Source organism: Lissotriton helveticus, chromosome 6 (genome assembly GCF_964261635.1).
Source record: "Lissotriton helveticus chromosome 6, aLisHel1.1, whole genome shotgun sequence".
NCBI classification, from domain to species: domain Eukaryota; kingdom Metazoa; phylum Chordata; class Amphibia; order Caudata; family Salamandridae; genus Lissotriton; species Lissotriton helveticus.
The window spans coordinates 682739363-682811451 of NC_136067.1; the positions used below are offsets into that span (position 1 = coordinate 682739363).

At 43.5% G+C, this 72089-nt stretch overlaps 3 non-coding genes and 1 pseudogene across 3 annotated transcripts; all 4 read left to right on the forward strand.

The window, feature by feature from the left end:
* Nucleotides 1–5769: 5769 nt before the first annotated feature.
* On the forward strand, nucleotides 5770–5943 carry LOC144764333 (U2 spliceosomal RNA; annotated as a pseudogene).
* A 6800-nt stretch (nucleotides 5944–12743) lies between these two features.
* On the forward strand, nucleotides 12744–12935 carry LOC144764344 (U2 spliceosomal RNA). Its single transcript, XR_013596505.1, has one exon. It is a non-coding gene; the product is annotated as a U2 spliceosomal RNA (small nuclear RNA).
* A 25364-nt stretch (nucleotides 12936–38299) lies between these two features.
* On the forward strand, nucleotides 38300–38490 carry LOC144764406 (U2 spliceosomal RNA). Its single transcript, XR_013596534.1, has one exon. It is a non-coding gene; the product is annotated as a U2 spliceosomal RNA (small nuclear RNA).
* A 6867-nt stretch (nucleotides 38491–45357) lies between these two features.
* LOC144764345 (U2 spliceosomal RNA) lies at nucleotides 45358–45553 on the forward strand. The gene has a single exon (XR_013596506.1). It is a non-coding gene; the product is annotated as a U2 spliceosomal RNA (small nuclear RNA).
* The last annotated feature ends 26536 nt before the right edge of the window (nucleotides 45554–72089 follow it).

A 72089-nucleotide genomic window follows, 5' to 3' on the forward strand; every position in this document is an offset into this window, starting at 1 on the left:
GCGCACCGGTGGGTGCTCGGCCAGAGGGCACGCAGGTGGTCCAAAACAGCCAGACACCGCTGATCCAAAGACCACAGACAGGCTCCCCCTAGGGACAAAAAACGGCATAACAGCAAAGCGAGCCCCCAGGCGCCCTTCGAGGCTCGGCCAGGGGGCACGCAGAATCAAGATAAGGAGACAAATACGCGAGCCCCCAGGCGCACTGCAAGTGCTTGGCCAGGGGGCACGCCAGTGGCGGAAAGCAGCCCTTTTTGCGGAAACAACTGCGAGCCCCCAGGCGCACCGGCTGGTGCACGGCCTAGGGGCACGCACCTTCTCTGCCAGCATAAGAACTCCACCAATTCCACACAGGGGAGGAGAAGGCCAAAATCAGTGAGCCCCCAGGCGCGCACGGCGCTCGGCCAGGGGGCACACACCCACAGCACCATGGCAACAGCAGCACCCAGATCTTATGCTGCAGCAACAGGAAATGGACATGGCAGCACCTCAGAAGACAGCAGCAGAGGTAATATACCCACAACAAACATCAGATTCACAGTGAGGATAGAAATTCTAGAAGATGCTAAGGACAAGCGCAGCATTAAACACCTTATGGAGGTAGTAATGAGACACGTTTTTAAAAGGGAGCCAGCGCAAACCAAATGCATACAAGACTTTAGAAAAAAGGGAATATTTGACATAACACTGTCCTCAGAAACAGACTATCAGAGCTTCCTATATAATTACACCACCAATAGGAACCACCCTGAACTAGTAGGCTACAAAGTCACCCCTATCGCAATCCCCAGAGAAATACCTATGACAGTACATATGTACAACCCATTCGCACCTACCTATGAAATCGAGCATTTTCTGGCCAGATACTGTGAAAAGGTTAGAGGAGGGACGGAATTAAAAAATGAGTGGGGGGCATGGAACGGGAAGAGGAGGTTCATGGTAGTCCTGTCCCCAGACAAAGACGGCATAGGAGGGACAAAACACCCCCCCTTAAATTTCTCCATTGGCCCAAACCGAGGCTTCCTATATTACCCAGGCCAGCCAATCTTTTGTAGGCAGTGTTTGCAATTTGGACACTCAAAAGAGATGTGCACAGGAGATGTGTGCAGGAATTGCGGAGTCAAAGGACACAAGGCACAAAACTGCACAATTGCCAAAACGTGCAACCTGTGTGGGACAAAGGACCATCTATATAAAGAATGCCACTTAAAAGACAGCAACTCACAGTGGTACAGCAAGAAAAGCAAAAATCCCACTATCAACGTAGGGGAGAACAGAGAGGAAGGAAAGGGAGAACAGAAGGGAACCACCCCCAACACAGAAACACCGGACTTACTCCCCAGACCAGAAGGGAATCCAAAACCCAGCAAACCACAAGAAGAGCCAGAACCCAACAATAGTCAAACAACCCCTAGCGAAGACACTCAGCATACAGTCACAGAAACCCCTGAAAGTCAGAGACCATTTGAAGACAAACTAAATCAAGAGCAGGATACCAACATTGCAGATATTAACCCCAGTGATGCTAGCACACACATCACCGGTATAGAAACAGGAAAAAAGGACACAGAAGACACAGAAGGAGGATGGGAGATAGCGCAACCAAAAAGACAAAAGAAATCAAAACTATGGAAAGATACACAAGAAGCAGAACTAGAAATGGACCTAGGAACAAGTGTAGGGGAAGGAAACCAAGAGCAGGACACGGAATCAGAGGAGGAATCCAACGACAGCATAGCAGCAAGGAAAGAATACAAAAAGATTCAACAAAAAGCAGAGAAGATCCACAGTAGGACAATTAGAAAAAAGCAAAATCAGAGCCTCAAATTCTCGCAAAATGCCATCCATACCAGGCAAAAAAAGATCAACAAGCAAATTTGCTGAACTATCAATAGAGGGGTTTGACCGCCTTTTTCCAGACCTAAATGTGGAACACACCAAAACCATTTTTTCCAAGCTTCCCACCATCTCGGGGAAACAGGACATAAACATGACAGGGCACACAGCAGCCCAAAAGGGAAATCTTACAGGCACACAACCTGATCAAGAGAAAGAAGATATCAATCCTTTCGACCTTTTCCTAGGGAGTCAGGAAGAAATTCCCACCACTGACCAACAAAGCGTAGAGTCAGACACAACGGAGGCCATAGATGTAGACTTATTATAAAACAAAAATGAGGTTACAAATCTACTTTCTCATGGCTATCACAATAGCCTGCTTAAATGTTAGAGGAATAATACAAACAACCAAGAGAATGGCCATATATGAATACTGTAAAGTCCTAAAAGCAGACATTATATGTCTACAAGAATGTCACCTTCCCTTTAATTATGACTACTCATTCTTACAGGAAGAGTGGGGCCTAGGACCATCCATATGGTCAGGGGGGGGAAACAAAAATGCGGGGTTATGCTTCCTTTTTAAAAACCACCATTTCTCTATTGTCAAACAAGAGAACGTTGAACATGGGAGGGCAATAATACTTCATGTCAACTACCAGGGACAACAGCTCCGTATCTGCAATGTATATGCGCAAACTACAAAGAATGATAGATACGAACTCTTTGACAACCTACAACATTTCCTAGTAGGATGTACACCTACTATAATGTTAGGGGATTTCAACTGTATCTTACATACAACTGATAGAGTAGGAGTCTGTCAAACCTATACTTTGGATAAGTCCTCCAAGAAACTCATAGAAGTCATACAAAATCTCAACCTGCAAGATTCGTTTACAATTTGCAACCCAAACACCACAGGATATACTTGGATCTCGGACGATGGGAACACGGTCTCTAGAATAGACCTAATCCTAGCCTCTGAAAACATCACATGTCATTCTTCAGAACTACAGGATAGCTGCCTATCAGACCACCAAACGCTGTTAACAGAATTCTCTATACCAAACATAGGGAAAAAAAGCAGTGCCTACTGGAAACTGAACACCACTCTCCTACAAAACAAAGAGACTCAGGAGTCCTTCATAGAACAATATGAACTATGGAAAACAGAGAAAGAACAATTCTCATCACTACAAAAATGGTGGGAATATACCAAGAAACAAACAAAGTACTTTTTTTCCAAAAAAGGTAAAGAAATAGCGCAAGCAAAAAGAAATGAATATAATGAGCTACAAGATACCCTCACAAACCTCATAGAACTTCAAGAGGCAGGGATACAAGTCACAGAAGACATCCAAAAGACTAAAGCAGATATTAGAAATTGGTTCCTAAAAAAAGGAAAAGAAACAATGTTCAACTCGCGCGTCCTCAAATATGAAGAGGATGAGAAGTGCAACTCCTTCTTCTTCCAGAAAGCCAAAACAAACCACACACCCATAGAAGAACTCCTAGACGATAAAGGCAAAGAAAACAAAGAACAAAAAGACATAGAACAAGTGGTACAAAAATTCTTTTCTAACCTATTCTCGGAAAAAAACTGTGATGCATCTGCATGCGACGACCTACTAGAAATCTATGACAAAGGTCTAACCTCTGAAGAAAAAGATTTCCTACAGTCCCCCTTCACAGGAGAAGAGTTTCTAAATATCATCAACAAAGCACCACACAACTCTGCCCCAGGACAAGATGGATTACCATGGGAGTTCTACACCACTTTCTGGAAAACCATAGCAAGAGACGTTATTGAAATGTTCAAACAATGTGTGAGAGATAAATCCTTTCTACAAAGTTTCACACAGGGATCAGTCAGACTGATCCACAAAAAAGGGGACATGAACAACATAAAAAATTGGAGACCGATAACACTACTAAATGTAGACAGCAAAATTTACAGCAAATGCATAACCAACAGAATAAAAAGAGTGCTAAAAACTGTGATAGAACCAGATCAAACCTGCGCAGTACCAGGCAGGAAGATTTGGGACAGCCTTATAACCATCAGAGATGCCATCAATAGAGCCCTAGAAGAAGGCAACCCACTAGGAGTCCTATCACTAGACTTACAAAAGGCCTTTGATAGTGTCTCACACGCTTACTTGTTTAAAGTCCTGCAGAAAATGGGCTTCCCCACCACATTTATTGAAATGATAGAAATGCTATATAAAAATGCAACAAGTAAAATTATTGTGAATGGGATGCTCACAGAAGAAGTATACATAAAATCAGGAGTACGCCAAGGTTGCCCCCTTTCCCCAGCCCTTTTTGTATGTGCCTTGGAACCACTGCTGTGCAGGATAAGGAAGGACAAAATCATCAGGGGGATATTTGTACCAGGATCTGAAGGAAAAAAAGCAAAATGTATCGCATACATGGACGATGTGACTGTACTGTGCCCTGACCCCCCATCGGTCAGAAGAGTGCTCTTACATACAAAATTATTTGCGCAAGCATCAGGGCTAGTTCTGAACACTGAAAAAAGCACATGCCTCACAATAGGAAACTGGAACAACCTAGCAAAACTTGAAGTAAAAATAACAAAACAACCTACAAAGATCCTGGGGATCACCTTCTCACAAGACCCAGAAGGAAAAGACAATTGGCCCCCCATCCAACGCAAGATCAACCAGAAATTGGGGTTATGGAAAACAAGAACCCTATCCATGACTGGGAAAATTATGGTCATAAAAGCTGTCATTTTGCCACTAATACTTTTCTTTGCAGTAGTATACCCACCAGACAAAGACACGCTGAGACAACTACAAAAAAGCCTTTTTACATTCTTTTGGAACTCAAAAATGGAGAAAGTTAAGAGAACGATGGTCTTCAAACACCCAAGAAACGGGGGGAAAAATATGCCAAATCTGTACCTGTATATTTTCACGAACTACTTCTGCCTCTGCCTCAAAGCAATACAAGAAGGCAGAAATATTGCAGCCAATTATGTACGGTATGGAGTTGGAGACATCTTTTACAAATTCAAAATCCTACAGAGAGACAATACTAGACCTGTTGCTTTTTTCCCCCACAAACTCTATGCCTGCCTGGAACCCTTCATAAAGATGTTGAAACTCCTAGAAGTGGACAATGACTGCTTCAAAGAAAGAATTCTGTTAAAAAAAGAACTACAACAGTTGGAGGAAATGGAGATGATCAATAACCTTCCTGAAAAACTCTCCAAACTGGTTTGGGAAAAAGCAAACCACACAGACATTACGAACTCACAAAAGGACCTTACATGGTTGACTGTGTCCAACGCCCTACCAGTAAAGACCTTCCAACACAGAAGAGGACTCGCTAAATCGACAAAATGCCCGAGACCAGACTGCCCAGGAGAAGAAACAACAATGCATTTTTTATGGAACTGTCATTTTGCAAAGAAATTTTGGAATAAATTACATTTGTTTATCAAAGAAATTACCACGCTAGGAAACATAAACTATGAAACAGTATTGTATGGTATAGAGGGCTCACTGTCAAAAAATAAAGACAGAGCCCTTTGGAAAATACTAAGTAGCGCAAAAGAAAGTTTATGGATTGCTAGAAACCTGCTATTATTTAAACATAAAGAGCTGGAGGTCAAAGATGTAATTCACATATGCCTTGACAAAATTATGCTCTTTTACTATGTGGACTTAAAAAAACAGGGGAAAGATATAGCAGAGGAAAAATGGAAACAGAAAAAATGGTCAGAATGGGTCACTTAAAAACAGCTTCACTTCAGCATAAAAGTGAGAGACTTATGAGCAAAATCCTGATGGAAAACCGGTAGGCAGGTGCCTGCGTGCACCCCCTACACAGGTTACAATGTACACCACCCTATGGGATTGGTTAAAATGTATATGTGCCTTACAAACTTCTAAATAAAGTATATTTAAAAAAAAAAAAAAATCTGTTCTTATCAGTTTAATATCTGATACGTCCTCTATCTGGGGACCATATATTAAATTGATTTTTGGAACAGGGAGATGGAATAGGAGCTTGCTCTGTCCACTCCACGCATCAACCTGGTATTGCAGTACCTCCAGGAATGGTGCACTTCCCCACCCGGGGAAAACAATGCTGTTGAAAAATAGACGAGAAAACGAGAGTAGCGCTTCACTACCAAACCCTGTAAAGTGGCGCTATTGTGTTTGCGTGTGAATGAAAGCAAACTGGTCACCGTGTCTTGCCTTATTTATGTATTTATTTGTCTTATTTGCCGCCCCCGGGCCGTGCGTTATTTATTTATTAATTTTTCGCGTTTACAAGAAAAAGATACAAATAAAAAAATTCTTTTTTTCTCCCCTTCTCCATCCAGACGCTGCACTTTGAAAAGAGACAAACTTCGGAAAAAGACTGTTTTTCCAGCAGCAGAGTTTCCTTGGTTTTGGATCCATTTCACTGGGGAACGAATGGAAGAAGGTTCCCAGCAAGTCAGAGGGATGGAGGGAGGGAGGGAGGGAGGGAGGGATGGAGGGAGGGAGGGAGGGAGGGAGGGAGGCAGGCTGGCTGGCAGAGAAGTGGACACTGCCCTTGGCTTCTCTGAGCAAGAAGAAAAATACAGAGTCCTTTTCCTTCTCTGCCCGCCCGTCCCCGAACGGCCACGAACGGCCAAGCCTTATCTATAGGCCTTAGGCTGCAGGGGAGTAGTGTCCCCGGCAAGCGAGGGCGAGGGGCCAGGGGCCGGCCATTTCCGGTCAGGGAGCTGTCCAGGGCATCCTGGGCTGATTCCCAGCATCCCCTGGCTGCCAGGCTTTCTGGCCAGCCGGCTGGAAGCAGTGCGCAGGAAGAGGCGGGGCATGCAAATATTAGAAAGAGGACAACGTGGGTATGCTAAGTGAGGCCTAATGAATCGACAGCCCAGGAGGACTCTGGGAGCCGGGAGAAGGCCTGAGGCCGGGGCCTCCTTTCCACCGGCACATGATGAGCTCTTGCTGGGAGTCTGAAAAATAAGCGGGCAGGGTACAGGTGAGCCCAAGCCCACGGGGAGGGTGGGTACTTGGTAGAACCGAGCATTTTCAGGCCGATTTTATTGGAGAGACCCCGGGCGCACCACCTTGGTGCTCGGCCCGGGGAGACTCCAAAGAAAGGGAATATCCGCATTCCAAGGATTCCTGAAGCTGTAACGCAAACCGCGAGCCCCCAGGCGCACCGGCTGGTGCTCGGCCAGGGGGCACACAAGCAGACCCATCCACAGCTGGTCCGAGGACGACTCACAGGCTCCCCCTAGGGGCAGGAAGCGGCAAAACAGTAAAGCGAGCCCCCATGTGCCCTTAGAGGCTCGGCCAAGGGGCACGCCGAGACAGGAAAAGGAGATAAAATACACGAGCCCCCAGGCGCACTGCAAAGTGTTCGGCCAGGGGGCACGCCAGTGGTGGAAAGCACCCTTTGTTGAACAAAACTGCGAGCCCCCAGGCGCACCGGACGGTGCTCGGCCAGGGGGCACGCCAAACAGCAAGGAAAGCCGGATTTCACCGGGGAAAACCCACGACCCCAAGAACAAGCAGTGCCAGACACAGGACGAGCCCCCAGGTGCACCGGCTGGTGCACAACCGGGGCACTCGCCCTAATCCACAACAAAGATGGCAGTACCACAAACCTACGCGGCAGCAGATGGAAATGGACAGACAAACAAGACCACAGACACAGACAGCGGTAAAGGTAATATCCCAACACCGAACATTAGGTTCACTGTAAGGATAGAAATACAGAAGGATGCTAAGGAGAAGCACAGTATAAAACACCTCATGGAGATAGTCATGAGGCAAGTATTCAAGAGAGAACCAGCACAGACAAAATGTATACAGGATTTCAGAAAGAAAGGGATCTTCGACATAACGCTCCAATCTGAGACGGATTACCAAACCTTCCTGTACAATTATAACACAAATAGAAACCACCCTGAGCTAAGCGGGTACAAGGTGACACCAATAGCAGTCCCCAGAGAAATACCATTAACAGTACATATGTACAACCCCTTTGCCCCAGCAAATGAAATCGAGCTATTCCTAAAAAGATACTGTGAAAAAGTAAGAGGAGGTACCGAACTTAGGAACGAATGGGGGGCCTGCAACAGGAAGAGAAGGTATATGGTTACACTACGCCCAGACAAGGATGGGATAGGAGGCACACAACACCCCCCCCCCCCTAAATTTCTCCATTGGCCCCAATCGGGGCTTCCTTTTCTACCCAGGGCAACTGATTTTCTGTAGGCAGTGTCTACAATTTGGTCACACAAAAGAATCATGTACAGGGGATGTATGCAGAAACTGCGGGGTAAGAGGGCACAAAGTGCAAAATTGCACAATAGCCAAAACCTGTAATCTATGCGGAACCAACGAGCATCTTTACAAGGAATGCCACCATAAAAATCTTAGACATGGTAGCAGCAGAGAAAAGATGAGGGCGTACAAAAAGAGCCCACTCCCAAACCTAGAGAAGGGGAAAAAGAGAACAGAGCGAAGACACACCACCAGATTCACAAAACCCTTTTTAGCCAAAACCAGGGGACACGTAAAACCTTAGAGACACAGGGACAGAACCTGGGCAAACTATAGCCAAACAAACACACAAGACTCGCAGCAAACCATATCAGAAACACCAGAGAGCCAAAGACCAGAAGAAAACACTAACTCAGGGACAGAATAGCGCAATAGCAGAGACAACCCCAAGCACCGCCAGCACACACATCACGGGCCTGGAAACCCATGAGAACACACCAGATTTAGAGGAGGAGGATCACAAAGAATTAGAAGGGCTATGGGAGACAGTGCTCACCAGCAAACAAAGGAAATCACGCAGGCTACAAACACCCAAAAATATGGAGCTAGAAACAAACATAGTATCAGACCCAGAACAGGACCAGGACCCAGAGGGGACGGAGGAGGATGAGAACACATATGTCAAGATAGCAGCACGCAAAGAATTCAAAGAAATACACAGGAAAATAACTAAACTCCAGCATAAAACATTAAAGCGGAAACAAAACCAAAACCTAAAATTCACCTCAGATGCCATAAACACACGCCAGAAAAGAAGGTTAACAAGCCAGAAAGGAGAGAAGACTTTAGAGGGGGTACACCGCCTTTTTCCAAAAATAGTGAAAACTATATTTTCTAACTTTCCCACCCTCGCAGAGACGGAAGCCATAGACTTGACAGGTCTCACAACAGCGGAGACAGCCCAAATAGGGTTCCATGAGTTTGACCCCATCTTATGTAGCGGAGGAGAACTACCTTTAACAAACAAAAACGCACATAGAAGTAGATACCAGTGAAGACATAGATGTGGACGCTATATAAATCAAGGAAGTATACACACCTCTTTTTTATCATGGCCATCGCCATAGCAACCCTAAATGTAAGAGGCCTCAAGCAACAAAGGAAAAGGGCCGCAATTATAGAATACTGTAAAGTAATCCAAGCAGACATAATATGTCTTCAGGAATGCCACCTCCCCTTTAATATTGACTACTCTTTCCTACAAGAGGAATGGGAGTTAGGACCCTCAATCTGGTCAGGAGGGGGGAACAAAAATGCAGGTATCGTCTTCCTGTTCAAAAGCCACAATTTCTCCATTATAAACCAGGAACACATAGAGCATGAGAGGGCAGCGATCCTAACCATCAGCTACAAGGGAACATCTTTCCGCATCTGCAACGTATACGGACATGCCACAAAAAATGACAGGTTTGACTTACTAGAAAGCTTACAATTCTGTTTGAATGGGGCTTCCCCCATCATCATGCTAGGAGACTTTAATTGCATCTTAATCAGCACAGACAGGGTAGGAGCAAACACGGAGTACAAATTAGACAAATCGTCAAAAAAGCTCAAAGAAATACTGGAAAACTTTATACTAAAAGACGCATACAAAAGTAACAAACCAAAACAACCAGGCTTCACGTGGACATCCAACGACAACTCCACATCCTCCAGGATAGACTATATCTTTATCTCAGAGACCATCTCATGCCTGTCAACTGCCTTAGAAAACAGCTGCCTCACAGACCACAAAACGCTCATCGCAAATGTAGCCATAAACGACACAGGCAGGAAAAGGGGGGGTACTGGAAACTAAACACAACACTCCTCCAGGACACCAACATACAAAGGGAATTTATAACACTCTACCAGAAGCTGCAATCACAGAAACACCATTTCAAATCCCTACAGGCATGGTGGGTGGACACCAAAACGAAGGCTAAGCAATTCTTCTCCACAAAAGGCAGGGAAAAAGCCAGGGAGATAAGGGAAGAATTCAAATAACTACAAGAGCTACTCACATGCCAAATAGAACTACAAGACGCAGGAGTCCAGGTGTCTCAGGACATAAGGAAAACAAAAAGCGAGATTTAAAACTGGCTACTAAGGAAAGGGAAGGTAACTATATTTAACTCGCGAGTCCAAAAATACGAACAAGATGAGAGATGCAATTCTTTCTTTTTTTTAAAAGCCAAAAGCAACCACAAAACAATAGATAGCCTACACGACTCCACTAACTCCCTCAAAAAAGAACAGGAGGAAATCTGTGACATAGTACACAAATTCTACACAGAGCTCTTCTCTGAGGCAAGAACTGACAAGATAGCCTGCGATAATCTGCTCGCTAGCTACGAACTAGGGCTATCAGAAGAATAAAGGACATATTTAGAAAACACCCTACAAGGACAAGAATATTTAGAAGTAATAGAAAAATCCCCAAAGAACTCTGCACCAGGACAAGACGGCCTACCATGGGAGTTCTACAAAACATTTTGGAAAGAGCTGGCAGACGATTACTGCAACATGATCAAAGAAAGTCTAGAAAAAACCCAATTCCTACCCGCTTTCAACCAGGGGGCAGTAACTTTGATATACAAAAAAGGAGACCCAAACAATATCAAAAATTGGAGGCCTATCACCTTGCTGAATGTAGATAACAAGATCCTAAGCAAATGTGTCATGAATTGAGTTAAAAAGGAACTAAAAACACTGATCAAACATGCCCGGTCCCAGGGAGGAAATTATGGGATAGCCTGATAATGAGATGCCATAATGAGAACACAAGAGGAAAATAACTCACTGGGGGTTCTCTCACTGGACCTCCAAAAAGCTTTCGACAGCGTGTCTCACGAATACCTCTTCAAGGTGTTACAAACCATGGGCTTCCCCCCATCACTTCTTAAAACAATCTCCATGTTATATTCAAACGCCACCAGCAGGATACTGGTAAACGGCCACTTCACTCCAAATGTACAGATCAAGTCAGGAGTACGACAGGGATGACCCCTGTCACCAGCACTGTTCATATGTGCCCTAGAACCCCTACTAGCCACCCTCAGGAAGGACAAAATCATCAAGGGGATTTTTGTCCCAGGTGCTAGCGGGGAAGTAGCAAAGTGCATAGCTTATATGGACGATGTGACAGTACTATGCCCAGACCCGCTTCTGCCAGGAGGGTCCTCTTACACTCCAAACTCTTTGCACAGGCTTCGGGGCTGTCCCTGAACATAGAATAAAGCACGTGCCTTATCATAGGCAAATGGGACAACATGGCCAAGCTGGATGTAAAGACGACCAGGAAACCTACAAAAATTCTGGGAATCCTTTTCTCAGAAGACACGGAAGGTCAAGCCAATTGGCCGCCAGTACAACAAAAAATAGCACAAAAAGTGAGCTTGTGGAAAACTAGATCATTATCCATGACCGGGAAGGTCATGGTTATCAAAGCTGTTATTCTTCCACTGATTTTGTACTCCGCCATGATCTACCCTCCTGATAAATTTATGCTGAGACAACTGCAAAAAAGTATTTTCAACTTTCTCTGAAACTCCAAAATGGAGAAAGTTAAAAGGACCATCATGTTCAAACACACACAAAATGGGGGAAAGAATGTTCCGAACTTATACCTGTACTTATTCACAACATACTTTTGCCTCTGTCTTAACGCAATAAGACAAAAAAGAAACACAGCCGCCCATTTTATCAGATATGGGGCAGGAGACATTTTCCACAGATTCCAGCTTATCCCCAGGAACAATTTACTACCTGTTGCTTTTTTTCCTCAGAAGGTATATGCAGTGCTCCTACCATTCCTGCAGATGTTGAAAATGCTGGAGGTAGACCCAGACTGCATGGAAAACAGAACGCTACTGAAAAAGGAAATGGTAGGTCTAGAGAAATTGGAGATGGCAAACAACCTGCCAGAAAGCCTCTCCAAAAAAGTATGGGGAAAAAACTAACCACCAAGACATTACCAACTCTCAAAAGGACATCTCATGGCTGGCCATCAACAACGCCCTCCCAGTCAAAGCCTTCCAGCACAGAAGAGGACTCGCCAAAACAGCCAAATGCCCAAGACAAGACTGCGCTGGAGAAGAAACCATCACCCACTTCCTATGGAACTGTACCTTTGCCAACACCTTTTGGGGGAAAATGGGCAGACTCATTGAAGGGGTCACAAGCCAAAAGCATATCACATATGAACTCATGTTATATGGCCTAGGGACCTCCTTGTCAAAAAATAAAGACAGGACCCTATGGAGAATCCTATGTGCAGCTAAAGAAAGCCTATGGACAACACGAAACCTAATAATGTTTAAGCATAAAAGTCTAGATGTAAAAGATACAATCCATATATGTCTTGATAAACTGATGACCTTTTTTTACTCTGACATTAAACTATTGGGAAAAACCAATGCTGAGGGGAAATGGAAACAGGAGAAATGGGCAGAGTGGGTAAACTAAAAATTACACTTCAGCATAAAAGTGTACTGATAAGAAATATCTTGATGGAAAACCGGTAGGTTGGTGCCTGCGCACACCCCCTACTCAGGTTCAAATGTACACCACCCTATGGGATTGGTGAACATGTATCTCTGAATTTTTTTTATAAAGTATATTTTTACAACAAAAAAAAAATCTGTTCTTATCAGTTTCATATCTGATACCTCCTCTATCTGGGGACCATATATTAAATTGATTTTTGGAACAGGGAGATGGAATAGGAGCTTGCTCTGTCCACTCCACGCATCAACCTGGTATTGCAGTACCTCCAGGAATGGTGCACTTCCCCACCCGGGGAAAACAATGCTGTTGAAAAATAGACGAGAAAACGAGAGTAGCGCTTCACTACCAAACCCTGTAAAGTGGCGCTATTGTGTTTGCGTGTGAATCACCGTGTCTTGCCTTATTCTTGTGTTTATTTGACTTATTTGCTGATTCCCAGCATCCCCTGGCTGCCAGGCTTACCGTCCAGCCGTCTGGAAGCGGTGCGCAGGAAGGGGCGGGGCATGCAAATACTAGAAAGAGGACAACGTGGGTATGCTAAGTGACGCCTAATGAGGCGAAAGCCGAGGAGGACTCTGGGACCCGGGGCCTCCTTTCCACCGGCACATGCTGAGCTCTTGCTGGGAGTCAGAAAAAGAGGCGAAAGGGCAGCCAGCGACGGTGCAAGGGAAGACCCCGGTCCGGGTCAGCCAGGTGGATTTCTTCGGGAGGCGTTCATTCTGGCACCATTCTGGTTATCGCTTCTCGACCTTTTGGCTAAGATCAACAGGTAAGTTCGCCTAGTCTGGGGGTCTAGCTAGGGGGTTTGACTCTGATCCCCAACACTTGAAGGTGCTGGGGCTGCGCTCCTTGGCTTATCCGAGGCCAGGCTGCGTGCCGACAGGTGAAGGGAGGAGGGGTCCAGGGAGAACTAGGGGGCGGTCATCCAAGGGGATGGGGCTCGTATCTGGCTTGTCCGGAGCGAGGCTGCGCTACCTGGAAAAGCTCAACCTTAGGGACACCTGACGCATCTGGACTGGTCACTGCACATAGCTGTAGGGACGGACGAGGGCCTTTCCCATTCTACCGCTACCAGGAGCCCGCCGTCTGGCCGGGCTCCGCCCCCCCCGAGGGAGAGAGCGCACCTGCACCTGAGCCTGGGACACGCATGTCCCCCTGCCCACAGACCGCATCGAACGCACCACCTTTGCGACGAGCCTGCTGCCCTTTGACCCGCGGGACCTGGTGACCACCCGAGGAGGAGCTCTGCATCAGCCCCAGACTTGACCTTCCGAGCAGATGCCCACGGACGCCACCAGAGGTCCAGACACCCAGGAGGAGCAGTGAGAGTAGAGGACCTCACCCACGCTGCCGCTTCCATATTTTCCTTTCTTTCCTGGCACACAGAGGTACCACCAGCGAGGCGCCGAGCCACCCACTTCCCCCCAGCACAGAGAAGGAGACACCAAGCCCACGCGAGAAGCGGGGGCTTAAAGAGAGGCTCCGAACCTCCGTGTTTTTTTCACCAAGCCGAGACAGCATCCACAAGCCCCTGCTCGCGCTCTCACACCCGAGACTCTCATGGGCTGAGGAGCGACGTGGAAAGCACACCTGCTCTGTGTCTCGCTTCGAGGAAACTTCTTGCTGGCACACCACCCGGCAGCCAGCACCTGAATTGCAGCCTGGAGAGAAAGGATCTCGCTTTTAACAGGGACACGAAGGGAAGAGACAGCTTTTAACATCAAGGTGAGTCTGCGACCCCCCTCCACTGCACAGCGTAGACATCCCTCTTTTCCTCACACCTCCCCCCCAACCACCTGGGTATCCCTCACGACTGGAACACTCGGGGAGTCAAGGGCAGCATGGATTTCCTGGCAGGCAAGGCGCACTAACGTGGCACAATCACCCCAGTGTTTCTTTCCTTTTTTAAGCACACTAGCACAACAGGGCCAGGGTTTTGGTTTAGGTTTCCACCTCTACAGCTGGCCACTCTCTCCCCCCCACTCCTAAAAACGATGGCTTTGTGCAGTGACTAAGCAAACAGGAACATATACAGAGAACCTTTACATTCCCAGGGAGATGGCGCCAACTTGGAGCGCAATGGGCGCAAGCTCTCAGTATAATAAGAATGTGCCAAAGCAAGGGCACAACACAATTAAAATCGAAGTAAATGAGGGAAGAAATGTGAAAGGTGTACAATATATTGTTGTTGAAATTCTTGAAAAATTGTTCAAACTAGGAATAGACTAATTAAGGTGTATACAGGAATATCCCAGTAGGGGAGTGTATGAATTTAATTTTACAAATGAGGCAACAGGGAGCAATATAATGTATGGTACAATTTTTAGGAAGGATGAAGAAGCCATGAAGAGAATACCCATGACAAATGCAACTGTGATAAAAGAAATCCCTATAACTATCCATATGTATAACCCTAATGTCCCTGACCAAGATGTGGAGCTTTTCCTACGTAAATACTGTGATACAATCCGTGGGGGTGGCACCTGAAAAATACTTTGGGAGTGTGGAATGGGAAAAGGAGGTACCTGTGCACACTTAAGAAGGATGAAACAAGCATGGGGAACCTCAGACACCCTGGTATAGATATATCAGTATATATATATTTTTATGTTCGGACTACGGAGATGTTTAGAACATTATATTTCAGATCGGTGGATATATATGTATCAAGTTTATTGAAGGTTGACTTAATAATCTCACCATAGCAAAAGCAAATCATCAGTTGCACTTATTATCAGGAACCTGTCCTATGTAGAAGTCTTCTAAATTAGTGGCATTCACATATAGAACAGGAAGTACGCTTTGAAAATATAACGTGATTCCTCTTTTTTTCTTTCTTCTTTTTTCTTGGAAGAACGTTTTGTGGAGGTTGGATTCATAGGCTATATTAAATGGAACATCTGTTGAATATACGGGACCACCAGGCTTATCCCGGTACATTTTTTCATTAGGTTGTTAGTAACTGAGGGACCGTTCTTTATAGTTAGTTACAATGTTCATCATACACTAATTATCTTTCTTGAATTTTTTAGATATATAAAAAAAGTCCACGTAGTGGTATGTTTGCTAGACTCTGTTTATTTGCACACGAGTCAGGATACGTAGTAAAGTCTCTTTCTCTCATCTGTTCGTAATACCTATGAACAAAGATTGATTACATCACGTGCATTCACATTGTGAGGTTTACACCACAAGTTTTCTCAGACTCGGTGTCAAACACGTGCTAGTACATATCCCTCAACATACATTCATTGGACTACATTTCCCACAGGTCATGTGTAGGCGTAGGAAGTCTTTAAATGTGTGTATGGTACCCTTGCGCGTTCAGTTGATTATTCGTATTCAACACACATCGGAGCTCGGCAAACCTCCCGGACATGAAGGTAAACATAATTTTTTAGTACCGCGCTATTTATTTTCCGCCTGAAGAGTTCTCTTCAGTAGCGCTTTTCCGCTTGTTAACACTCTATAGTATTACCGTAGAGTATTTTCTGAGATTTGGTTGTTTGTTGTCATCTAGGAGACAGCGGCTTGATATTATCCCGCAACCGCGAGTAGCACGAGTTCTACACCTCGGATATATCCCCACGCCTTTGGCCACAAACATTGGAGGTACATTCATTCATTTCACTGTTAGCCTTTCATTCGACCAGAATTACATGCAACCGCGTCGAGCTGTACAATTTTTACGTAATTTACGCAATTCATTGGTTCATTCAGATTCGGCATCCCACAGTAACCAAGTTTTGGGTGCACGTCTTTACTCATCCCAGCGATACCAAACATCCCGTTGCCACACTAGGGAGACAGTTGCAGGTATGTGTTGTTTGCAATTGTCGATCTACAGTTTGATATCCAGTATCAAGCAGTCATGCATTTTTTGATTGCCACATTGTATCACTCCTACAGTTTCCCAAGAGTGACCAGCACGGTCTTTAGATCCATTTACTGTAATATACAGGGTTGAGCATCAGAAGTTTATCTTCACCTCTTGGGTTTACAGCGACTTAGGTAATTTCACTTCACCATTTTCCTACATGTATTCTTTCCCGTAAACTGGAACATCAAGCTCATAGAACCGTTTTGCTTCCTTTTCAGTTATGTAGATATCACGTTTCTTGGAGAACGTAAAGACTTCTAAACCTGAGTATAGGATTTCATTTCACAAGCCATACACAGTAGCCAAGGTATGTGTACATTACATCAGGGATAATAGTGAAAACTACAGGGATATGGTTTGAAGTTAATGGTGTTTACGCGTAAAAAACTGCTGGTTAGCACTGTCTCTTACTTATGTTTATCTAGGGTTTTCACTTGTCACTCACGAACTATTAGGAACATATGATGTAGAAGCATTCTGTTACACCTAATTGAGGTATAAATTTGTGAGGATTTATGCTATGTATGTCTTTCTTGTGCATGATTAGATTGAAATAATATGGTCTTACCATCATATGTATCATTTTTCTCCCCCTTAAGTGTCTTATAACATCAGTTTTTTACAATTTGTTATGTGATTTGAATGATAATATGCTATATACATTACACTGTAATTCTATGCACTGATTAGATGTTTATATATATTTTATAGGATTTTGCCCCTGAAGAAGGGTACCTTCAGGTCCCGAAATGCATTGGGCACCATGTCTTCAGAAAATTGAGTCTACGGAACTATAGTTACTATGGATTATGGTTTTCTAACCAACAAAGATATGAGCAAATAGCGTATCTGATTTGCAACTTATTTAATTTTGAGAATACAAACCAATGTTGTGTCTCATATCTATGATGTTTTTTCTGTAAAAATTGTAAGAAATTGTTATATAATTTGTTGAATAACAAACACATGAATTAAAATATTAAAACAGAGTGTGAAATTCCATATATTTTCACGTTAATTATTATTGATTGATTGGAATATAATTGTTGGAAAAGGGCTTCTTTTCCCATAGGAACAGTGCACACTACAAGTAGGTTCACCCTACTTAGTTTCTTTGAACCTCAGACACCCACCAGCAACTTTCTCCATAGGAGCAAACAAAGGGTTCCTAAATTATCCCAACCAGCCTACCTTCTGCAGATCCTGCCAAACGTTTGGACACACAAAAGAAAAATGCAACAAAGAGGTATGCAAGAACTGCAATGAAACAGGGCACAAAACCTTTGAATGCCCAAAACCAAAGAGATGCAATATGTGTGGGAGTGACAAGCACCTTTTCAACTCGTGCCCCATGAGAAAAAACTCCTATGCCCAAGTAACAATAGACAAAAGCGAGAGTGTATCAACAAGCAAGGACAATTACCCCTTCAACCTAATAGGTCAAACACAAGGGGACAAACAAGATTAAGAAATAGAGATAGAATCTGACCATCTGGAAGCACTGGAAAAACTAAGAGAGGAAATTATGAAAGATACTGAGCAATACCAGCAAGCAGAGCCCACGAACAATGCAAACAATAAAACAGAACAACAACAAGAAAAGATCCCACAAAGACAAGAGAACAAATCTGAAGACAAAGCCCAAGAATCACAGGGAAACAACTTACCCTCTGACTCACAAATTGTGCTAGCAGTCCAACAGATAGAGTCAGCTATAGAACAAATAGCACAAGGAAATGAAAAGATAACAGAACTTGACAAGCAAAACGGCATGGATAACGAAGGATTGCAACTCACCAAAAGCAAAAAAAGAAAGGCCACACAACACATGAAAGGAAAACTCCAAAGCACGCCCAAAAAAAACCAACCCCCCAAAACAAAAGACATAGTGGTAAAGGGGAAGTTCAGCGTGCTACAAAACCTCTCTAATGATGATGAGGAGGTCCAGGAGGAAACTGAGATCCCAGAAACCCAGGAATCTCAACTACCAGCCAAATCACAAGAGGCAAACAACACCTCCTTCTCTCCTTTCTTGGGGGTAACAGATGAATATGGTCCACTAACCCCCATAATGAATGGTGGGATGGCAGAAAATATGGAATCACCATGGTCACCAATATAAAATATGCTACCATGATGGGTTCACAAATATTACTCATGGCGATCACAATCGCCACACTAAACGTTAGAGGATTTGGTCAAAATACTAAGAAACTGACAGTAATGGACTACTGCAAAAATGTTGATGCTGATATTATATGTTTGCAAGAATGTTCTCTAGACCTAAAAACAGACTATGCAGAAGAGAAAAATTGGTGGACTCTAGGTCCATCTGCATGGTCAGGGGGAGGGACCAGGAATACGGGCATAGCAATACTTTGCAAAAACAGTAATGCGCAAATAATCAAAGAAACTTATAAGTGCAGGAAGAGTAATGTTAACCACAATTACCATGTATGGCGATACCTTCCAAATCTGTAATGTCTATGCATCTCCAGACAAAAAGGAAAGGGGAGATTTGTTCAAGATACTGACATTTTTTCTTACAGGATCACACCCTACCTTCCTAGAAGGGGATTTCAACTGCATTTTAACAGAAAAAGATAGAATAGGGAAAGCAACCAACTACATCTTGGACAAATCAGCAAAAACACTGCACACCCTCCTCAAAGACCTAAACCTGAAAGACCCATACAGAGACAAACACAAACCTGGCAAACACTTCACATGGCACTCAGACAAAGGCACCACAAAATCACACATTGATTTCATCTTCTGCAACAAAAACATTCATACCACACAATACCACATCACCCCCACACCCTTCTCAGACCACTCCTTGGTAACCGCCTGCTACCAGACACAAGTAAACAAGAAAAGAGGGAAGGGGTTTTGGAAATTGAAAGTAGCCCTACTCCAAGAGGAGGACGCCCTGAAGGAATTTGAAGCACTATACAAAGACCTAAAGGCAAACAAACCACATCACACTTCCATGGCGGACTGGTGGATACAAACAAAACAACACATAGCCACCCACTTTAAAAACGCAGGGAAGAAAAGAAGCGCACAAAAGGCAGAAAAATTTAACATCCTACAAGATAGAATAGCCCTCCTTCACAAACTAGATGGGCTAGGGATGAAAGTCCAACAGGAGATGACAAAAGCAAAACAAGAAATGAACACCTGGTTAGAAGAAAAAGGGAAGGAGACCATTTTCAATTCCAGAGTCAAACACTATGAAGAGGAAGAAAAATGCACCTCCTTTTTTCTTTAGGAAAAGAACTCAATCCCACAAAGAAATCCAAGTACTGATAGATGAGGAAGGGCAAAGTCAGGAAGGGACTGAAAAATGTACAAAAGTGGCAAGAATGTTTTATAAAAAACTGTACCAAAAAGGGAATGAAAACCAGGATTTCATATCCCAACATGTAGACCTCATTGAAAACTGTTTATCATCTAACGAATGTGATTTTTTAAAGAAAAAACTCACTGGAGAAGAGTTCTTACAAGCGCTACAAAAATGTAACAAACTATCCAGTCCAGGGGTGGATGGGCTCTCATGGGATTTCTACAAAACCTGCTGGCCCATCATAGCCACGGATGTAAAAGGAATGTTTATTGAATGCATAAAACTAAACTCCATCCCAGACGGGTTTTGTCATGGGGTAATATCTCTGATACACAAAAAAGGACCAGAAAAAGACATTGGCAACTGGAGACCAATCTCCCTGTTGAATGTGGACTATAAACTTTTCACAAAGGTCCTAGCCAACAAGATGAAAAAAGTATTGCAAACAGTAATACATGAGGACCAAACATGCGCAGTTCCAGGAAGACAAACATGGGACAACCTCATAACACTGAGGGATACAATCTGGTCAGCCAAAGACAGGAAAGAGACAGTAGCCATCCTGGCAATAGACTTCAATAAAGTCTTTGACAAAGTGGCGCACACTTTCCTGGTACAAGTTTTAAAGAAGATGGGATTCCCCCACATCTTCACACAAACTATTGAAATGTTATTTTCAAATGCAACCAGCTGTGTCAACATAAATGGAGCACTGCCTAACCCCTTTTGCATCCAGACAGGAGTACGCCAAAGCTGCCCCCTATCCCCAGCCCTTTTCATATGTGCTTTGGAACCCTTACTGATACAAATTAGGAAAGACAAGATCATCAGAGGGACACTGATACCAGGAGCCAAAGGGCTAGAGGCAAAGTGCATCGCCTACATGGATGACCTCACAGTCATATGTAAAACCCCACAAGCAGTGAGGAGAACCATTCTACACGTTCAAATCTTCAGCCGAGCATCCGGTCTAACACTAAACGAAGAGAAGACAAAAGTCCTCACCATGGGCCAATGGGACAACCTAACCAAACTACCAGTCAAGACCACCACAGAACCCACGAAAATGTTGGGCATCCACTTCTCCCAAGACACAAAAGGAGAAAGAAACTGGCAGGAAGCTTCGAAAAAAGTGACAAACAAAGTAGACCTCTGGCGCACAAGGAAACTAACCCTGGAAGGGAAAATCTTGGTCACAAAAGCGGTCATCCTACCAATTCTTCTATACATAGCTGTGGTTTTTCCTCCAACAAAGGCCATGCTACAGAAACTGAACAGGTTACTATTCACATTTCTATGGAACTATACAGCATAAAAACTGAAAAGAGAACTTATCTGCAAACCCCATGACAAAGGTGGGAAGAAAATGCCAAATGTCAGTGACTTCTTGCTCACAAAATATCTCATGCTATGCTACAAAAGCCTGCACAACAAGTACACAAAAAGTGCGGCGTACATCAAATTTCATTCAGGCTTCCTGTTCCAAAGCTTCAAACTCTACTCTGTGACAAATAAAGCTTTTGACCTCATCACCCCCCCCCCCCCCCCCCCAATGTACACATGTCTGGAACCTTTCATTGTGAAAAACAAAGCACTAGTACAAGACATTGGGGAAAAAACTACGGCAAGACAACTGACCACCAACTTGGAAAAGCAGGCAACAATGAACACTATCTCCAACTGGAAGCACCTGACTAATGAGCAAAAAGAACTAGCCTGGATGGTAGTTCATGAATGCCTCCCCACCAGACAATTCCAACACCGCAGAGGGATGGCGAGAACACCAAAATGCCCCAAAGAAGGTTGCCTACACGAGGAAACCACAACTCATCTAATTTGGAACTGCCCATATGCTCAAAAACTTTGGAAAAAACTGGGCAAACTACTGAAGCACATCACATCCATGACAAACATCCAACATGAGAACATTCTCTACGGCCTGGATCTGCCCCACGCAGACAAAGAGATCGCATGGAAAAAAATCAATGCAGGGAAAGAAACTCTGTGGATCTCCAGGAACCTCCTTCTCATTTCACACAAACAGCTGACCACAAATGAATACCTAAAACTGTGTTTCAATAAAGCAATGATATATGTAATGTATGACATTAAAAGGCTAGGCCAAGAGGAAGCCAGCCAAATATGGAAACATAAAAACTGGGGCAAATGGCTAATAAAAGCATCATAAAAGACATCCCAATACCGGGTATGTCTTAATATAGTAAAGTATATAGATGGAAACCACCAAAGTGTATGCCTGCGAGCACCACACTTTGGTTTGGTAAAAAGTACACCACCCTCAAGGGATTGGTTAAAATGTATCATGCTCCAAAACTTTATGAATAAAGATACACTTTATACGTACTAATGGCTATCATTTTAGCCACCTTAAATGTTAGAGGCTTAAAGCAAACTAACAAAAGAGCTGCAGTGCTAGAATATTGCAAATTACTAAATGCTGACATTATTTGCCTGCAAGAATGCCACCTCCCCTTTAACTAGAACTACTCTTTCTTACAGGAAGAATGGGACCTGGGACCATCTATATGGTCAAGGGGCGGAAACAAAAATGCAGGGTTATGTTTCCTTTTTAAAAACCACCATTTCTCTATTATAAAACAAGAAAACATTGAACATGGGAGGGCAGTAATGCTGTATGTCAATTACCAGGGACAACATTTTCGTATCTGCAATGTATATGCGCAAACTACCAAAAATGAGAGATATGAACAGTTCGATAATCTACAGCACTTCCTAGTAGGAGGTACACCGACTATAATATTAGGAGACTTTTACTGTATACTACACACAACAGATAGAGTAGGAGTCTGTCAAACATATACATTAGATAAGTCCTCCAAAAAACTTCTCGAAGTAATCAATAACCTTAGCCTGCAAGATTCCTTTACAATTTGTAACCCTAACACTACAGGCTATACTTGGATCTCTGATGATGGAAGCACGGTCTCTAGAATAGACCTTATTTTAACCTCTGAAAACATTAAATGTATTTCCTCTGAACTACAGGATAGCTGCCTATCAGACCACCAAAGCCTGCTAAAAAAAGTTTCAATCCCTAATATGGCAAAAAAAGGGAGTGCTTATTGGAAACTGAACACTACTCTCCTACAAACAAGGTATCCAGGACTCCTTTATAGAACAGTATGAAAGGTGGAAAGCAGAAAAAAGAAACTTTCCATCACTACAAGAATGGAGGGAATATGCCAAAAGACAAACAAAAACCTTCTTTTCAAAGATAGGTAAAGAAATAGCTAAGAGAAAAAGACAAGAATATAACGAACTGCAAGACACCCTCACAAATCTCATAGAATTACAGGACGCAGGGATACAGGTCTCAGAGAACATAAAAAAGACTAGGGCAGATATCAGGAATTGGTTCACAAAAAAAGGAAAAGAAACCATGTTTAATTCACGCGTCCTTCAGTACGAGGAGGACGAAAAGTTTAACTCCTTTTTTCTCAAAAAAGTGAAGACAAATCACACAGCCATAGAAGAGCTTGTTGATGCACAAGGCACAACAAGAAAAGACCAAAAAAGACATAGAAAAGATTGTACACAAATTCTTCTCCAACCTCTTTTCACAGAAAAACTCAAATGTAACTGCATGTGATGAATTACTAGAATATTATGATCAAGGTTTATCCCCCGGAGAAAAAGAATTCCTACAAAGGCCCTTTACATGAGAGGAATTCCTAAATATCATACAAAAAGCGCCTAGAAACTCCGCCTCAGACCAGGATGGCCTACCCTGGGAGTTCTACAACACCTTCTGGAAGGTAATAGCAAAAGACATGATTGAAATGTTCTCTCAATGTGTGGAAAGGAAATCCTTTCTACACACATTTACACAGGGATCGGTCGAACTAATCCACAAAAAAGGGGACGTGAACAACATAAAAAATTGGAGACCAATAACATTACTAAATGTGGACAGCAAATTCTATAGCAAATGTATAACAAATAGAATAAAAAGGGTGTTAAAATCTGTGATTGAACCTGATCAGACATGTGCAGTACCAGGTAGGAAGATCTGGTACAACCTTATTACCACCCGGGACGCTATCAATAGAGCTTTAGAAGAAGGTAACCCTCTAGGAGTCCTATCCCTAGACTTACAAAAAGCCTTTGATAGTGTCTCACATACTTATTTGTTCAAAGTCTTACGCAAAATGGGCTTCCCCACATCTTTCATAGAAATGATCCAAATATTGTATGCAAATGCAACTAGCAAGATAATTGTGAAAGGGACACTTACAGCAGAAGTACACATCAAATCAGGAGTACGCCAAAGCTGCCCCCTCTCACCAGCCCTCTTTGTGTGTGCCTTGGAACCACTACTCTGCAGGTTAAGGAAAGACAAAGTAGTCAAGGGCATCTTTGTACCAGGAGCAGATGGAAAACACGCCAAATGTATTGCGTACATGGATGATGTAACTGTACTATGCCCTGACCTCCCCGCGGTCAGACGAGTGCTCCTGCATACACATTACTTTGCGCAAGCATCAGGTTTGGCTCTAAACACAGAAAAAAGCACATGTCTCACTATAGGAAGCTGAAACAACCTAGCAAAACTAGAGAGTAACAAAACAACCCACAAAGATCCTTGGAATAACCTTCTCACAAGAACCAGAAGGGAAAGACAATTGGCCCCCCGTCCAACGCAAGATCAACCAGAAACTGGGGTTATGGAAGACAAGACCATTATCTATGACAGGGAAAATTATGGTCATAAAAGCCGTCATTTTGCCACTAATCCTTTTCTTGCCAGTAGTATAGCAACATGTACGATGGGACCCCCTCAAAAGAACAACTTCTGGCCAAGGAACAGAGGGGAACAAAAACATATATATGCCAGTAGTATATCCACCAGACAAAACAACGCTCAGACAACTACAAAAATGCCTGTTTACCTTCTTTTGGAATTCCAAAATGGAGAAGGTTAAAAAAAACTATGGTATTCAAACACCCAAGAAACGAGGGAAAAAATATGCCAATCTTGTATCTGAAAACCGACAAAGGGTTCGGGCTCTGAAGCAGTAAGGTCAAGCCTCACTAGAATTCTTAACAAAACAAAAATACCAGTACTGCAATGTAAATTCTCAAATGGTCCTGCCAATGTAGTGAATTTAAACACTATATAGACCAGACTACTTATTCTGTCTGAAATTAATCTTTATATGTCATCTTTTTTATAACATCAAAACACTTTTTACATTTTTTGTATACATATGAACACAAAAGACACAGATTACAGTAGTGATTCAATACATAACAAATACAAATTAACTCACTGTACAGCTCTCACCTTTCCCACTCATACCATTCAGAAATCACACTCGTACTCCTATTTACACAATATACATAGAATCATCATTGAGGTGAAAATGAATCAGAATTCGAAACAAAATTCGAAGAAAAGCGACCTTGGTGTGGGTTTTAATTGACTTTTTGTTTATAATTTCTTCAAAAAAACCTAAGGTCGCGTAAAAGGGTCTACGCGTTTCAAACACCCATACTCGGGGGTGTTTTCATCAGGACCGCATATCTGCAAAAACGAGAGGAATTGTGTTTAAAAATCACTAATTCAAGCACCACCTTGTAAGCGCATAGGAAGCCTCAACTTGAGTCTTACCTTAGCCCAATAGTGGCATTGGATGAAAAAGATGGGGTTTGTGGAATCTGAAATAATCAACAGTGGATATTCAGTATGTAATAAGGGACCCAAAAACTAGCACCATGTATCTTGGTCGATCACTTGATTCTGCTTAACAATCATACTCACATATGCACCTTGCATGTATTGTTGTCTAATCGGGTTTTATTTTTCGTTTTAGTTGATTCTGTGGAGGAATTTTAGGAGAGCGCGCATTAGTTTTAAACCTGCACGTTCCTGAAGCAGAATGCGCATTGTAGGTTCTCACTGTTTGGGACTTACTTGTGCGGCGGACTCTTGCTCAATGGCGTCCAGCCGTCTGTATGATGTTCGTACACTGTGGGGAAACAAGCGCGAGGTTTTAGTTCAATGACTACGCCTGTCTGCATAGCCTCCGTGTTTACACGCTTTCGGTTGAAGGATTCTTACCGGGAAATTGTGCACTTTTCTCCGCCGATTGAATCCGTGGTTGTCCTCTGTCAGTCAGGAATCGTTAATCACGTGACTTGCGTAGTTTCCTGTGTGGTGTGTATTATAAGTGCACGTGATGCCCCGCTGGTTTCTGGGAGATGTAGTGTTGTCTTCCAAGCTGAGGTGTACATAAGATGTATTTGAAGGCGCTCATATGTGGAAGTTGGTCCTGTGTGGGCCCGACATTAATTATATTACTTTTCTGTGATGGCAGCATTTAATTGTGTTGCAATTAATGGCGCTAGAGAGATGATTGTGGTGTGATCATTCAAAGGATAGGTGTATAGTGTAGGGCAACACTCATTAGAAGGACTTGTTCATGGGGATTTACAACTTATAAATTTCTGAGAGTTCGTTCAAACCGTCAATTGCTGTATTGAATTTTATAATAAGCATAGCTTCTCTCCTTGACAGTTTCTCCTCTATGTCTCCACCTCTGGGATCCATCTCAATTTTTGATAGTACAGTCCATTTTATATCAGACTCACAATGATTGTGTGATTTCCAATGATTGACTAGAGGTGCTGTCTCCACATTTTTTTTGATTCTGGACTTATGTTGTGTAATTCTGCACCTGATCTCTTGGCTAGTCTTACCGATGTAAAGCATGTCACAAGGACAGCGTATTCCGTAAATAACATAACGTTTTGGTTTATTACTTTCTTGAAGACCAACCTTTCCATTGGCTTTCTTTCTTTTTTGGTTAATAGATCTTCTCTCGGTGTCCACCATGCTCTCTTCATGGATCTTCATGCAAACCATCTCACTAAAAATCTTATGGACAGAGGATACCCGAAAAAATTGCTGAGAAGGTCCATGAAGAGAGCATGGTGGACACCGAGAGAAGATCTATTAACCAAAAAAGAAAGAAAGCCAATGGAAAGGTTGGTCTGTGTATCAACCTTCTGCCCCAACTCAAACAACTTCAAGAAAGTAATAAACCAAAACTGGCATTTAATTCAAAACCTTGATGAATCACTGAAAGAAAAACCTTTGTTTGCTTTCAAAAAAGATCAGAATATTGCCAACCATTTGGTGCGTGCTACTTTACCAACAAAAAACAACCGTGCTTACGAGCCATGTTGAGTCTACCTCCAGTGCAAGGTCACCACAAATGCGGCACCTGCATCTGTTGCTCAACAACAGAAGAAGGATCGCTGTTCAAACATAGACAGACCAATTGGAAACATGACACATTTACAAATTGTAAATCGCGTTATGTTATTTACGGAATACGCTGTCCTTGTGACATGCTTTACATCGGTAAGACTAGCCAAGAGATCAGGTGCAGAATTACACAACATAAGTCCAGAATCAAAAAAAATGTGGAGACAGCACCTCTAGTCAATCATTGGAAATCACACAATCATTGTGAGTCTGATATAAAATGGACTGTACTATCAAAAATTGAGATGGATCCCAGAGGTGGAGACATAGAGGAGAAACTGTCAAGGAGAGAAGCTATGCTTATTATAAAATTCAATACAGCAATTGACGGTTTGAACGAACTCTCAGAAATTTATACGTTGTAAATCCCCATGAACAAGTCCTTCTAATGAGTGTTGCCCTACACTATACACCTATCCTTTGAATGATCACACCACAATCATCTCTCTAGCGCCATTAATTGCAACACAATTAAATGCTGCCATCACAGAAAAGTAATATAATTAATGTCGGGCCCACACAGGACCAACTTCCACATATGAGCGCCTTCAAATACATCTTATGTACACCTCAGCTTGGAAGACAACACTACATCTCCCAGAAACCAGCGGGGCATCACGTGCACTTATAATACACACCACACAGGAAACTACGCAAGTCACGTGATTAACGATTCCTGACTGACAGAGGACAACCACGGATTCAATCGGCGGAGAAAAGTGCACAATTTCCCGGTAAGAATCCTTCAACCGAAAGCGTGTAAACACGGAGGCTATGCAGACAGGCGTAGTCATTGAACTAAAACCTCGCGCTTGTTTCCCCACAGTGTACGAACATCATACAGACGGCTGGACGCCATTGAGCAAGAGTCCGCCGCACAAGTAAGTCCCAAACAGTGAGAACCTACAATGCGCATTCTGCTTCAGGAACGTGCAGGTTTAAAACTAATGCGCGCTCTCCTAAAATTCCTCCACAGAATCAACTAAAACGAAAAATAAAACCCGATTAGACAACAATACATGCAAGGTGCATATGTGAGTATGATTGTTAAGCAGAATCAAGTGATCGACCAAGATACATGGTGCTAGTTTTTGGGTCCCTTATTACATACTGAATATCCACTGTTGATTATTTCAGATTCCACAAACCCCATCTTTTTCATCCAATGCCACTATTGGGCTAAGGTAAGACTCAAGTTGAGGCTTCCTATGCGCTTACAAGGTGGTGCTTGAATTAGTGATTTTAAAACACAATTCCTCTCGTTTTTGCAGATATGCGGTCCTGATGAAAACACCCCCGAGTATGGGTGTTTGAAACGCGTAGACCCTTTTACGCGACCTTAGGTTTTTTTGAAGAAATTATAAACAAAAAGTCAATTAAAACCCACACCAAGGTCGCTTTTCTTCGAATTTTGTTTCGAATTCTGATTCATTTTCACCTCAATGATGATTCTATGTATATTGTGTAAATAGGAGTACGAGTGTGATTTCTGAATGGTATGAGTGGGAAAGGTGAGAGCTGTACAGTGAGTTAATTTGTATTTGTTATGTATTGAATCACTACTGTAATCTGTGTCTTTTGTGTTCATATGTATACAAAAAATTTAAAAAGTGTTTTGATGTTATAAAAAAGATGACATATAAAGATTAATTTCAGACAGAATAAGTAGTCTGGTCTATATAGTGTTTAAATTCACTACATTGGCAGGACCATTTGAGAATTTACATTGCAGTACTGGTATTTTTGTTTTGTTAAGAAAATCTTGTATCTGTACATTTTTACTAACTATTTCTGCCTCTGCCTCAAAGCAATACGAGAAGGCAGAAATATAGCAGGCAACTATGTACGTTATGGTGCTGGTGAAATTTTCTACAAATTTAAAATCCTACAAAGAGACAATGCTATACCTGTTGCTTTTTTTCCCAACAAACTATAAGCCTGACTTGAACCCTTCATAAAGATGCTGCAGCTTTTAGAGTTGGACAAAGACTGCTTCGAAGTAAGAACTCTGCTGAAGAAAGGACTAGAACAGTTGGAGAAAATGGAGATGGTCAACAATCTACCAGAAAAACTATCCAAACTGGTTTGGGAAAAAACAAACAATGCAGACATTACAAACTCACAAAAAGACATTTCATGGTTGGCGGTTTCCAATGCCCTACCGGTGAAGGCCTTCCAACACAGACAGGGAATAGCAAAATCTGCAAAATGCCCGAGACCAGATTGCCCAGGAGAAGAAACACCAATGCATTTTCTATGGAACTGTCATTTTGCCAAAAAGTTTTGAGATAAATTAAGCATGTTTATTAAACAAATAACCACGCTAGAAACCTTGAATTATGAACTTGTACTGTATGGCATAGGGGGTTCACTGTCAAAAAATAAAGACCGAGCCCTATGGAAAATACTCAGTTGTGCAAAAGAAAGTCTATGGATAGCTAGAAACCTACTATTATTCAAACATAAAGAACTGGATGTAAAAGACCTCACCCACATGTGCCTAGACAAGATTCTGCTTTTCTACTATGTTGATATAAAACGCCAAGGAAAAGAAATAGCGGGAAAAAAATGGAAACAGGAAAGATGGGCAGAATGGGTTACTTAAACAGCTTCACTTCAATATAAAAGTGAGAGCCTTATGAGTCAAATCTTTAGGTGGGAGACGACACTCGACATCCTAACGGCTGGGCCTGCGTTTCTCTGGCTTGTCCGGAGCCAGGCTGGGTCCAGAGGGGAGTAGGGTCATTGCTTGGATTTGCCTATACCTGTGGGGCTGGGCCTTCGTTCCCTGGCTTGTCCAGGGCAAGGGTGCGTCACCAGGTGGGGTAGTCAAGCAAAGGAGGACATCGTATTTACAAGGACATCGTATTTACAAGGACATCATATTACAAGGACATCGTGGTGAGGACCTCTTTTTCCATCTCCGGGGCTGGCCTGTGGTACCTGAGCTGACCAGGTCCAGGCCCCACCCCCCCCCCCGGGAGGGTCAAGGATAAAAGGAGTGGGTGACCTTTTGATACCTTCTTTGGCGACCAGCACCTGCACATAAACTTTGTTTCGCAGGGTCACCGGTGCGTGGAGCAGCCTATGTCGGAGGGGGGCTGCCTGCCCACATTCTATCAGGGGGTGTACTCCCTCGTGTGTTTTGGACATTTTTCCCACGCCCACTCCTCCTAGTGGCCGCGCTCTCGGCGCCTGGCCCCCTCTTCTTTTGTGTGTTTCAAAAACCTTTATTAGTATAAAAGAACAGTACAAGTTAGCCAGTCCTTGAACAGGTGGCACAACAATGAACCATGTGTAGACTACACGCAGTGCAATATCAGCACAATGGTGTACATATCAAGTGTTGTCATCAGAGGTCAGAGAAATTCTTTATAGGTTTTAGAGTAGAACAATAAGAGTTAACTTATAATAACAGAGAGAGAGGGACGAGATTCAGAAAATATTACATGAATCTTATTTGTAATCCCATACCCAATCAGCATATGTAGTTTCTTTCCCACATTCAACTATATCTTTACATAAATAGTCTTGAACCAAAGAGCGACCAAGAGCATAAACAGGTGGCGAGAGATCTACTCCTTTAAATAGGAGGAGGTTACGAGCCTTCCAAAGCGCATCTTTCATGCAATTAACAACAATCCAAAGTTTATGGCAAGAAAAGCTTGATCTCATTAAGCCAAAAAGAACAATCTCCTTTGAGAGAACAACATCATTATTAAGGCGGGAAAGCCATTCCTTAGTCAAAATCCAAATGGCCTGTGCCATCATACAGTTCCAGAATAAATGTTCTATAGACTCATCTAGAAGACATCCTTTCCTAACGCAAATAGGGGACCTAGACATTCTCCTCTGATGTAAAAATAACCGTAAAGGTAAACAACCTTGTACCACCGACCATGCACGATCATGATGGATATTAGACAAATATTTAGCAGAAACATTGGCCCATATTTCTTTAGATGTTTTAGGTGAAAACCCTACAACAGGAATCAAAGAGTGATCACCAATTGCTTTCTGGATTAATTTTGGCAACACCAAGTCAATAGGAATCTGGCCCAAGTTGTGTTTCTTGATATAGTTCTTAGCAAAATAATAGACATAGCGGCAGGATTCTGGGTGTGGAGTATTGTTGGAGACCTCCTTACCCCAAACCCTACATACTGTAAAACTGAGCCAAAACCTACAAAAGTAAGTCCATTTCCTTTCCTCTATATTTGGACAGGAACTCCCTTTGATCATATTATTAATAAAAACAGAATAAAGGCGGAGCCCAATGTCGGGTGCATTCCTACCACCCTTTAAACAAGGTTTATAAATTTTAGCACGTGCCACTTTACCATCCCAGATAAACTGGAAAATCCATTTTTGAAGCAAAGTCAGACAGAAACGGCTAGAGAGCAATTCGGCTTTAAATACCAGTATTTTCCCAGACAGGGAAAGCGATCTCAAAAGCCAAAAGGGGTGTACTCCCTCGTGTGTTTTTGACATTATTCCTGCGCCCCCCTACTCCTAGTGGCCGCGCTCTCGGTGCCTGGCTCCCTCTTCACAGAGAGAGGAGGAGCGGGTTTGGAAAGTCCCACTTCTGACTTGATAAACTGAGGTTTTCAGTGGTCCAGTAATAACAGCTCCTGGGACACTTAGGGTGAGTTTTTTTCGGAGGTGAGGCCTGCACCTGGGGGAGGCTTCTATACTCAGCTTTGCTTAATTTCTGCCAGTACAAAGGAGTGCCTGTAGTACAGAGGCCAGGGGCTGCTGTTTTTCATCTTCCCAGCATGCATTTCGGCCTCATTTACATGCGTTTTTTGAGAATCGAGTAAAATACGAGCAGAGGTTGCTGCATGCTCGTCTGTACTTTCATAGGGACTTTTTCTTTGAATTTCCGCTTCTGGGGGGCTGATCTTGCTTCAAAGCTTGCTCCATTAACCCCTTAGGAGCTTTCTAACTTATCTGTGAGTTTGGTGCTATATTGCATTGCGAGCAGTGGCGGCTGCCAGCTCGTACCTCAGTTTCTTTGTGGTTTCGTTTGTGTTTTTTCTTTCCATCAGGTTTCTACACTTGCTCCTTTCCCTCACCACAGCGCTTGGCGCTTTTCCTTTTTCTCATTGTTGGGGGCTCCTCCCCCGGGCTGTGCAGGCATCAGCATGGCTTATTCCCGCATGGGAAATGCACGGGGTTTTGATTTCATACCTAACACTGTACGTGTAGAGGTTAGTGAGGCTTACAAAAAAGAAAAAAATGTGCTTTTTTTGGTTGACGCTATTATCAAGAAAGAATATAAAATTGTTGAACGTGCTATATAATGTATACAGGATTTCTCAAACCGGGGCATTTTTGATGTGATCTTTTCAAGTGAAACTATCTGTAAAAGTTTTTTGCAATGTGTGGCGCATCGTCAGGAAACCAAGCCCTTTCGGGGTCTCACTGTCACATCTATGCCTGTCCCTAAGGAGGTGACCCTGGTGGTACATATGTACAATCCTTATGCAGACCACAGGCTCATTGAGGTGTATTTAAATCGTTACTGTGATACTATTAGGGGTGGCCAAAAAGTTCACAATATCTGTGGGATATGGAATGGGAAACGTAAATATGTTGTCACCTTCAAAGAGGATCCTGCGGGTATTGGGGGTTTGGCGCATCCGCCGCAGATCTTCACATTAGGGGCAAATAAGGGGTTTCTGGTCTATTCCGGACAGCCCCAGTTTTGCAGGCACTGTCAGCAATTTGGCCACACAAAAGAGCAATGTTCTGGTATGGCGTGTAGGAATTGTGGAGGCCTTGATCACAGGGACCAGAACTGTGTGGTACCCAAAAAATGTAACCTCTGTGGTGGTGCAGATCACTTGTTCAAAACCTGTCCTAAAAGTAAATTTTCTTATGCGTCTGCTGCTAGCGCACAGGGTCCTCCACCTCCTGCCCCGGCCCCGCCTGATGCAGCGTCCGTTTCTGTTCCAGTACCAGAGATTACTGACTCCGCCATCTTAGGGGTAATAGACGGTATAGAAATTAGGAGATGTGGTCCCACTCAGGAGGTTGAGGGGGAAGATGAAGAGGAGGAGACTGATGCCGCCTATGGTATTGATCCTTCCGCAATAGACCTGGACATACAGTCTGTGCAGGACGAGGATGCGGAGAAAGAACATGCTGAAACCTTGCGCCTTAAGCAAAACGCCTTGGATAGGAAGGCAATACATGCAGTTTTGTCCCAGTCAGAGCCTGTGGTGGTTGTTGATCAAAGTAATATTGCTCAGGCGCCTTCCACGTCTATGGCTTCCCTTTCGGAGTTGCGTGAAACTGTTCCTTCAGTTATTCCTCCCACAGTACCCCCGCCTCCTAAACTACAGAGTATGGTGAAATTGGTGAAGAATACAGCTGCATCCCCTGGGTTGAAAGTGACCCCACCGGTTGTGGCCAAGGACCAGATGTCACCCATGGAACATAGTGGATGGAGCACAAATAAACGGAAATCCCGTGCTTCTCAGCAAGTGGTGGACTCCACTCCTTACATGCGCTCCAAACAAAAGCGTGTTTCCTCTCTGGATAGTTTTTCAGGGGGGGACGGTATGACCCCTTACTCTGCCTCTCTGACTCAGAGGAGGCTTTTCAGGAGGTTGCCCAGGTGCTGGACATCACTGATAGTCCGGCACTGGACCTAGAGGGTACACCGGATTTGGAGGCTTTGTTCTCTGCATCCACTCTCCAGGGTACTGAGGACCAGCCTTTGTGTGAAGGGGATGTTTCAGAGGTTGCATCTTGAAACTGTTTGACATTATGGCAATTGTCTTACTTTTATGTATCATGGCTCTTTCCCTTGCCTCCTGCGATGTGCGGGGTATGGGGACCGACTTGAGTAGACATACAGTTTTGGATTACTTCTGTCATACCACTTATGATGTCATTTGTTTGCAGGAATGCTATATCCCTTATAAAATGAAATATTTTTCCTTTCAGCACTACTGGCCTCATGGGCCCTCAGCCTGGTCTGGGGGAGCAAACAAAAATGATGGGGTTGTAGTTATTTTTAAGAACAAGCACTGGCAGATCACAGAGGAAAATGTCCTCTGGCCTGGGCGTGCTCTGTTGTTATCAGTCTTAATGGATGATATTCCTTTTAGGATCTGTGTTATCTATGCTCCAACAACTAAACCTGAGAGAGAACACTGGTTTCATGTTTTAAAACCTTTTCTTGCAGGGGCCACTCTGACGCTCCTTGTGGGCGAGTTTAACTGCATTTTACATATAAAAGATAGGCAGGGTGAACAAACAGGTCACTTACACTTTGGATGTCACCTTAAAGTTGTTGCTGTACCTTCTTCACGATTTGGATCTTTATGATACCTACCGAAAAGCACCATCCTACTGGGGGAGGCGGCACATGGAAGGCGGCACATGGGAGGAGGCACATGGGAGGCGGCACATGGGAGGCGGCACATGGGAGGCGGCACATGGGAATGCCCGCTCCCGCCTCGATTTTTTCTTTGCCTCTAAAACCCTACACGCAAACAATTGTGGTCTTACCAGGGTTCTTTTTTTTGATCATAAGGTTTTGGAAATTGGTCTCACCATTCCGGGTCAGCCTCAACGAGGTCCTGGTTTTTGGAAATTGAATAATGACCTCTTATTGGAAAATGTTATTTGTGAAGCATATGCTCAACGATACCGTACATGGTCACACCAAAAACATAGGTTTCCAAATCTGTATAACTGGTGGTGTTGGGTTAAGCACAAAAGTAAACTTTTCTTTCAGGAACAGGGACGGCTCAAACGAAGGGTTGAATGGGCTGCCTTCCAAAAATTCCATCGACGCCTTATTCTACTTCATCAACTGGGTGAGGCGGGCAAAGAGGTTAAGAACGAGGTTTGGTTAATCACGCTGGCTATGAATCATTGGTTACAACGGAGGAACAAAGCAACGATCTTCCATTCTAGGGTTAAGTACTACCAAGAGAACGAAAAATGTACCTCCTTTTTCTTTAAAAAGGCTAAAGCTGCCCACAAACTTCTGACGCAATTGCTTGATGACCAAGGGACTGTCCTGCAAGGTGTGGACCAATGCCAACAAATCGCCTTTAATTTTTATTCCTGTTTGTATGCTTTGCCACAACACCTGTCTTCTGTTTCTGATCTTGAAGAATATTGTTCAGTGCTCGAGGGTGGTCTTGATGCAGCCCAGGTTGACCACTTGGAACTACCATTTGATGGGGAGAATTTTCTAGTTGCACTTCAGTCAGCCCCCAGGGGGTCTAGCCCAGGCCTCGACGGACTCACTTGGGAGTTTTATAAAAAAATTTGGGAGCTGTTATGTATCGATTATATGGCTATGATTAATGCTGGGTTTTCCAATAACCTTTTCTCTGCAGATTTCTCTGTTGGGGTGATCTCCCGAATTTTCAAGAAAGGGGATGAACATCACTGAGTAATTGGAGGCCTATTACCCTCATGAATGTTGATTACAAGTTAATGGCAAAAGTGTTGGCACACCGCTTAAGATTAGTCATGCATGCTTGTGTACGTCTGGATCAAGCTTGTGCTATCCGAGGGCGTACTATAGTGGATAGCCTAGTAACCTTGCGAGATACCCTTTGGTATAATCAGGAACGTACTCTCCCTTTGAGTATTCTTAGCCTTGATTTCCACAAAGCCTTTGATAAAGTGTCGCATGATTTTCTTTTTTTTGTGTTAACAATGGTGAAAGTTCCTCCTACATTTATACATAAGATCCGGTCTCTTTACAAGGGCGCTTCCAGCAAAGTTAATATTATTGGTCATTTTACTGCTACCTTTCCTGTTCTTTCGGGGGTATGTCAGGGGTGTCCAATGTCACCTATCCTTTTTGTTTGTGCACTGGAGCCTTTTTTATGAAAACTGCGGCAGGACAAAGTCATTAAAGGTCTTTTGGTTCCAGGAGGTTCAGGGATTCAGCACACAATTGTAGCGTACATGGACGACGTGACTGTCTTATGTGCTGCCTCCGTGCGAAGAACTTTGTTGCAGGCCTCTCTCTTTCAATCCCATTCTGGTTTGGGTCTCAATATGGGAAAGAGCGTTTGCTACACTACAGGTCCTTGGGATCGGCTGGCTAATATACCAGTACTGGTTACTTCCGAACCTATTAAAATCTTGGGAGTCTATTTTGGGGGTCAGGGGTATGAGGAGAAGAATTGGTCTGACCTTCATGCAAAAATTTTGAAAAAGCTTTCCCTTTGGTGCATACGCAAATTAACACCTGAAGGCAAAATCTTGGTTATCAAAGCTGTTTTATTTCCATTAATATTGTATCTAGCTATGGTTTTTCCTCCCAAATACCGTACTTTCCAGAAGATACTGAAAATGCTTTTTACTTTTTTATGGAACTCTCGCATGGAAAAACTAAGTAGGGATAAAGTATGTCGACATTGGCATAATGGAGGTAAAACTTTACCTGATCTTAAAAGCTTTTTATTGTCTAAATTATTATGTTATGTTGTGTCCCGCACTGAGGATGATTTACGATCTGTCCCTGCCTTATTTACCAAATACTTTCTGGGTGCTCAATTACGACGGTTTGGACTTTTTGCTCCTTCCAATTGTTTTCCTTTGGCCCATGAGGCACCACCATTTTATAAAGACCTTTGGGCCTTTTTTTTAGACTTTGGACCCTGAAACCTTTGATCGGGATATTTGTATTCACCCCACCAGGTTGAAAAATGAACTCCGGAAAACTGAGCAGCTGATCCTGTTGGGCATCTTGTCTGAGGCTCAGTCCTTGCGAGTCTGGAAAATAGTGGGTCACAGGGACATTACCCACAGTCAACGGGACTTAGCTTGGATGGCCGCACATGGCTGCCTTCCTGTGAAAAGTTTTCAACATCGGAGAGGTTTGGCCCCCACAGCATGCTGTCCACGGCCCAGATGCGGACATGACAAGACCTTCTTCCATCGGCTGTGGGGTTGCCTTTATGCAAAAAATGTTGTGTCTTGTTGTAGCCCTTTCTTTCCAACATTGCTGGCATTAATACCTTGACATTCAATGCCCTTCTTTATGGACAGGACATCTCTCCACAGCGCCCTCCCACTGCCTGGAGACTTTTGAACTGTGCAAATGCGGCTTTATGGGACGCAAGGAACCCGTTTCTTTTCCTTCATAAGGAAATTGATAGTACCACATGCCGCAACCTTTTCTTGGACAAACCTATGACTTATGTTTCTGTTGATCGTGCCACCTTGGGCCTTGATGACGCCAATTCCTTATGGCAAATTAAAAACTGGAAGGGCTATGTTACTTAGACAAAGTTATGGCTTCAAATAACTTGTTTTTTGCATTTTTTCTTTGTATGCCTTGCCACCGGGCTATAAACGGATTGGCATTTATAAGGGTGGTCAAATAATTTTTTTTCCTTTCTTAGTGAGGTTGGGGAAGGGCACCAATGCCTTTTGAAAAAAAAAAAATCTTAAAACTTGCCCGTATTGTATAAAAGATTTCATTTATGTACTCTTTTACCCTTTTCTCAAATGTACATTTTGTAAATATCTGGAAATCCACATGCTTGTATTGTAAACATTGTCATCTTTAGTCCTGTATATATCTACTGTGGACCGTTTCAATGTATAGATTACTTTGTAAAATGTATATTCTGTATCTGGGCCTTTATCCACTCAATAAAGGTTTTTGAAACAAAAAAATCTGATATATAGGCCATAATAAAGTCCCCCTTTAAGGGGTTAGTTTTTCTCCTTTTAGAAGCTGCTTAGGGATATCCTTGTTATGCTGTTCACGTAGGGTATTGAACAAATCCTCTAATGAGGGATTAGACTTCTTTAGAGTTTTAAGATATAAGATATAATACAGTTCTTCCTTAAAGAGTTAGTCTTTTCTGTCTTGGAATTGCCAGGAGACATTTTAAAGTACAATGTTATTTATATAAGGATATTTAAGTATTATGTTATAACTGCACATTTAATATTTTAGTACATAGAGTTTATTATATAATTTGAATATGTTTTAAAAAGAAAAAGCCTTTACTATCCTTGAGGAAATATATGATTTTTTGTATATTTTACTCTGTATTCAAAAGATTTGTTTTTTTATATACATTGTACATTATGTAAATATTTATTTTGTATATGTACCTTTAACTTCAATAAAGGCTTTCAAAACAAAAATTCTGTTCTTATCAGTTTAATATCTGATACGTCCTATATCTGGGGACCATATATTAAATTGATTTTTGGAACAGGGAGATGGAATAGGAGCTTGCTCTGTCCACTCCACGCATCAACCTGGTATTGCAGTACCTCCAGGAATGGTGCACTTCCTCACCCGGGGAAAACAATGCTGTTGAAAAATAGATGAGAAAAACGAAAGTAGCGCTTCACTACCAAACCCTGTAAAGTGGCGCTATTGTGTTTGCGTGTGAATAAAAGCAAACTGGTCACCGTGTCTTGCCTTATTTATGTATGTATTTGACTTACTTGCCACTTTGCGGCACCCCGGGCCATGTGTTACTTATTTATTTATTTTTCGCATTTAAAAAAATTATATATATATCTTTCTTTTTTTCCCCTTCTCCATCCAGACGCTGCACTTTGAATAGAGACAAACGTCGGAAAAAGACTGTTTTTCCAGCAGCAGAGTTTCATTGGTTTTGAATCCATTTCACTGGGGAACGAATAGAAGAAGGTTCCCAGCAAGTAAGTAGGTTGGATGGAGGGAGGGAGGGAGGGAGGGAGGGAGGGAGGGAGGGAGGGAGGAGGGAGGGAGGAGGCAGGCAGGCTGGCAGAGAAGTGGACACTGCCGTTGGCTTCTCTGAGCAAGAAGAAAAATACAGTCATTTTCCTTCTCTGACCCCTGAACGACCACGAACGGCCAAGCCTTATCTATAGGCCTTAGGCTGCAGGGGAGCAGTGTCCCATGCAAGCAAGGGCGAGGGGCTGGCCATTTCCGGTCAGGGAGCTGTCCAGGGCATCCTGGGCTGATTCCCAGCATCCCCTGGCTGCCAGGCTTTCTGGCCAGCCGGCTGGAAGCAGTGCGCAGGAAGGGGCGGGGCATGCAAATACTAGAAAGAGGACAACGTGGATATGCTAAGTGACGCGCCAAAACCGGGAAAAAACCCAATTGACCCGCAAACCGATTTTCGGGCCGCATCTCACTGGAGAGACCCCGGGCACACCTCCTAGGTGCTCGGCCTGGGGAGACTCCAGAATACAAACCTAGGCACGCACCTTACTCGGCAAGCCCCGCGAAGCCCCGTGAAGAATTTTCGCGAGCCCCCAGGCGCACCGTACAGTGCACGGCCAGGGAGCACGCTCAAGGCAGGGATTGGCCCAAAATACATCGGAGCCGCACTACGATTGGCCCACAGCCCGGCAAGGCCAACCACTTGGCGAGAAGGCATTGGCAAGGTAAAGCGAGCCCCCCGGCACACAGGCTTGTGCTCGGCCAGGGGGCACGCTAGGAAATCAACTCACGGCTACTACTAGAGAGACTCCCCCTAGCGGGAGAAAGAGGCAAACTATAAAGCGAGCCCCCAGGCGCCTCACACGGAGGCTCGGCCAGGGGGCACACCCAGGACAGAGAGAGAAAAGCTTTTAAACACACGAGCCCCCGGGCGCACGACGAAGTGCTCGGCCAGGGGGCACGCTCCTTAAACCAAAAGACCCGCAAAGGCAAAGAGAGATCCCGCAGCCCCCAGGCACACCAGGCAGGTGCTCGGCCAGGGGGCACATAACAGCCAAAGAGTTTCACTTGGGTAGAGACAAGGGGGCCCCCGGGCGTACCGGCTGGTGCACGCACCATTTCCCAGCATAAAGACCCCACCACTACCACACAGGGGAGACGAAATTCTAAACAGTGAGCCCCCAGGCGCACCTGCAGGTGCTCGGCCAGGGGGCACACAACAAAACATGGAGAGCCAAAAGAGCTATGCAAATGCAGATGGAGATAACCGTGCTTGAGCAGGAGGACCAGCAGGAAACAACGCGTCAGGACAAACACCCACAGGTATAAAAAACACAGTCAGGTTCGAAATCCAGGATGAGGCAAAGCACAAGAGAAACCTCACCCATTTAATGGACACAGTTTTCAAAAAGATACTAGACAGCCCCCACAGCAGTGAAATGCTTACAAGATTTCAGAATCAGAGGCCTTTTTGATGTCACTTTTAGCAATTAGACAATGTACCACAAATGCCTTTTTAACCTAACTGGATTTAGGGATAATGAAGAATTAGAAGGATACACCATCACCCCCTATCCACACCAAGAGAAATACCCATAACCGTACATATGTACAACCCCTTCGCTTCCCCAACAGAAATTGCCAATTTTCTACGTAGGTACTGCCAGACTGTAAGGGGAGGTAGTGAACTAAAAAACGAATGGGGCATCTGGAATGGAAAGCGTAAGTATATGGTCACCCTAGCAACAGATGAGGAAGGAATAGGAGGGACAAAACACCCCCCACTTAACTTCTCAATATGGCAAAATAGAGGGTTCCTATACTACCCAGGACAACAAAACTTTTGCAGAGCATGTTTGCAGTTTGGGCACATTAAAGAATGGTGCCCAGGAGACATATGCAGAAACTGCGGGAAAAAGGGACACATGGCACAAGACTGTAAAGCCACCAAAAATGTAATCTATGCGGGGGAACAACCACCTTTACAAAAACTGCCCAAATAGAAATATGCCCAAATACCAGGAACAGGGAGCAGAAAAGGGGAACCTACAAAAAAATCTTGAGACAGAAAAGACAAAACAGGCAGAAGAAAGCACAAAAAAAGGGAAACTGGAAACAAACAGAACATAGATAGTCCACACACACAAGATGCAACCCCACACATACAGCTAACCCCACAGGTGGAAAACAATGAGACCCAAACACCCACACACGTAGTACAGGAAACACCAGAAGAATGCCAAACAGAAACAAACCTGATAGTAGAAGAGACTGTAGAGTTAGTCACAATAGACTTAACTGGCACAAATGAGGATACCCAAGACACCAAGGAAGACCCTTTAAATTGTTATAATCCAGAATGGATTTTCACAGTGACTCAAGACACAGGGAGCACCCACATCACACAGTCAATAGACACCCAGACACAGCTAGAGGAAAAAATAGAAGAGGGAGAAGCAGATAAATAAGTAGAGAATGAAAACCAGACAGAAAAAAGCAAGACTGGTAGAAACAGAAGAAGCCCCAAATAAAACTAACCTGTCTGAATCAGACTCAGAATATGAGGACACAACAAGCACACAAAGATCAGAGAAAGGAGTGTTGAGAGTATCAGCGAGACAGATAGCAAAGAAAAAAACAAGAAAGGAAAGAAAAATAACCCTTTTTTCACAAGAGGCCTCACTAAACAAAAACAAAAGAAAAGCCTCCAACCAAATGAGAAGTTCACAATGCCCAGGCTCTAGATTTGGTAGCCTGTCGTACTTACCAGACTCAGAAGACCCCCCCATGGAAGGTCTGTCTGATACAGAAAAACAAAAGACCTCATCCTAGAGGAGGGAAACCAACAGAAAGAAGGGCTACCATGCGACAGCCAAATCTACTTCAGCAATGAACATGAAATTATAACAACCTTTGAGAGCGTCGCAATGCTCCAACAGGAGAATGAGATATCTGATAGCATATACAATCAATAATAATAATGGCTATAACAATAGCCTCCCTAAACATTAGAGGGTTGAGAAACCCAACAAAGAGAGCAGCAATATTCCAATACTGCACAACCCTAAAAGTATCATATGCCTACAAGAATGCGGCCTACCTTATGCTGATGAATACAGGCATATAGAAAAAGAATGGCCTTTGGGACCTTCCTTTTGGTCAGGAGGTGGAAATAAAAATGCAGGAGTGGGGATCTTTACAAACAACCACCCGCAAATAATACAAGAACCTATAATCTCACCAGGGAGAGCACAAATGCTAATAGTAAATTACAAAGAAAATATCTTTAAAATCATAAATATATATGCCCATACAAAAAATAATGAAAGGAAGGAACTGCTGGAAAATTTAAACTTCTTTCTAACTGGCAACCAACCATGCCTCATGACGGGAGATTTCAACCTCATCCTGACACCAAGAGATAGATATGGAACCTCAATGCAATACAAACTGGATATTACATCCAAAACACTAAAATATATGATAAACAACTTCAACCTCCAAGACTCATACTCCCTCTGTAACCCAAACACAACGGGATACACATGGCTATCTGGAGATGGGAACACCACATCCAGAAAAGACTTTATCTTTGCAACCAGGCAAATAAAATGCATAGCATCAAAACTAGATGACAGCTGCCTCACTGACCACCAAACGGTCATAACAGAATGCCAACTCTCCCAAGTATCCCAAAAAGAAAAAAGTTATTGGAAGCTAAACACCTCAACTCTATCTGAAGAAGAGATACAAACAGCATTCCAAAGACAATATAACAAAACTTCCAAAACTTCACCGTATGGTGGGAATTTGTTAAAAAACAAACCAAAACCTTCTTCTCAAACATAGGAAGGGAGAGAGCTGCCCAACAAAGAACTGATTTTAAAGCCCACCAAGCGAAACTAGCCTTACTGATAGAACTGCAGGACGCAGGAGTATAAGTAAAGAAGGAGATGATAAAAACTATGGAAAACATCAGAAAATGGTACCTACAAAAAGGTAAAGAAACCATATTTAACTCAAGAGTTAAAGAATATGAAGAAGGGTAAAAATGCAATGCATTCTTCTTCAAAAGAGCTAAGCAAGCCCAACAAAATATCACAAGCCTGAAAGATAAAAATGGAAAGGTAACAAATAAAACGGAGGAAATGCTAGAAATAACGGAAGAATTCTTTAAAACCCTCTACAAAGAAAAGGAAATAGAGGAAGATACAGAAATTGATTTCCTACAAAATTGAGAAGGAAGTTTGACAAAAGAGGCAAAACTCTTCCTAAAACCCTTTGAAGGTCAGGAATTCTTAGAAGCACTCGCCCAGACACCAAAAAACTCAGCCCCAGGGAAAGACGGCCTACCCTGGGAATTCTACAAAACCTTCTGGGATACAATAGCGAGAGATTTCATTGAAATGCTCAACAAAGCAACAGAAGAAAAGACTCTCCCACCATCCTTCCTAGAAGGAGCGGTGACCATAATCTATAAAAAAAGGTGACAAAGAATGCCTTGAAAATTGGAGGCCCATTACACTCTTCAATGTAGATAGTAAAAGCCTAAGCAAACTAATGACAAACAGAATTAAAAAGGTACTCAAATCAGTCATCCACCCAGACCAAACCTGTGCGGTCCCTAGTAGGAAATCATGGGACAGCCTGATCACGATAAGAGATGCCATTTGGATGGCACTAGAGAAAAACTCGCCACTAGGGGTCCTCTCACTAGACCTTCAAAAAGCTTTTGATAGTGTCTCCCACGCATACATGTTTAAAGTCCTCCACCACATGGGCTTCACACCAGGTTTCACAAAGAAAGTAGGACTACTATACGCTAACGCCTCCAGCGCATTCCAGATAAACAATCACTTCTCCAAAGAGGTACAAATAGGCATGGGAGTGAGACAGGGCTGCCCACTATCACCAGCGCTCTTCATCTGTGCCCTAGAACCACTACTAGCAACCCTGAGAAAAGACTAGGTAATAAAAGGAATTTTTGTCCCAGGGGCGGGAGGAAATAAAGCTAAATGCATAGCTTATATGGACTACATAACCATATTATGTCCAGACCCACAGTCAGTTTCAAGAACAATCCTACACTGCAACATTTTTTGCACAAGCATCAGGACTACAACTAAACCTAGGAAAAACGACCTGCCTCACAGTGGGAAATTGGAACAATTTGGCCAAAATACCAGTCCAAACCACCAAACAACCAACAAACATACTAGGAGTCAGGTACTTAGAGGACACCTCAGGAGAAGACAACTGGGTAGAAGTTAAAATAAAAAATAAACCAAAAAGCTGGTTTGTGGAAGAGTAGATCCTTAAGCCTAGTAGAAAAGATACTAGTAATTAAAGCAGTCCTGCTCCCTTTGATGCTTTACTACGCCGTGATCTTTCCCCCCTCCAAAGAGACACTAAAGAGTCTGCAAAAAAACATTTTTGATTTTTTTTGGTCCTCCTCTAAAAAGGAAGATTGTCTACAAAAGCCTAGAAAATGGGGGCAAGGGAGTTCCAAACTTATACTTATTCTTCCTTGTCACATACACCAGCTTATGCCTAAATGCAATTAGAGAGAAAAGAAACATTGAAACACACTTCATCAGATATGGAGCTGCAAACATATTTAGAACAGCAAAGCTCATAGAACAAGACAATAGACTGCCTACAGCTTTTGTCCCACCAAAAATGTATAACATCATTGCTGACTTTTTGAAAAATATGAAGAAGATACAACTAGAACCAGAGGACTTCACACATAGAATGGCCATGAAGGAAGCCATACAAAAGAAAGAAGCTCTGACGCTAGCAAACAACCTAAACGAAAAACTCTCCAAAAAAGCATGGACAATGGCGAACAGCAAGGAGATCACAAATAGCCAAAAGGACCTGGCATGGCTGGCCATCCTCAAAGTTTTACCAGTGAAAAGCTTTCAACATAAAAGAGGACTATCAAAAGACTCCACCTGCCCAAGAGACAATTGTACGGCGGAGGAATTAGTACTTCACTTCCTCTGGAACTGCTATTTTGTGCAACAAACATGGAAAACCATAGGTCCTCTGATAAAAGGGATCACAGGGCAAAACAACATAAGCTATGAACTTATCCTGTAAGGCTTCCCCACAACATGTACCAAAGATACACAACCTACTGGTGAAAATTATATCATGTGTGAAAGAAAGTCTATGGACAACAAGAAACCTGGGAGTCTACCAACACAAGACCTTTTCCACCAAAGATTGAATAAACATCGCACTGGATAAAGTAATGTTTTTTATTATGCAGATATTAAAAGACAAGGCAAACAAGAAGCAGAAAAGTTGTGGAAAGAAAATAAATGGGCAGATTGGGTAAATTAAAAACTTTAGGAAAACACTATAGCATAAAAGTGCTTTCTTACTATGAAACAGATATCTAGATGAAAAAACTGACAGATCCCTGCCTGCGTGCAACACCTAAGCCAGTTGAAGTATGCCACCCAAAATGGGAATGGTTAACATGTACCTGTGACAAACATTTTTTTTTTTTTTTTTAAATAAAGGATATTAAAAAAAAAAATCTGTTCTTATCAGTTTAATATCGGATACGTCCTCTATCTGGGGACCATATATTAAATTGATTTTTGGAACAGGGAGATGGAATAGGAGCTTGCTCTGTCCACTCCACGCATCAACCTGGTATTGCAGTACCTCCAGGAATGGTGCACTTCCCCACCTGGGGTGCGCAGTACGTGCCTTGTGGTGTACATCGTGGACAGATGACCACCTGTGAGGATATTGTCACGGGGTCCCAGAGGCCGCGGAGCCACCTGTGTCCACAGGGCTTGACCAGCTGACCACTGGCATTTCATCATGGTTTGTGACTATTGAGTGGTCCTCGTGACCCGCTTTCCTTGACATTACTGGTTCTTTCCTCAGAGCCTAAGGTGGGGAATCTCCTGGAACTGATAGGGTGTGTTTCTCACGGAGGTGATGCCTGAAAACAGGGGGAGCTTCAGTACTCTGTTTTTAAAAAAAATATTTGGGCAGTTCATGCTCACAGCCTCAAGCGCGCTGGCCTAGGACTGCTATTTTCTTTCCTCCCAGAGTGCATTGCGGCCCTAATTTGCATTCGCTTTTTAAAACCGAGTGTATTACGAGCAGTGACTGTTGCCTGCTCGTTAGTGCTTGCATTGAGACTTTTTCATAGTTTTTTTCGCTTCTAGGGGGTACAATCTTGTTGCCACACTTGCTCCTTTAACCCCTTAGGAGCTTTCTGCTTTTTCTGTGATTTTGGTGATACATTGCATTACGAGCAGTGGCAGCTGCCAGTTCATATATAGTTTCTATGTGGTTTCATTTGTGTTTTTTCTTGCCATTAGGTTTCTACACTTGCTCCTTTCCCTCACCACGGAGCTTGGCACTTTTCTTTTTTCTCCTGGGGAATGCACAGGGTTTTGATTTCATACATAACACTGTATGTGTAGAGGTCAGTGAGGCTTACAAAAAAGTTAAACATTTGCTTTTTTTGGTTGACTCTATCATCAAGAAAGATGTAAGATTGTTGAACGTGCTATAGAATGTATACAGGATTTCTCAAACCGGGGCACTTTTGATGTGAGCTTTTCTAGTGAAACTATTTGTAAAGTTTTTTTGCAGAGTGTAGCGCATCGTCAGGACACCAAGCCCTTTCAGGGTCTCACTGTCACATCTATGTCTGCCCCAAAGGAAATGACCCTGGTAGTCCATATGTACAACCCGGTATGCAGACCACAGGCTAATTGAAGTGTATTTTAACCGTTATTCTGATAATATTAGGGGTGGCCAAAAAGTTCACAATATCTGTGGGATATGGAATGGGAAACACAAATATGTTGTTACCTTCAAAGAGGATCCTGCGGGTGTTGGGGGTCTGGCACATCCACCACAGACCTTCACATTAGGGGCAAATAAGGAGTTTCTGGTCTATTCCGGGCAGCCCATGTTTTGCAGGCTCTGTCAGCAATTTGGCCATGCAAAAGAGCAATGTTCTGGCATGGCGTGTAGGAATTGTGGAGGCCTTGATCACAGGGCCCAGAACTGTGTGGTACCCAAAAAATGTAACCTCTGTTGGGTGCAGATTACTTGTTCAAAACCTGTCCTTAAAGTAACTTTTCTTATGCTTCTGCTGCTAGCACGCAGGGTCCTCCACCTCCTGCCCTGGACCCGCCTGATGCAGCGTCCGTTTCTGTTCCAGTACCAGAGATTACTGACTCCGCCATCTTAGGGGTAATAGACGGTATAGAAATTAGGAGATGTGGTCCCACTCAGGAGGTTGAGGGGGACATGGAGGAGAAGGAGGAGACTGATGCCGCCTATGGTATTGATCCTTCCGCAATAGACCTGGACAGGCAGTCTCTGCAGGACGAGAATGTGGAGAAAGAATGTGCTGAAACCTTGCACCTTAAGCAAAACGCCTTGATAGGAAGACAATGTGTGCAGTTTTGTCCCAGTCAGAGCCTGTGGTGGTTGCTGCTCAAAGTGATATTGCTCAGGCGCCTTCCACGTCTACAGCTTCCCTTACGGAGGTGCCTGAAACTGTTCCTTCTGTTATTCCTCCCCGCCTCCTAAACTACAGCGTATGGTGAAATTGGTGAAGAAGACAGCTGCATCCCCTGGGTTGGACGTGACCCCACCGGTTGTGGCCAAGGAACAGACGTCACCCATGGGACATAGTGGATGGAGCACAAATAAGCGGAAATCCCGTGCTTCTCAGCGAGTGATAGACTCAACTCCTTCCACACGCTCCAAACAAAAGCGTGTTTCCTCTCTGGATCGTTTTTCAGGGGGGGCGGTATGACCCCTTACTCTGCCTCTCTGACTCAGAGGAGGCCTTTCAGGAGGTTGCCCAGGTGCTGGACATCACTGATAGTCCGGCACTGGACCTAGAAGGTACATCAGATTTGGAGGCTTTGTTCTCGGCATCCACTCTCCAGGGTACTGAGGACCAGCCTTAGTGTGAAGGGGATGTTTCAGGGGTGGCATCTTGAACTGTATGTCATTATGGCAATTGTCTTACTTTTGTGTATCATGGCTCTTTCCCTTGCCTCCTGCAATGTGCGGGGTATGGGGACCGACTTGAGTAGACGTATGGTTTTGGATTATTTTGCTCATACCACTTATGTCATTTGTTTGCAGGAATGTTATATCCCTTATCAGCTCACATATTTTTCTTTTCAGCGCTACTGGCCTTACGGGCCCTCAGCTTGGTCCGGAGACGCAAACAAAAACAATGGCATAGTAGTCCTTTATAGGAATAAGCATTGGCAAATCACGGAGTAAAAAGTCCTCTGGCCTGGGAGTGCTATGTTGTTATCAGTTCTAATGGATGGCCTTCCTTTCAGGTTATGTATTGTTTACGCTCCAGCTACTAAGCCTGAGAAGGAGCAATTGTTCCATGTGTTAAAACCCTTTCTTGCAGGTGCTACACAGACGCTCCTTGTGGGCGATTTCAACTGCATTTTACATATGAAGGATAGGCAGGGTGCACAGGTCGCTTATACTTTAGATGTCACCTCCAAACTTTTGTTGTCCCTTCTTCACGATTTAGATTTTTATGACACCTACCGAAAGTATCATCCTCCCGGGGTAGGTTTCACTTGGGAGGCGGCTCATGGGAACGCCCGCTCCCGTCTGGATTTTGTGTTTGCCTCCAAGTCCTTGCATGCAAATAGCTGTGGTCTTATTGGAGTGCCTTTCTCAGATCATACAGTGTTGGCTATAGGTATCACCATTCCGGGTACACCTCAACGAGGGTCTGGTTTTTGGAAACTGAAAATGACATCTTAATGGATGATGATATTTGTAAATCATATGCTCAATGTTACGGTACATGGGCCGCTAAAAAAGATAGGTTTCCAGATATTTACAAATGGTGGTGTTGGGTTAAACATAAAAGTAGGCTTTTCTTTCAGGAACAAGGACGGCTCAGACGCAGGGCTGCCTGGGCTGCTTTAAAAAAATTGCATCGCCACCTTATTCTTCTCCACCAGTTGGGGGAGGCGGGCGAGGATGTCAAAAACGAGGTCCGGTTGCTCGCACTTGCTATGAATAATTGGTTAATACGTAGGAACAGCGACAGGATCTTTCATTCTAGGGTCAAATATTACCAAGGAAATCGGAAATGTACCTCCTTTTTCTTTAAAAAGGCTAAATCTGCTCAAAAACTTCTGACGCATTTACGTGATGAAAACGGGGCTGTTGTACAAGGTGTAAACCGATGCCAGCAAATCGCATTTGATTTTTATTCCAATTTTTAAGCTTTGCCACAACGCTTGTCTGCCGTTGCGGACCTTGACAAATATTGTTCAGGCCTGGAGGGTGGGCTCGATGAGGCCCAAGTTGCCCACTTGGACCAACCATTTGATGGTGAGGATTTTCTAGTTGCACTTCAGTCAGCCCCTAGGAGGTCTAGCCCAGGCCTCGATGGGCTCACTTGGGAGTTCTATAGAAAGTTATGGGATCTGATATGTATTGATTATATGGCTATGATAAAGGCTTGGTTTGCCAATAACCTTTTTTCCGCAGATTTCACTGTTGGGGTAATTTCTCTGATATTCAAGAAAGGGGATGAAACATCGCTGGGTAATTGGAGGCCCATTACCCTCCTAAATGTTGATTATAAACTAATGGCAAAAGTGTTGGCACGTCCCTTGCGATCTGTCATGCATACGTGTGTGTGCGCCCGGATCAAGCTTGTGCTATTCGCGGGCGTATAATTGTGGATAATCTGGTTACCTTGCGAGATAACCTCTGGTATGATCACGAACGCACTGTCCCTTTGGGTGTTCTCAGCCTTGATTTCCACAAGGCCTTTGATAAAGTGTCCCATGATTTTCTTTTTTTTAGTTTTGAAACACATAAAAGTTCCTCCTGCGTTTCTACAAAAAATACAGGCTCTTTACAATGGTGCTTCCAGCAAGTAAATATTAACAGGTTTTTTTACTGCTCCTTTTCCTATTCTTTCAGGGGTCCATCAGGGGTGTCCTATGTCACCTATCCTTTTCGTTTGTGCATTAGAGCCTTTTCTGTGTAAACTACGGCAAGACAAAGTCATTAAAGGTGTTTTTGTTCCTGGGGGTTTGGGGATTCAGAACAAAATTGTAGCATACATGGATGACGTCACAGTGTTGGTGACAAATGCTGCCTCTGTCCGCAGGACACTGTTACAGGCCTCTCTTTTTCAGTCACATTCTGGTTTAAGTCTTAACATGGGTAAAAGTGTTTTGTTCACTGCAGGGCCCTGAGATCGCCTGGTGAATTTACCAGTCCTTGTTACTTTGGAACCTGTTAAGATCCTGGGAGTCAACTTTGGGGTCCGTGGGTTTGAGGAGAAGAAATTGGTCTGAACTTCAGGCGAAATTATTAAAAAAGCTTTCCCTTTGGTCCTTGCGCAAACTGACGCTTGAAGGCAAAGTTTTGGTTATCAAAGCTGTTTGATTTCCGTTATTGTTGTACCTTGCCATGGTCATTCCTCCCAAATACCGCACTTTTCAGAAAGTTCAGAAAATGCTTTTCTCCTTCTTATGGAACTCTCGCATGGAGAAACTTAGCAGAGATAAAGTATGTCGACAGTGGAGAAATGGGGGTAAAAGTTTACCTGACCTTAAAGCTTTTTTGTTGTCCAAATTATGTTGTATCACGCACTGCTGATGATCTGAAATCTGTTCCTGCCTTATTTATCAAGTATTTTCTAGGCGTTTTGGACTTTTTCCCCCTTCCAATTGTTTTCCCGTGGCCCACGAGGCACCACCGTTTTATAAAGACCTTTGTTCCCTTTTGCAGACCTTGGACACAGAAACTTTTGATAGGGACATCTGTATTCACCCCACCAGGTTGAAAAACGAACTTCGGAAAACTGAGCAACCGATCCTGTTGGGTGTTCTGACTGAGGCTCAGTCAGTGCTAGTCTGGAAAATGTGGGTCACATGGACATTACCCACAGTCAGCGTGACTTGGCTTGGATGGCCACACACGGATGCCTTCCTGTGAAAGTTTTTCAACATCGGAAAGGTTTGGTCCCCACAGCATGTTGTGCGCGCCCCAGATGTGGCCACGACAAAACCATTTTCCATCTACTGTGGAGTTGTCTGTATGCGAAGAAATTTTGGGTTTTGTTGCAGCCTTTTCTTTCAAACATTGCCGGCATTGCTGCCTTGACTTTCAACACCCTTTTGTATGGACAGGACATCTCTGCACGGCGACCTCCCACTGCCTATAGTCTGTTGAACTGTGCCAAAGAGGCTTTATGGGATGCCAGGAACTTTCTCTTTCTTTTTGGGGATAAAGTTATGACCTATGTTTCTGTTGATCGTGCCACCTTAGGGATTGACGACGCCAACACCTTGTGGCAAATTAAGAACTGGAAGGGTTGGGTAACTTAGGAAAATGGAAAGTTATGATTACAAATAACTTGTTTATACGCTTTTTTTGTTTGTTTGCCTTGCCACCAGGCTATAAAAGGATTGGCATTTATGAACAAACAAAATTGTTCCTGTCTGTCGTGTACAAAGATTTCATCATCATATCTGTATATATCTCCTATGGACCACTTGATGTAACTTTGGTCTTTTAAATTGTAAATTTCTGTATCGGTGCCTTTATCCATTCAATAAAGGTTATTGAAACAAAAATCTACACTTTGATCTAGCCAGGGGGCGTCTGAAAACCAGACACCAGTCTCTGCTGGGCCTTCGCTCCACGGCTTTTCCGTGGCAAGGCTGTGCAGGGACAGGCCAAAGGAAGAAGGCAAGGTCGACACCTTTGAGGGACACCTGGGGAAAGCTGGGCCTTTGCACCACGGCTTGTCCGTGGCAAGGCTGCGCTGGAACCAGTTTTGTTCTAAAGGGTCAAAACCTTTCATTGGAGGGACACACGCCACAACCCGAGCCAAGGGACGGGCTGCGGATTTCTGGCCTGCCCGGGACCCAGTTGACGACTGTAGGCTCGGGGAGTGGTGGGGAGGACCCCCCCAACAACGGAATAGAGCCCGCACATAGCTGTGTGGTATCGGAGACGTTTTTCTGAGAAACCCCAGGTGCACTGGCATAGTGCACGGCTCGGGGTCACTCATTCCTAAAGATCAGCCATTCCCCACTATAGGAACCCCTGGCCACCCGGCCAGGAACAGGTGAGCCAACAAGGCACACTACGGGGGTGGTGGGAGGAGAGCACGGATTTCCTTTCCTTCTTTCAGAAAGTGTGGAGGAACCCTGGGCGCACCGGCAACCCGGGGACACTCCACAAGTCTCCTTATCAAGCAAAGCAGCATTCCAGGCATACCGATCGGGACTGAGCACACCCGCCCAACCATGGAAACACCCCCCCTCTCCACTTGGGGAAAGGAATCTCGGCTGAAACACGAGCCCCCAGGCTCTGGTTTCTCCTGAACAATAGCACTTTATCTTCCAGCAGACTGTTCAAAAGTATAGAAACAAGACATGAGAAGATTTAGTTGTGTTTTTTAGATTTTATTTTTTACCTTTTGTGATTTTTAGGATTAACGACAGTTTGCTTCCAGAAGATAGTTCCTCCAGTAGTCATACCATTTTTATTTCAACTAGCTGGTTAGGCCAAGGTGTAGGGCATTTTGGGTGACACAGGCCAGTCTGCAGTGAATTCTGCCATCTATGCTAGGTTTTTTGTCTTATGTTAAGTGTTCTGGGAACACCATATGTAGTCATCCGTAAATGTTTCAAGAGAACTCTATTTTAGAAATTGAATATTACGGCTTGTATAAGGCCTTCTTGTCAGGAATTACTAAAGTATGCAGCTCCCATGTCCCCAGACTGGATTCGACGTTCCATCAAAAGTGCTTACTCTATATCACTGATATCCCTTCGCTACCTCCTCATCTGTTGTGGCCAAAGAGAGTACAGCCTATTTCCCTCAGAAACTACCCACAGGTCACAAACCCCACGCGGAATCACCGAGGCCAGAGCATGGGCAAAGCTAAGCTTGGCCTGGATTCCTGGCGTTCTAGTCCCACACTCCTCCACTGCCATACTAGTCTCGTAGATCATGGCTGTATGTGGGTACGGTGCCAGGTTAGTTCACTCCTCCACAGACATTTCCTAGTCTCATAAATCATGGCTGTAGGTGGGTACGGTGGCGGGTTAGTTCTGTGGCTGTGGGGCGTTCTCCTGCTACACACACGTTCACGCCCTCTAATGTGGCCTAATGGTTAGGGCGGTCGACCTCGGGGTTGGGAAACCGGGTTAAAGTCTTGGCAGGGATGCTCAACATCCTGTGATTCTGGGCAAATCACTTAATCTCCTCGCCTAACAAAAATGAATGTGTCCGTCTGTAACATAACTGGTGCTCATGTAGAGCGCTCTGATACCTTCGGGTCTAGTTTGCGCTATATAAAACGCCACCAAAAAAAGAAATTTGTAATTCCAACACCCTTAACTAACTAATCTTGCAGCCTTCGCGTAAGGGACACTGGATGTAATGAGCTGAGCGCTATCCATTTTGCCTAAGATAAAGTTCCATCAGCATGGGTTCACTTATTAGGCAGGAACATGGGCAGCAGACATGACGACCTAGCCTCTCCTCTACACATGGAACAGGCAGGACCGCCGCCACGTGTTTGACCAATGTCCCCAAACCCATCAGTCACCTGACCCCTGAAGGGGTGGTGGGAAGGGATGGTGCACAGCTGCACTACAGAAACGAGCAGGACTCCACTCCGCATAAGAAACACGCAGACATACTTTAACTGACAGAGATGAGAGGGATGGATGGATGGATGGATGGATGGATGGGAGGGGGGGGGGTGGAAACTGTTTAACTCTGCACAAAAAACTGTTTAACTCTGCACAAACCTCCAGGGTTTTAAGGGACCCCCTACTTCTCTAGCCAGGACCAGGTGAGCTTCTAATGTGGGTACACGTATTCCTGCAGAGTGAAAGTCCCTTTCAAAGGTTGACTAGGCATCTTTCTGTTGCTCATTGCTGTATTTAGTTTATAAACTGGTACTAATGAGGTGAACCATTGCCCAGTGTTACCGTGTGTAAAAAATGTCAAAATAATAAACCAGGTGTATCCCAAAATATGCTCATCTCATAGTATTATTTACATTTTCTTACCACACAATTTAGTTGAGCCTGCTGCTTAATTTGGTCCTCCCTTGCCTCATAATTTTAGTAGCCCTTCCTATAGGACAGTCTGGCAGTGCCCAAAGGGGTTGCTGGTCAGGTCAGTGCTCTTGATTTCTTTGCTATTACCACACATTGTCTGCATAAAGCACAAATGCATGCCGTCTACCATACCTTGTAAAAAAAAAAAACATACAGCTCAAATCAATTACAAGTTTAAAACAGCCCGCTTTCTAAACAAGGGCCCCTTTTTAAGATCTCATATACGCTGCACTCACACGCAATAAACTTCATTGTCCACTCTGCACTATATCCCTTATAGCTCAGTGAGCTCCAGTGATGAGTGAGAGGGGAGGCGACACTTGGTGGCAGAGCAAGCCAGAGAGTGTCATGCTGGGTGCCAGGTTTAGAAATCATAACTATAGGTAACAAAGGTGGAGAAAACAAAAACAAATAGAGCACTCTGTGGTCTTACAGCTGTCCAATGCATTAAGAGTGATTTTGGAGCAAACGGGGTGAGCCAGAAGATCTAACAAAATGGTAGAATGCAATCAGTGTCCATGCATGTATGGACAATAATTCCTTCAAGAGAAAGAGAGATGAAAAAGAGAGGTTAAATGCAAGGAAGGTGATAGAATATGAGAGCAAAGACAAGAAAGTCAATAGAGGAATATAATCTATCAATGAGTAACCAAGAGTCTGCCACAACAGCCTACACTTGTCTGGCAGGGTTTCCAAGCAAGCACAGCAAGGCTGGCTTTTACTGGATAGCAGTGGTCTTTCTTCTGAGATCAATTATGACACAGACTACAACCTTGGAGTCCTTCTATCGTTCTTGAAGAAGGCGTCAGGAGATCATGAGTTGGACTAGCCTACACAGAGAGCACTACAATAAACAATTTAGGCACAAATAGCAGATTTTTAATCTCATTAACAGGTAGGCCGAGCATTTTACTCATTTTGTCCACCCATGTTACTTATTGCTATCAATGTGTGCACACTCAAGGGAAGGAGAACCTTGGTAATGGTCCACAACGCTAGCTCACATAATGGAATCCAGGACCAGCTGCAATTTCTGTTTTAAGCACGTGGAAGGAACCTGATGTGCTATTCGTATTTTAGATAAATTAAGAAGATTTTTAACACTTCTTGTGGGTTTTTTTTTTAAATGACAATACTGCATACAGCAGCAAGTCTGTGGTAATCATTAATGTTGGACTTTGAAATGTTGTGTCATAGGTCAAACCCACATTTGACATGGATCGTTTCCTGCTGCCAAAAGATGGTAGATCAATCAAACGAAAAGCCAAAACAGACGTCGAGAAAAGGGCTACAAAAAGTAGGAAGTATGATGTCTCCTACCCGGACCTTCGATTCACCTGCGTCACCATAAATGGTGAAATAAAGCCACAGTGTGTGGTTTGTGGCATTACCTTGGCTAATGAGTCTGAAACCAAACAAGGGTCACTAGTAGGAAAGAATACAGATTTTTTTTGCCAGAAAGCTAGAAGACATCATCCACCAAAAAGACACTGTGAAAAATGTGGTCTCAAAGCCAACAAATGCCTTGAAAGCATCTTACCAAGTGGTGTATCACATTGCCAAAAACAAAAAGGCCTTTACAGATGGGGGAAAAAGTGATTGTTCCAGCAATGCTTGATGTGTCCAAAACAATGCTTGGTGAAAAAGCGGCAGAGGAGTAGAAAATGGTACCACTTTCAGACAACAATTTGCCGCAGAATCCCTGACATATTTGAGGATATCCACAGACAACTACTTGCACGCTTGAAATTGAGTTTGTTTGCTTTGCACTTGGATGAAGCGACTGACTTATCTAAGGACGCTCATTTAATTGCTTATGTCAGATTTTTTAATCTGTAAACCAATCAGGGGACAGGCAACAGCATCAACCCTGTTTGACATTCTCAATGACTTCCTGCGCTCCAACGGCTTAAAATGGGACTGCTGTGTTGGGATCTGTACGTATGGTGCTTCTTCCATGTGTGGGGCTAGGGCAGGCCTAAAAGCCAAAGTGTTAAAAGTGGCTCCTCAGATTCTATGGACCCACTGTATGACACACCGGGAAGCCCTTGCAGTCCGAAACATGGATAGAAAACTTGGGGATGTGTTGGATTGTGCTGTGAAAATTGTTAATTTCATTAAGGCTGACCCCACTAGAGCTAGTCTGTTTGCAATTTTGTGTGCAGAAATGGGAGCTGATCATAATTGTTTGCTTTCCATACTGAAGTCCGATGGTTATCCAGAGGGAAGGTTCTGAATCGTATTTTTGAATTAAGAAATGAAGTACGGCAATTCCTTCTAGATTTGGATCCATACAAAGCAGAACAGTTGTGTAATCCCCATTGGCTTGTACTTTTAGCACACCTTGCAGACATCTTTGATAAATTAAATTCCTTGAATTTGTCTTTGCAAGGAGCTAAATGTATATATTTCACAATGTGCAAAAAAAATCTGCTTTCAAGAAGAAGCTAGAGTTGTGGAAAATACTAATCAAAGATGGCCTGCTGGAGGCATTCCCGTGTATATCAGAAGCTGTTGAGGACACAGGTTATGAACTTGAAAGTGCTGCTGAGGTCATAAGAAATCACTTGACTTTTCTCAGGGGAGGTTTTGAAAAGTACTTTCCTGAGGACACTGATCATGACAATGACTGGGTCTTCCAACCTTTTTTAGTGGATGCAGGTACTCATCTCCCAGTGCACCTTCAGGAAGACCTAATTGAGGTCCAGAGTGATTGCGTTCTCCAAATGTAATTCAGCAAAATCCCATTGGCGGAAATGTCTGAAGAACATTCATGTTTGTCAAAAATTGCAGTAAAGACTATTCAGCCTTTTATTTGGTCATATTTATGTGAGATTGGTTTCTCAGCATTGGCAGTATTAAAAACTAAGTACCGTTCAAGGCTTGAGATGGAGCACAATCTGAGGATGGCTATAGCAAAAATACATCCACAAATTGACAATCTCTGGTGAAAAACAGGCACACCCATCCCATTAGTTCAGAAATGTGTTATCAGGTTTGTCAAATTATGTTTTGTTTAGGAAAAATAAAGTACTTTTGGGCAATTCTGGAGACTTTTTGTTTGAACTGTGTAGCAAGCCTGTGACTCCGAACTACAATCACCCACAAACCTTTAGTTTGCTAAACTCTGTTCAATTTTATTTTCTCACCGTAAAAATGATTTGCCATGGGAACAGGTGTGTTTGTGGTTGTCTCTGATGAGGAGTACCAAGTTCTAGACATTTTTGTCAGGGGGGTCCTTAAGCCTGTAAATTTTGACAGGGGGTCTCGGAATTCAAACGTTTGAAGACCTCTAGCCTAGAGGATGTGGTGCCTGCAGATTGGGAGCGTCAGTTGCTAATAATGAATGCTGATATCTATATGTCCTTAGGAAGCAATAATCTGGGAGTCAGACCATTTACACAAGCACAGAGTAAACCCCCTCAAGATAAGGAGGGTAGACTAGTCTTTCCTAAAAAAGGCTGGAATAAAATTTTCCAGCCACAGAAGTCTAAGACCCGTGCAGGTTCACCTCCACCTGATGCTTCTGAACGTACATATGATTTACGTGACCGTTCTAAAATTAAATCCCCTGAGAGGTTTCAGGTTCCTGACCCCCCCCTTCTCCTCATTCCTTACAGGAATCGTCGGATCAACAATTCATTGGACGGGGACACCAGGATTATGAACAATGCAAGTCCATGCAACACTGGCGAGGCCTGCAGTACCAGTTTGACGTGAAAGTCAAAAGGGAGGAAATACCTCAGTATTGCGCCCTGTTTCAGTAGAAAAATTTGCCGCTTAAACAGCAAAGCATGTCCCAGATGGTGAGAACCCTCCTCCGTGACTGAAGTTGGGTGATAACCCTCACCGACAGCACGGCGGAAGTTACCATAGTGTGGCAGACACTCCACTAGCGTCTGGAGGCAAAAGTAACTAACACTTTTATAACTGTAAAAACAGCGGACACTTGCGTTGCCCCGACCCAGAAAGACTATCAGGTAGACCCCCCCGATTGAAGGTGATATTAAATGCATGATAAGTGCGGTCTTCTGAGACAATTTGATGTCTTCCTAAGACATTTTATTGGCAGAAGTAGGTTGGCCGCCCTCTTTTGTCCTCGCTGCCTCTCAGGGCGAGGAGGTAATTTTGCCATTGTTTTCTCAATATGTCCAGGAGGAAACTAAACATGCTTTAGCTTCAGAGTGGGCTCTAGCCAAAGCTCCTGCTTTGTATCGCAATCAGGCAGGGTGGGACAAGGTTTCGAAATTCCTTTTCGATTTACTCCTCAGCCTCAACCACTATAACCTATTAAAAGAGATGCTAAAGTGTCCAATAGTGAAATTCTGATACAATTGGAATACCAGAGTGAAGTTTAACCCTGTGTTATGTCCATGAATAATCCGCTTTTTCCGATATTGAAACCAGAATGTTTAACTAACATTGTTTTGGATTAGACATTTGAACGGTCATGTTCAGACATTTGCTGTCCAGAGGACACATTGCTCTGCATTGGTAAATAACACTGTTCGTAAAAAATATAAATCTTTAATGGATATTGCAAATGGATTTCTCAGTCACATGTTGGCTTTAGAGAGGCGTGATTTGACTGCATTCGGCGCTCTCAGCAATCAGAGAAGATATGTGAGATTGCCTATAAGATTTAGGCTTAGGCCCAGAGTTTTTGCAGCACCCGTCGTGTCAATTTTACATGAAATTGACCCCAATGCATTTTCTTATGACGAGGATATCTACTCGACAGATGATTCGTTGTATTTGCATCTCATGCGTGTGGACCGCATAATCACTCATTTTGCTATGCTAAATTTAACTTTCTGAGGTCTCACATTGACTTTTTGGCAGTACGTTTTCTTTGTTATGTGCTGAATAAGGAGGGCAGGGGTCTAACACGCCACTTTTTGGTGAATTGCGCTCAACTGCAACCTCCATCTACCCTAAAAAAAATTACAATCTTTGCTGGGTTTCTGGAATTTTGGGAGAACCTACATTCCAGGTTATGCCCAGCGTATCAAACAGCTTTATGCATTGATACAACCATCTTTCTCGTCTTCCAGTAATCTTGCAGTCTTTACAGTCTGATCTGCTCACTACTCAATTCTGAGAGACAATGAATCCTAATGAATCTAGTCATTAGGATTGTACCAGGAGCATTAGGCTTTACCTATGTAACTTTTAATGAAGGGGACACGGTTCCAGTTGCCTACAAGTTGCATTTGTATACTCTGCCTGAAATTTGCTTTTCCTCCACAGAAAAGATTCTGACAGCAGTTCAGATGGCGATTCTAAAAGAACGCTCTCTGGCTTAGGGAAAACGCATACTCATAGTTTCGCCAGTGCCCCCATTTGAAGCAGTTACCAAATCAAGTGTGCCCAGTGCTAAAGCTCTTCATCCCGTTGCATAAATGGGCAAGTTCATCGACGGATGTCAATTTCATTTTTGATCCATCCTTGCAACCGCAAGAATTTTTGCAGTATGAGCAAGTTCATCTGCATTTTTTTCTCTCTACTCCCTCTTGATCAAAAGAGATGTGTCATTTACATTGATGGTTCAGCACAGTCAGCAGCAGTGGGTTCTAAGCATACTTATTTTGCTGCCTACTCTATAGTAGCAGGGTCCATAGTAGATGGAGGTTTAACACCTTCCTTAGTTCACATGTAATCCCTTGGGGATTGTACAGCTCAGTTAGAGTCATGCGCATTGCTTTTAGCTCTTGCCGATTCATAGGTACCTACTCTGGTAGTATGTGATTCATACTACTGTCTATATAACTTTAATGACAACGTATTCTTTTGGCAACAAAATTATTTTTATGATCAAAAGGAAGCACAATAAAGCATAAACCACTTTGGGTCCGAGTGGCCGCTCTTCAGGAGCATTTGCCACTCAGACATGTTATTCATACTCTTGCCCACCAACGTGTGTGAGCGCACACTGTTGGTAATTCTATGGCTGATGAGGCAGCCAAATCTGTAGTAGCCTCATGCTCAGTAGTGGGTGTTACTAGATCCATTACTAAAATTGAGATTAAATTTTGGCAGCTGTTGCTGCAACCAAACACGGTACAACTTTTCCACAGGGTTACCCTGCTCATTATGCTCATCACTTAAACAATGATCAGGTTAGATTTTTGACTATACCTTCAGTTGGTGATTACTTGATTACCAATGATGACCGCAGGCTTTCAATTATCGTGCCTGCCCATGAAGAAACGGCTTCTGCACATGCAGGAGTGACAGCCACGATTCCACTTTTACAGCAACGATACTGGTGGTGTGAGCAATACCAACAAGCATGTAAACATGTGCTTGCCTGTGACATTTGTCCACAGATTAATCCATCTATGGTTTTGGTCCACCACACCCACACCCACACACACACACACACACACACACACGCACACACACACGCACACACACACGCACACACAACCCTTTATTGTAAATCAACTGTTTGGTTGTGTTTATCTTGATCACTGCGGTCCTCTTACATCAGACCCTGCTTGTATATATATTTTAGATGCAGTAGATTCTTGCGTAATACTGCTCTGGATTTGGCCCCTGTGCTGCGCTGACGCTCGTACATTTATAAAAGAGGTGCATGTCTTTGTCGGGACATATGCCTGTGGCGCTTTCCATTCAGACCAAGGACTGGCTTTTGCCTTTAAGGCTTACCGGGATTTGATGAAGTCGATGTAGGTGCAAGTCCATTTTTCATCTCCATACCGGACCAAGGACAATTCAGTTGTGGAATGGATAAACCGTGACTTAAAGCAATCTTTAACAGGATGGGTATTAGGTAAAAGCCAGGGCTGGTTGATCTCTGGGTGGGCGGACCTTGTACGAAATGCTCTTTGGCATCAAAATGTTTGTGCCAGACCTTGATGGTCTAGATGTTGTGATGGCTGCTGCAACATTTGACGTAGATAACCACTGAGTAAACAACTCAAACGTTCTGCTGCAGAACTGGTTGATGGAGTAATGGCCCCACACACATCTCCGCATAAGATGAAAAGAGACCAAAGTCTTGTTAATATTTCTGAGGTACCGATCAAAGATGGTATTGCTCGAGTCAAAGTGCCATTCGATGTCGTGGTCCTAAGGAGACCATTCAAATTCTATCTGTATTCTGAGTTTAAATGGAGGATGTGGTTTTACCTGGAATGCATTTAGATAATTGGTATGTAAATGCTTTTAATTCGCTGTTTTTTTATACTATTTTTGATGCAGAAGAATTATGTTTAAATTTAGCAAATTATGCGGAGTCATTTTGCTACTAGTATTATGGTCATCATTCTTTACACAAATCAAGTACTCAAAGACCTTGATTTAATTATACACAATGGGAACATTGTCCAACTCCAGCAAAGGGTAGTTCTAATACACAGAAAAGCAAATTCACATATTTTTAGATAGGATCCAGCAAATCTGGCATCTTATTTTTTCAAATTACAGTCACCCAATTTCAATAGGTATATGCTTACACAAACCAAGTTTTATTCCTTGTCCTTGACATCAGATCTGTCCATGAAGGGTTATGATTATTGGAAAGATAATATAGACCTAAAATCTATTTGGGGCACAAAATGTTGATAAGTGCAAGGTAGTGGATCGTTTCAGCGTACATGTTTGATCCCATCTCAATTGAATTTTTTCAAATGCCACAGTCCAACAGACTACCTGCTTTGGCTTGGCATCTGCAAATACATTGAACACCCAGTCTTTTCCCTCTTTAGCTTCATTTGATACATGGCAGGAACATATAAATTATACTATAGAGGGATTAACAGTTATGATTCAAAATGGAACTTTTAATTCTTAATTTCTTAGTCCGGAGGGTTGGGTACTACGGCAAACAGACACTAATGTTTATCATTCCTATTTTTTAAATACAACACAAGGATTTACCCTACATCGTCCAGCTCCTCATTACCACTATACCAACACAGTTACAAACGTATTCCATTGGTAAGTTATGCCAACAATGGTTGCAACATTCTACACTATAGTAAGTAAAACACAATCTTTCCATGTTGCCACATGATAGACCTTTCAGAACACTTTTTAAGTCCAAAAACCCCATGTCTTAAACGTATTGTATAGCAGCTTATAAAGAGTTTTGGAAATTATCACAGAAGGAGGCTGCCTTTCGTTTACGTCAAATTGATAAGTATCATTTAGAAAAAGTGCTTGCCATAGTTTATAATAGCATTAACACATTGTCATCTCATATTTATGCTTTGAACAATATTTTATCGTTTGTCAATGATATTGTTCAGCACGAAGTATCAACATTGTATCATGGTCAAAATCAACTTAGATCGTTCATGCAATTTGGTTGCATCTTACAAATACTTAAAAATGTAAGAGTCCCTTGGGATTACCTGAATGCTTCCGTATTATTTTTGCCGTTTAAATTGACAGATAAACAAAAGATGATGTCAATGAACGACGCAACCTACACTATGTTACACATTGAAAGGTTAGAACAGCTAACATTTACTGTGTCAGAGACAGATTAAACAGTGTGGTTAAAACAGAATTATTTCTCTGCCAATCTCACTATTTAAGTTTACTTCTTACATGAATCACTATCAAGTGGGTAGATATGAACCGCTTGGGAGTAGTTACATTCACAAATTATGGTCATTACCATTTGAATTCCAATGTCGGCTTGCAGAAAGGGAAGTTTTGCTAACAGGGGAAGATTGTGATTCTACGGTAGGTCACTCCCTTGTTTGTAAACAGGTGAAGCTTCATGGCGCCTCCAACGTCTCAGCACAGATTTTGGCTTGTTTTTTTAAAGGGACTCTGGTCCCTGCGATTATTCCATCTCTTACATTGCTATCTAACGGTAGTTATCTTATACTTAACAATCAACACTGCTGCAGTTTGTGGGGAGGCATCCCATACATAGTAACAGTTTCGCAACTAGTCACTTGCTGCAGTAATGTTCTGTTTTGCCCCCACACAGTAGTGTAGATAGTTTACTGTGGCCTTCCATTCCATCTTTGAAAACAGATTTCAGTAATCTAAGCAGACTCAAAGGGCTGTTGTTTCAACAAGGAGTGGCTCTCACGTCTTACGTCAGCCTGTGAGAACTTCGAATTGCAGGTGGCACGAACATCCAGTGAAATTCAGTTGTTGTTAAACACAAATCTCCCCCTACATTTCGGGGAATAAATTCACCAACTTTTTAATGTGTCTGATATGGCGGGCCTAGACCACTATTTTAAAATCGTGGGATCCGGCCTTGTAACATCGTTTCAGACTAATTTTGGAGTAATCCTCACCTTTATTCATTATATTTTTTCCAATGCCTTTGGATGCTTTCCGCTGCTGCTCCTCCTAGTTTGCAGCGTTCTTGTACTTCTCTTGCTATTCTGCAATGGCTGCTCGATCTGCAGTACTACCCGGCCAAGAGCTACTGCAGCTATTCTGTGAACGAATGCTGCAGCTGTTTGGTTGGATACCATTGGAAGCTCTTGATGTTGTAGTAATTGACTACTGGCTGACCTTCTGTTATGCCTACTTTACTTGTGTGCCACTTTCAATGGGCCCTGAATGTCTGCCTCACTACTACATTACACGCTGCCATGGATTATGAACTGTTGATGGGCCCACTGATGTCCCATAACCAGGACTGTTCCTTGGGTATGTATCTTATGTACAATCTTTTTATTGGGCTAACAGCTGAAGCGAGTCACCGCGCTTGTGCACAGCACCTCTTGGATCTGAGTTTCATCGAAGTAGACACAGATTGCCATGCAGCGCTCCTAACTGAACCAGGATATGAGGAGCATAGATGGCAACCATTTTCAAAATCGATGGATCTCACACCTTAATGGAGCTCATGGCGCTCCATTTGTCATGTGACATCCTTGGCCCGAGGATATGGTGCCATAACATACTGTAACCATTTTTTTTCTTTCAGCCCCTGCTCAAATTACCAGAGTCTAAAACTATTTTTTCTATAATTGGTTTATGTTTTTTGCTTTTATCATGGCACTTTGGCACTGCTTACCACTGGCTTCTGTATCATTTCAGAGCTTACGTCCTGACTAAGGGGAGGTTGTCACATGGGCCGAGGGGACATTGTCATCTTTCCTATGTTGGCATTAGCATAGTGCAGACTGTGCCCTGCTTTCTACACATTACTACATGGGCTTTTTGTTACACAAGCCTCTCCTGCAACTTTGACACAAGAACATAGTTATTTTTCTTGCACAGCGAGTTCCTGAGATTTAGTCTGAACATTGTTTGCAAGGTTAAACAACAATGCCCCTTGTTATGCTGTTCTGGTCAGTCTCTAGCACCTAAACAAAACATGCAGATGCAGCTGTTTGGAAATATGTACTTTGGTCTTATTGGAATACACGGATAGGTAGCTAACATTTGGAGAGGGTCCTTTCTAGGGAGAAGAGCATAACGGTACCTGTGATGTAGATCTATCATCTGTAGTCTGAGGTACGGGGTCTGCAGATGACACCCAAAGTTCATATTCATGGGAGGGAGGTTAGGCTATTGTCATATATAATGAGGGCACCTTTTATGATTTACGGACTAATTACTATGCTGAACCTATTTGTGATATGTATTTTTCTGCTTGTTGTGGCACCAATACTGCATAATAGAGCAAGTTAGTTAAAATAAACATTTTAAACTTGTTTGTGTCTCTGTCAGATCTTGTTGTGGACGAATAGAAGAGTGGGAGTGAAAGGGTGTGTCCTGCAAACGCGATTCCTGAGAGTGTCAGGAGTGTAGTGATCTAGGGTACCTTATCACTTGTGCCTTCCTGGGTGAGTAGGAGGGCAAGTGAGGCACTATAGCTAGTCAGTCATGGGCTTATGGGTGCTAAGGTGGGATGAGTACTCAGTCCCTACCTACCGCAATCCTATAATCCTACCCATTGTTCTGTGTTTGAACAAAATCCCTGGTCCATTGGGAAAGTAACAATGTTGAGGTATTACAAGCCTTAATTTTTAATGTAAACTGATTTTTTGTGCAAAATGTAATTACTAAACTATGTATGTGTGCCTTTATACATTAATCAAGGTTTTTAAAACAAAAATAATAATCTGTTCTTATCAGCGAAGAACCATTGTTAAGTGGGAGTAATTTTGATATTTACTGGGTCTACGACTTTGACTTTTGAACAAAATAAATTTGCATCGTATATGCAAATTTTCAGAGAAGATCTACCTTACTTTTAAGGAAGCAGGGCTAAGGACACCAGAGTGCTGGTGTCAGTTTGCTGACTGTGGCGCATAAAAGAAACCCCAAGTATCAGTAGTCAGCTCTTGGAGCTAGATAACATTGCACTACCTAGTAACTATATATTTCCTGGCGTTTGGGTGGAACATCCTTCCAGGCCTGCCAAACACCCACACCTCTACGAAGGGGACTTATGCTTAGGTGGAAACACCTATAACTCTCACCTTAGCTCTTGGGAGTGTTTAAGCAATGTTTCTTGCACAGCAGGCAATGGCTGCCTGCTAGATGGTACAGGAGAGGGAGTGCCTGCAGGCAACTGGTAATCCCCAGGGTAACCCAGCAAGAAACCAGCAGCCAAAAAGGTAGTACCTATGGCAACTGAGGTGGTTCAGGACATGGATACTGGTGCCCCATGTACCAGTGCTGAAGGCATCCCCTGGTGGATGCCCTGTAGCCCAACCCCTACACCCCACATGAGGGCAGCACAGCGGCAACTAATGCAGACCCCCCAAAAGCAAGCACCAACACTAGGCGGGTTGGTGACCAGAAGGCTCTTGGGCTTAAGCAGGGAAAGCCTGAAAACCATACAGCTGCCAAACCAAGGGGCTAAGGGAAGAGCCAGGAGAGGACCAGAAAGGGGACTGCCCTCAAATCCTTCAATGGGTAAAAATTTGCCCGCAGACGTGCCCAGATTATGTGCTGGGAGCGGAAGAACATTAAGTGACCCAAGCTGGATAGTGTCTCCTTGTGGGATCCTTTTTTGATCAGGTCACCCAATTTGGGATTTATGCTCATTAGGAGAGCTCTTCGCCTTTCTGAGATTAATCCAGCATTGGCGTTCCAAGTAAACAGAGCTTGTTGGCTCCATCCTCGGAGCAGTTCGACATCCACTGGTATTTCTTTGCACAAAGCTTACTTTGACAAGTCCAATATTTTGGCCAGTGGGCCTCAAATATCAATAACTTTATCGTCACACTGTCTTAGTCAGTGTTCTAGGCCATCACTAGGGCCTATTCTGATTTTGAATAAGAAGGTAATTCCAGGCTTGTTATTAAGAAAGGATCTTGGGCATTCTGCCCGCTTAGATTACACTTTTTTTGTCAAGTGGATTACAGATCCCGTGCTTGATAAAAGGACATGATGTGGCCCATAGGCCAACATTCGGACTCTCTAGAGTGTGTGATGCAGGTGGGGTTCACCATTTCAACACCGTAAATGTCTATTATGGATTTTGAGGTGGACAGTTCTTGTAGGTCGTCATCCAGGAAATCACCATTAAATGTTTCCGAGGGGTCGAATATATATTCATCAACCTCTTCATCCATTTCCATGTCAAATGGGTATTCTTCATCAGTTACTAGAATGTTCCCTCGTGCTATGAAGGCTACTTGATTCTTTTGTGCCATGAGGGTCACCCACGCTCTGTGTGCAAAGAAGGCTGTTCTTACTTATTGTGTAGTTATGGACACCCTGGTCACATGTAGCATTCTGGCTACCCAATGAATGATCTAGATCACTTGCAGCACTCAGGCTGCCCATGGTGTTTGCCCCATCTGAGAGGGGTTTGGATTTTTTATGCTTTACCTCGCCTTTTAGGCAGAGGTTCCTCATCCTGAGAGGGTATCAGTGGGTCTTCTTCGGTTATATTATACCTTGGGTATTTGCCAAGAATAGCCTCTACTGCCTCTCTTACAGTAGACTTAAATTCCTACTGGTTCCCAAAACTTTCTTTTGAACATATCTTGATTGAGGGGTGTATTCATTGTGTCTTGAAATGTCACCTTCAGACATCCTTACCTGTTTTGGGAACCAGTACAATTTTAAAGTATAAAAATATCTCTCCCTTATTCTTAAAAACTTAGCAGGTAAATAGGTATTTGATTCTTCAAAAATGCTTTCTCCTTTTTGGCCTCCTACTGTCCCTTTGTATGTGAGGTCAGTGGGAGGCTACTTCTGTATGCAGTTTGCTGTGCTCTGTGTCAGAGGCATGCTGGCATGTAATCGCCAGTCGAGTGTTGCGCAGATTGTGCCTGTCCGAGACCCACCGGCTCATAATTGCTGGTCGGGTCTCGGCGGAGTATTTTGGCAGACACCTTTCCTCCTGTTTTCGGAGGGTGTGGTTATCTTTGTCGGGTCAGGTGCGGCTTGCAGCGGTGTCAATTGCGAGCTCCAGAAGCGAAGTTTGAGCTTGGTATTTATTAGAACATAAAGAAGTTCAGCAGCATCAAAAACCCAACCATAAGTTGAAAGAAAAATAGAATGGATACGTGAAACTTATCTTACAAGCATTTTCCTGTTGAAAGTAATATATTGAGACATTGTCATTTTTAGAGAGGGAAAAAAGGTACTTAGCTGTTTGAGGAGCAGCGAATAAAAGAGGAAGAGCATAAGTTGTTGTGAAGCCTTATGATGTTACAACATTCTATTGTTATATTCCAGAGTTAGGACCATGTAGCAAGGCAGCTTATTCCTTACATTGTCCTAGAAAGGCGGTACTCAAAGTACGGCCTGCTGACCTCTCCTTGCGGCCCCCATGGCAGACAACAACAGTCACGGACTTGGCGCAATTTCTGCTGTTGTGATTCCTCGGGGGCCACATTTGCCGAGAAAAGGTCAAAGGAGCATGCACAGACAATTAGTGTCTTGCATGCTGACCTGCGGCCCCCGCCCTCACCTGCCACTGTGACGTCATAGGATTGCATCGCGGCAGGTGAGGGTTTAAAAAGAAGGCACGCAAGTTGCTCCCTTTGTCTACCTGCCCTTGTCCTCGCCCAACTATATCAGACTCACCCCAGCGCCGGCAGAAGCAGTGTGTGCCCAACTGAAGGAGCTGAGATTCAGTGCCCTGTGGCAACAATTGCCACCTCTCCTCCCCTCAGAAAGAAGTAAGTGTATGCAATTACCATCAGTGTTATTGCGGGTCCCCAATTTTTTGGTTCTCTGTTTTTTTAGACCTCCTTGTTAATGACCCAAAATGTAAAGATATCCTTCGGGGTTTGACACAAAGTTTGAAGTTATCTTTCGGGATTTTCGAGGGGGCTAAAATCTTTTATGCATGTTTTTTGCGAGGTTTTGCATATTTATTTATGTGCATGCGACAGTAGATGGCGCTGTTGCCACATTCTGTGGACAATTGTGTGTTAGTTATGGGCTGAAATTTGCTTTTCATGCGAATTTGTGCTCCACGAGTTAACAGGCAGGGCTTTTGGTGGTCCAGGTGCTGGTTAGATTTCAGGTGCTGGCAATGTTCCGAGAAACATAGCAAGGTGATGTGATGACCACGACAGACGCCGGACACTAGGACCCTGTGGGTCACAGGGTGGTGACCAGGTCACCAGACTACTTCCTGTGGACGGACAGGAAAGGGCGGTACACGGCAGGACGAGGACGAGGACGGACGTGCCCAGACGGACGGACGATACAACAAAATAAAGAAGTACCTCAACATATGATCCGTGTCCTGTGTGGTTCCTACTCGTAGCGCAACCCACTACATGACATCTGGCGACGAGGTGTGTGGAAACTGCAACGCCAGTGCGTGTGAACGCGCAGGAGATAAGGTTGCAGAGCGCTGACGCAAGGAGCTACACGGGTGCCCACCCCGATAAGCGTCCAACAAGCAGAGCAACGAGCGGTAAGAGACGCCCCGCCGCAAGGAGCGGCAGCGCCGAAGACAGCAGGGAGATCGCGCTGGGAGTTCGCGCGCTCACAATTGAAGCGCGTGTTATCGCGAGAGCAACAAAACCTCGGCGGCCATCTTAAAAAGAGGCAGAGAGGCCAATAGAAACGCGGCAATAGCAAGTCGGCCATTTTGAGGTCAGGCGAAAGCGAGATTTCAGTAGCGAAATCTCGCGAGAGACAAGGCGGACATTCTGTGGGGACAAAGCAAAGAAAATGCAATTGAAATAAAGGGCAGCCATTATAAGGGCAGGCAAAACACGAAGGAAAGCACCACAGAGACAGGAAAAGGAGCAACACTGTCACCATAAGACAGGAGTATAAAAGAGACACAAAGAGGAAAGACATTAACATACAATAGCTCAAAATAAAGGAGCTTGAAAAAATAAATAAATACATAAATAAATAAATAAATAAATAAACAAAAGAAATAAATAACAAAGGGAGACAAAGGTGCAAAGAGGAAACAAGAGACATGCCAGAAACAAAGCAAAGTGCACAATACCGCATACCAGTGCCTTTCACTGTATCGGAACCAGAAGTGGGCATCCGGTGGGAAAAATGGATCATAAAATTTGAACGATACATGAAGGCGACTGACGTGGTGGACGAAAAAAAACTGGATCTATTCCTAAACCTAGTGGGGGATGAGGTGGATGACCTCCTCATAACACTGCCACAGAGTGAATTAGAGACCTACGAGAAGTTAAAAAAATGTCTAACGGCCAAGTTCGACCCCCAAAGAAATGTAGACTTTGAGAGATATTCCTTTCACATGGCATATCAGCAACCAGAAGAGTCAATGGATGATTTCGCAACAAGGCTGAGAAAGCTGGTAGCACATTGCGAATTTGAAACATACGACAATGAACAGGCACTTCGCCTCAAACTGATAGAAGGCTGCCGAGACACGGAATTTCGCACAAGACTACTGAAAGAACCGATCACCCTAGAAAAGATTTTAGATCTAGCAAGGGCCGAAGCAAGAGCAATGATACAAGCGAGACAGATGGACCGAAAGGGAGAGCAAATACATAGAATGTCAGACGCAGGCAAGGAAGGAAATTGGAAGGGAGGACACAAGGAACAAGCGGCGAAGAAACAAAGTTCCCAATGCTACAGGTGCGGTCTGGAATTCCCTCACAAAGGACCATGCCCAGCATTCGGTCAAACATGCAAGAAATGCAACAGAAGCAACCATTTCGCTACCATGTGCCAAAGTGGGCAATTTAAAAATGAACGTGGCAGGCCCGGAAGGCCAAGAACTGCAACGACAAGACATGTACGGCACATGAACGCGACGGAGAGGAGTTCGTCTGGAGAGTCAGGAGGGGAAGAGGAAGAAACAACGAGACAAGTAGAACGCCTATACCTCATGACCACAGATGGAGGGCATGAAGAGGAACACATCAGGCTAATAGACAGGAAGTCAATAAAGAAAACGGACTGGGTGACCATTGAAGTAGGGCCCCACCAAACAGAATTTGTACTGGACAGCGGAGCCACGTGCAACATCATGTGTGCCACGGAATATGATAAGATGAAGAGGAAGCCACCGCTACAACCATCAAGCGTAAGAGTATTTACGTGGGGTGCACAAAATCCCGTAACGAACATGGGAAAATTCACGGACACCATGACGCACAAGGGCACGACTGTCACAGAAGAAATACACGTGTTACGAGGAGACATTCCCGCACCTTGTCTACTAAGCAATGTAACAGCAAAACTAATGGGCCTACTGAAAATGACATACCACATGTCGGAAAAGGAGAGCATACTACAGGAATTCCCAAACCTAACGGAAGGACTAGGAAAGCTGAAAGGAAGACAAATAACGCTGCACATAAATGAAGCTGTCAGGCCAGTCGCACAACACCACCGAAGGGTACCAATACATCTACAACCTCAAGTGGAGGAAGAAATAAAGGCCCTACTAGCACAGGACATCATTGAGCCAGCAGAAGGGCCAATGCCCTGGGTGTCCCCAATAGTGGCTGTACCAAAAAAGGACACCACACAGATAAGAATCTGTGTGGATATGAGAATACCAAACACAGCCATCGAAAGAGAACGGCATCCAGGGCCACATCTGGACGACATGATAAGTTGCCTGACAGGAATGAGAAAATTTTCCAAACTAGACCTGTGCAAGGGTTACCATCAATTGGAGCTGGACGAACAGTCCAGATACATAACGACATTCTCAACACACCTAGGTTTGTTTCGCTACAAAAGACTGAGCTTTGGAATATCTTCAGCAGCAGAAATATTTCAAGAAACGATCAGGCAGATAATAAGACCGATAAAGAACAGTCTAAACTACAGCGATGACATTCTGGTCTTTGGGAAGTCAGATGGAGAACACGACACGGCGCTAAGGGAAGTGTGCTCACGGCTAGTAGAGGTTGGCCTGACAGTAAACGAGAAGAAATGTGAACAGGGAAGAGAAGAATTAGTATTTTTCGGACACATATTCTCACGGAAAGGAATGAGGCCAGACCGGAGCAAGATAGACACGCTTGAAAAAACGAGTGAACCAAAGGACGTCGCTGAAGTGCGATCCTTTCTGGGCCTCGCCAGCTACTGCGCGAGGTATATAAAAGACTTCGCGACGGTGAGCACACCACTGAGAGAACTAACAAAACAAGGACACACTTTTGAATGGACCACAGAGTGTAAAAAGGCGTTTGAAGAGATAAGAGCGTCAGTAACGGCAGTAGACCACCTGGCATACTTCGACCCGAACTTATGCACTGAACTAACAGTAGATGCCAGCCCGGTAGGTCTGGGCGCAATACTAGCACAAAACAAACCTGAAAAAGATTCACCTCGACAGATAGTAGCATACGGAAGCAAGAGTCTGTCAGATGTCGAGAGAGCATACTCTCAACCAGAGAAGGAGAGTTTGGCAGTAGTATGGGCATGCGAGCACTACCACATGTTCATATATGGAAAACCGTTCACAATAGTGACGGACCACCAAGCACTAGTGACCATATATGGCAACCCAAACGCGAAAATACCACCAAGAATAGAAAGGTGGGGAATCAGGCTGATGGACTATAACTTCAAAATAGTACACAAACCAGGCAAAGACCAAAACCCAGCCGACTATATGTCGCGGCACCCGCTCCCGCATCGAAAGGTGGTACCACAATGGCAGAAGAATATCTGAACTTCATTGTGAAACAAAACACT